This window comes from Oncorhynchus tshawytscha, linkage group LG16, assembly GCF_018296145.1.
Source record: "Oncorhynchus tshawytscha isolate Ot180627B linkage group LG16, Otsh_v2.0, whole genome shotgun sequence".
In the NCBI taxonomy this organism is placed as follows: domain Eukaryota; kingdom Metazoa; phylum Chordata; class Actinopteri; order Salmoniformes; family Salmonidae; genus Oncorhynchus; species Oncorhynchus tshawytscha.
The window spans coordinates 85,744,965-85,814,532 of record NC_056444.1 but is presented as its reverse complement, the minus strand read 5'-3'; the positions used below and the strand labels follow the sequence as shown (position 1 = coordinate 85,814,532).

The following is a 69,568-nucleotide window of genomic DNA, read 5'->3' as shown; positions in this document are numbered from 1 at the left end:
TTCCTGGCAACACACGGCCAGGTCTCTAATCTCCCTATAGGCTGTCTCGTCGTTGTTGATGACTGTTGTGTCCTCGGCAAACTTAATGATGGTGTTGGAGTCGTGCCTGGCCGTGCAGTCATGAGTGAACAGGGAGTACAGGAAGGGACTAAGCACGCACCCCTGAGGGGTACCTGTGTTGAGTATCAGCATGCCAGATGTGTTGTTACCTACCCTCACCACCTGGGGGCGACCTGTCAGGAAGTCCAGGATCCAGTTGCAGAGGGAGGTGTTTAGTTCCAGGGTCCTTAGCTTAGTGAGGAGCTTTGAGGGCACTATGGTGTTGAACGCTGAGCTGTAGTCAATGAATAGCATTCTCACATAGGTGTTCCTTTTTTCCAGGTAGGAAAGGGCAGTGTGGAGTGCAATAGAGATGGCATCATCTGTGGATATGTTAGGGCGTGATACAAATTGGAGTGGGTCTAGGGTTTCTGGGATAAGGGTGTTAAAGTGAACCATGACCAGCCTTTCAAAGCACTTCATGGCTACAGACGTGAGTGCTACGGGTTGGTAGTCATTTAGGCAGGTCACCTTAGTGTTCCTGAGCACAGGGACTATGGTGGTCTGCTTGAAACATGTTGGTATTACAGACTTGGACAGGGAGAGGTTGAAAATGTCAGTGAAGACACTTGGTTGGTTGGTCAGCGCATGCTCACAGTACACGTCCTAGTAATCCATCTGGCCCTGCGGCCTTGTGAATGTTGACCTGTTTAAAGGTTTTGCTCACATCGGCTGCGGAGAACGTAATCACACAGTCTTCCGGAACAGCTGGTGCTCTCATGCATGTTTCAGTGTTATTTACCTCGAAGCAAGCATAGAAGTAGTTTAGCTCATCTGGTAGTCTCGTGTCACTGGGCAGCTCTTGGCTGTGCTTCCCTTTGTAGTCTGTAATAGTTTGCAAGCCCTGCCACATCAGACGAGCGTCAGTGCCGATGTAGTATGAATCGATCTTAGTCCTGTATTGACTTTTTATCTGTTTGATGGTTTGTCGGAGGGCATAGCGGGATTTCTTATAAGCTTCCGGGTTAGAGTCCCGCTCTAGCCTTTTGCTCAGTGCGGATGTTGCCTGTAATCCATGGCTTCTGGTTGGGGTATGTACGTACGGACACTGTGGGGACGACGTCATCGACGCACTTATTGATGAAGCCAATGTACTCCTCAACGCAATCGGAGGAATCCCGGAACATGTTCCAGTCTGTGCTAGCAAAACAGTCCTGTAGTTTAGCATCTGCTTCATCTGACCACTTCCGTATTGAGCGAGTCACTGATACTTCCTGCTTTAATTTTTGCTTGTAAACAGGAATCTGGAGGGTAGAATTATGGTCAGATTTGCCAAATGGAGGGCGAGGGAGTGCTTTGTATAGATGCTCTACCTCAGGCAAGCAAAACATTGAGACTTCCTTAGATATCGTGCACCAGCTATTGTTTACAAATATGCATAGGCCCCCGCCCCTTGTCTTACCAGACGCCGTTGTTTTGTCCTGTCGATACAGCGTATAACCAGCCAGCTGTATGTTGATGATGTCGTCGTTCAGCCACGACTCCGTGAAGGATAAGATATTACTGTTTTGAATGTCCCGTTGGTAGTTTAATCTTCCGCGTAGGTCATCGATTTTATTTTCCAAAGATTGCACGTTTGCTAGCAGAATGGAAGGCAGTGGTGGTTTATTCGATCGCCTACCAGCTCGCCCTCTGGACCCTTTTTCTCTGCCTTCTTTTCACACAAATGATGGGGATCTGGGCCTGTTCCCAGGAGAGCAGTATGTCATTCACGTCAGACTCGTCGGACTCGTTAAAGGAAAAAAAGGATTCTGACAGTTCGTGGTGAATAATCACAGTTCTGATGTTCAGAAGCTCTTTTCGGTCATAAGAGACGGTAGCAGCAACATTATGTGCATAATAACTTACAAACAACGCAAAGAAACAAACAAAAAAACACAATTGGATCGGAACACAATTGGATCGGAAGTGGTACGGAGCTCGATTTGGCCTCCACAAGCCTCTGCGTCACATCCTCCCTCCATACGGAGCAAGCATAAATAGCCTTTTACTGCTGTGTCATCTCAGAGTTCCAGGGGAGACTTACTGCTGTGTCATCTCGGAGTTCCAGGGGAGACTTACTGTTGTGTCATCTCAGAGTTCCAGGGGAGACTTACTGCTGTGTCATCTCAGAGTTCCAACTGTTAATGTATGTGGGCGTCGGCATTGTCTTAGTCTATTACAAAGTCCTAAAAATAACCAACATATCTCTGTTTCATCCTGTCCATCTGTCTCTTCTCTCTCTGTATCTCTCTTTCTCTCTTTGTTTCTCCTCTCTTTCTTTCTGTCTCTCTCTTTCTCCCTCTTAGTCATTGTCCGCTGCCCGTGGCGTGGCGGGGCGTGGTCTGGACGCCACAGGAGGCGGGGTCAGGCGTCTCCGCAGAGACCTCCGTGATTCGCTGCCGTACGAGGCCGGGATGATGTCCTATCCTGGGGAGTCGGCTGACGTCCTGACCCGCCGGGGGGGTAACGAGCTGCTCTATCAACCAGAGGAGTGGAGGGGGCAGGGCTTAGGACAGGCTCTGCAGCAATTGGTGGAGAACGACGAGAGGCATGAACAGGAAACGGCGTACCTGGCCGGGTTGCTCCGCCTCCTCAGTGAAGCTGAAGGAGCTGCCGGAGAGGAGGGAGGTGAGGAGGACCATGGGCCAGGGGACTTCCAAGGGCCCTATACCCGTGACTACGATGAGACAGAGCAGGGGATGAGAATGGGAAAGCCCCAGGCTGCAGCTCCATGGCAGGGCCTACTGGACCCCCAGCTCACCCAGGCCCTGCTCAACAGATACAGGCAGGAGAGGCTGCAGCAGCAGGCCGGGTTACCAGGTCTACCAGCCGTCATCAACAGGTTTACAAATGACAGGCTGGAAACAGGCAGCCAGGACCAAGACCAGGAGGCTCTGAGGTAAGGAGAGGGAGGGAGAGAGAAAGAGAGAGACAGAGGGAAGAGAGCACAGAGAAATGTGAATATACACAGAGTGTACAAAACATTAGGAACACCTTCTCATTCCATGACGTAGACTGACCAGGTGAATCCAGGTGAAAGATATGATCCCTTATTGATGTCACCTGTTAAATCCACTTCAAATCAGTGTAGATGAAAGAGAGGAGACAGGTGGTTAAAGAAGGATTTTTAAGCCTTGAGACAATTGAGACATTGATTGTGCATCTGTGCCATTCCGAGGGTGAATGGGCAAGTCAAAATATTGAAGTACCTTTGAATGGGGTATGGTAGTAGGTGCCCGGCTCGCTGTTTTTCGAGTGTGTCAAGAACTGCAATGCTGCTGGGTTTTTAGCGCTCAACAGTTTCCCGTGTGTATCAAGAATGGTCCACCACCCAAAGGACATCCAGCTAACTTGACGTCAACATGGGCCAGCATCCCTGTGGAATGCTTTCGACACCTTGTAGAGAACCTCCTCTCTTCTGAAGGCAAAAGGGGTTGGGGGAATTTTCTACACTCAGTTATGTAGCCATTGAATGTACACTAGCTAGCAGGGTATAATGTTTTGGTTGTAAAATGTAAACATAATTCATGTTATTATCCCTGTGTCTCTAGATACCTCGTAACCAAGATCCTGTCCAGCATTAGTCCCAACAACCCCCAGGGTTCGTCAGGCCGCCGGGTGAGGAGGGACCTGGTGTCTGTGTCTGGTGGTGGGGGTGGAGGGGTCAGAGCAGCCTCAGAACCAGTCTTCCACAGATCCCGTCGCTCCCTGGTCTCCCCTCCTACTCCCTCCCCCAGCCGGGAGCCCTCTCCGGGGCTTCTGAGGGTCAAGAGGCTGGGGTACATGGAAGAGGGCCCTGGATGGCTTGGGGGAGAGCGGGAGGGCCACAAGACCCCAAACCATGCTGTGGGGTTACAGAGGATGAAGAGGATCGACACCGAACTACAGGCCCAACCTGGTGGGAGGGCCAGCCGCAGGAGAAGAGCCCTGAACTACGACCCCCAAGCCCTAACCCACGACCCCGAGCTGCTGGTCCAACACATCCTACACTACCTGCCACAGTAGAGAGGGAGAGATAGAGAGACAGTGAGAGAGATGGAGAGACAGAGAGAGAGAGATGGAGAGAGAGTGAGAGAGATGGAGAGAGAGTGAGAGAGATGGAGAGAGAGTGAGAGAGAGATGGAGAGAGATAGATAAACAGAGAGACGGAGATAGAGAGATGGAGAGAGAGAAACAGAGAGAGATATAGATATAGATGGAGAGAGAGAGATATAGAGGGAGAGCGATAGAGAAGCAGAGAGAGATAGACAGATGGAGTGAAACAGAGAGAGATACAGATGGACAGAGAGAGATGGAGATATGGAGAGAGATGGATAGAGAGAGATAGAGGGAGAGAGAAGCAGAGAGAGAGATAGAGAGAGATAGATGGATAGAGAGAGATATATAGATATAGATGGACAGAGAGAGATGGAGATATGGAGAGAGAGAGATAGAGGGAGAGAGAAGCAGAGAGAGAGATGGAGATTTGGAGAGACATGGATAGAGACAGATGGAGAGAGATAGAGAGATAGAGAGATGGAGAGAGATAGAGAGAGATGGAGAGAGAGAGATATAGCTTCATGCTTATTAACAGTGTAGTAACACCTAACACTCTATATATTATAATATTCATAAACGTCTTTGAAATAAAGCTTCAATCAAAGTATTCTGATAGATTTATTTGTTTATTTTTTTGAGTTCAGATCTTATTTATTTGATTTGTTTGGGAAGTTAAGAATAGGGAGGGCAAGAGGGAAAAAAGTAATATTAAAAAGATTAGGGAGACACAGGGTAGCCTAGCGGTTAGAGCGTCGGACTAGTAACCGAAAGGTTGCAAGTTCAAACCATCAAGCTGACAAGGTAGAAATCTGTTGTTCTGCCCCTGAACAGGCAGTTAACCCACTGTTCCTAGGCCGTCATTGAAATGAAGAATTTGTTGTTAACTCACTTGCCTGGTTAAATAAAGGTTAAAAAAAAGTTAAATAAAGATAAAAAATAAGGAAGATAGAAACACAAGTAGTCTTCATCATCCCCCCATGTTTTAGTAGTCTTCATCATCCCCCCATGTTTTAGTAGTCTTCATCTTCCCCCATGTTTTAGTAGTCTTCATCTTCCCCTATGTTTTAGTAGTCTTCATCTTCTTCCCATGTTTTAGTAGTCTTCAGAATCCCCCATGTTTTAGTAGTCTTCATCATCCCCCATGTTTTAGTAGTCTGCATCATCCCCCATGTTTTAGTAGTCTTCATCTCCCCCATGTTTTAGTAGTCTTCATCTTCCCCCATGTTTTAGTAGTCTTCATCTTCCCCATGTTTTAGTAGTCTTCATCTTCCCCCATGTTTTAGTAGTCTTCATCTTCCCCCATGTTTTAGTAGTCTTCATCTTCCCATGTTTAGTAGTCTTCATCTTCCCCCCATGTTTTAGTAGTCTTCATCTTCCCCCATGTTTTAGTAGTCTTCATCATCCCCCATGTTTTAGTAGTCTTCATCTTCCCCCATGTTTTAGTAGTCTTCGTCTTCTTCCCATGTTTAGTAGTCTTCATCATCCCCCATGTTTTAGTAGTCTTCATCTTCCCCCATGTTTTAGTAGTCTTCATCTTCCCCATGTTTTAGTCTTCATCTTCCCATGTTTAGTAGTCTTCATCTTCCCCCATGTTTTAGTAGTCTTCATCTTCCCCCATGTTTTAGTAGTCTTCATCATCCCCCATGTTTTAGTAGTCTTCATCTTCCCCCATGTTTTAGTAGTCTTCATGTTTAGTAGTCTTCATCATCCCCCATGTTTTAGTAGTCTTCATCTTCCCCCATGTTTTAGTAGTCTTCATCCCCCATGTTTTAGTAGTCTTCATCTTCCCCCATGTTTTAGTAGTCTTCATCATCCCCCATGTTTTAGTAGTCTTCATCTTCCCCCATGTTTTAGTAGTCTTCATCTTCCCCATGTTTTAGTAGTCTTCATCTTCTTCCCATGTTTTAGTAGTCTTCATCTCCCCCCCATGTTTTAGTAGTCTTCATCATCCCCCCATGTTTTAGTAGTCTTCATCTTCTTCCCATGTTTTCAATGTATTCAAAAGAACATGACTATTCTTCAACTACAACAAGGGTGGCTCAGAGTAAATACCACAATCGGTGTATTAAAAATATTCCTTATTATAGTTCTTACAGCTCAGTAACAGGTCCTGTAATATAGCAGTACAGTTCAGTATCATTAACACTAATATCTCAGTACACTACCAACCATTCGCAGAGGATATCTGGTGTTAAATGCTATAATAACAAGCTACAAATCACTGTTCACAAACACACACACACACTATAAATCAACAGTGTGTTGATCAGTCCAGCAGCACTCAGCTAACAGATTCATTATTGATCTTCTTCCAGACCCATCAGACTCCACTGAGCAGCTAACAGATTCATTATTGATCTCCTTCCAGACCAATCAGACTCCACTGAGCAGCTAACAGATTCATTATTGATCTCCTTCCAGACCCATCAGACTCCACTGAGCAGCTAACAGATTCATTATTGATCTCCTTCCAGACCCATCAGATTCCATTGAACAGACAGATCCCTGTATTATAATATATCTCTATGGTAACATCACAGACAGATCCCTGTATTATAATATATCTCTATGGTAACATCACAGACAGATCCCTGTATTAAAATATATCTCTATGGTAACATCACAGACATCCCTGTATTATAATATATCTCTATGGTAACATCAAAGAAAGGAAGAGGTAAGCACAATGGTCATGCACCTTGAATACCTTCATCACATCATTACCTGTCAATCATTAACACAATGGCACTAGACTGGATTTACGCATACCAAATCAACCCCTAAACCCTAGCCCATTAGTATATGGTCAAATCAACCCCTAGCCCATTACTATATGGTCAAACCAATCCCTAGCCCATTAGTATATGGTCAAATCAATCTCTAGCCCATTAGTATATGGTCAAATCAATCTCTAGCCCATTAGTATATGATCAAATCAATCTCTAGCCCATTAGTATATGATCAAATCAATCTCTAGCCCATTAGTATATGATCAAATCAATCCCCAGCCCATTAGTATATGATCAAATCAATCCCTAGCCCATTAGTATATGATCAAATCAATCTCTAGCCCATTAGTATATGGTCAAATCAACCCCTAGCCCATTAGTATATGGTCAAATCAACCCCTAGCCCCTAACCCATTAGTATATGGTCAAATCAACCCCTAGCCCCTAGCCCATTAGTATATGGTCAAATCAACCCCTAGCCCCATTAGTATATGGTCAAATCAATCCCTAGCCCATTAGTATATGGTCAAACCAATCCCTAGCCCATTAGTATATGGTCAAATCAATCCCTAGCCCATTAGTATATGATCAAATCAATCCCTAGCCCATTAGTATATGATCAAATCAATCTCTAGCCCATTAGTATATGATCAAATCAATCTCTAGCCCATTAGTATATGATCAAATCAATCCCTAGCCCATTAGTATATGATCCAATCAATCTCTAGCCCATTAGTATATGGTCAAATCAATCCCTAGCCCATTAGTATATGGTCAAATCAAACCCCTAGCCCATTAGTATATGGTCAAATCAACCCCTAGCCCCTAGCCCATTAGTATATGGTCAAATCAACCCCTAGCCCCTAGCCCCATTAGTATATGGTCAAATCAATCCCTAGCACATTAGTACATGGTTGCAATGAGATGGCTCTTTTCTGTGATGTCCTCTGCTATCTATATTAAGGGCCGACTCCAGGTTTGAACTGTTCAAGGCTCTAGTGTATTCTAACAACAACCTTGTCATGGATATATTGTTAACGCATCCTGAATCTGCTGCCATGGCAACTTATCCTGGCTTGCTACCATGGCTACAGCATAAACATATCCTGACTTTGTTATCTTGCTTTGGAGAGTCATTCTCTGCATAGGAATATAATAATAATTCTAATTCCGTGGTTCTCTTCCCCTTCTGCTTTTCCAGTGGCTTTACACACACACAGAGAGTACTGTACTGCCCATGAAAACACAAGGTATTCTGGATAACACAGTACTGTACTGCCCATGAAAAACACACTGTATACTAGATAACACAGTACAGTTCTGCCCATGAAAAACATACTGTATTCTGGATAACACAGTACTGTACTGCCCATGAAAACACAAGGTATTCTGGATAACACAGTACTGTACTGCCCATGAAAAACACACTGTATTCTGAATAACACAGTACCGTACTGCCCATGAAAACACAAGGTATTCTGGATAACACAGTACTGTACTGCCCATGAAAAACACTGTATTCTGGATAACACAGTACTGTACTGCCCATGAAAAACACACTGTATTCTGAATAACACAGTACTGTACTGCCCATGACAACACAAGGTATTCTAGATAACACAGTAATGTACTGCCCATGAAAAACATACTGTATTCTGGATAACACAGTACTGTACTGCCCATGAAAACACAAGGTATTCTGGATAACACAGTACTGTACTGCCCATGAAAAACACACTGTATTCTGGATAACACAGTCCTGTACTGCCCATGAAAAACACTGTATTCTGGATAACACAGTACTGTACTGCCCATGAAAAACACACTGTATTCTGGATAACACAGTACTGTACTGCCCATGAAAACACAAGGTATTCTGGATAAGACAGTACTGTACTGCCCATGAAAAACACACTGTATTCTGGATAACACAGTACTGTACTGCCCATGAAAAACACACTGTATTCTGGATAACACAGTACTGTACTGCCCATGAAAAACACACTGTATTCTGGATAACACAGTACTGTACTGCCCATGAAAAACACACTGTATTCTGGATAACACAGTACTGTACTGCCCATGAAAAACACACTGTATTCTGGATAACACAGTACTGTACTGCCCATGAAAAACACACTGTATTCTGGATAACACAGTACTGTACTGCCCATGAAAACATACTGTATACTGGATAACAGTACTGTACTGCCCATGAAAAACACAAGGTATTCTGGATAACACAGTACTGTACTGCCCATGAAAAACACAAGGTATTCTGGATAACACAGTACTGTACTGCCCATGAAAAACACAAGGTATTCTGGATAACACAGTACTGTACTGCCCATGAAAAACACAAGGTATTCTGGATAACACAGTACTGTACTGCCCATGAAAAACACACTGTATTCTGGATAACACAGTACTGTACTGCCCATGTTTTTCTCATAACTTAGTATGTTTGTGGAGACAGACTGTGATTGCCGTTTGTTGTCGTCGCTTAGTCAACAGGTGCAGTTAAAAATCTTGTTCAAAAATACACATCTGGTGCATTATATTTTAATATTTAATTTAATTTAATATATATTAATATTGTGTCGTAGAGTGAGTGTTGCCTTCTAATCCCAGTACAGGCAATACACAATACAAAGAAATACAATATCTCACACATTTACTGGAAATGGCACTACAGTAAAACATGCACACAGCAACAGAATTTGACAAATTACTCAATATCAGGTTTAGTATAAACAAAAAGGTATTTAATAAAAAAAAGAAGTTTATTTACACTGATAAAAAAAAAGAAGAAGGATATACTAATCTATAAAGTTCATGGAATTTTTCTAAGACAAGAAAACTCTACAAGAAAGCTTTTCTCAAGAATCCTCATCACATCTAGCCTCCCTCAGGCGGGGGATATGGAAATAAGGCAAAAATATTCTCTCATATTTAAAGGGGACAAACAACATTAAAAACATCATTCCTACACGCCTACAAAACACTGTCCCTCAAACACTGAACATTGAGAAATATATCTGTATATAATCCGTCATAAATGAACTGTAACAGCACTAATGTCCTATATCACGGTGTGTCACCATCTTCCCTCCTCCGTAGTCCAGCACCAGTAGCCTCTCAAGGGTTTAAAACATCCAGGAGATCATTGTCTTCAGTTTCAGGGAGTAGAACACAGCTCCAGGTCTACTGTTGCCAGGTGACCGTTTCCATGCAGGGACATTATGTAACCAGGATATGCATGTTGATGTAATACCAAGGGGGAGGAGTCAGAGGGTTCTTCCTCCAGGGTGTTTATTGACCCAATGAAGATGGATAGAGGAGGACATCACGGGAAACAAAGGGAAGGTTCTAGAAGAGAACAGGAAAGACAACACAGTGCTGTAAGGACCCAAAGAGTGAGGGACATGAAAATAATGAGAGAGAGAGAGAGGAAAGAGTGAGAGATATGAAAATAATGAGAGAGAGAGAGAGAGAGGAAAGAGTGAGGGACATGAAAATAATGAGAGAGAGAGGAAAGAGTGAGGGACATGAAAATAATGAGAGAGAGAGAGAGATATGAAAATAATGAGAGAGAGAAAAGAGTGAGATATGAAAATAATGGGACATGAAAATAATGAGAGAGAGAGGAAAGAGTGAGAGATGAAAATAATGAGAGAGAGAGAGAGAGAGGAAAGAGTGAGGGACATGAAAATAATGAGAAGAGTGAGAGATATGAAAAAATGAGAGGAGAGGGAGAGGAGTGAAATGAAAAAAATGAGAGATATGAAAATAATGAGAGAGAGAGAGAGAGAGGAAAGAGTGAGGGACATGAAAATAATGATAGAGAGGAAAGAGTGAGATATGAAAATAATGAGGGGATAGATATAAATATGGGGGGAGAGACAGAGTGAGTCAAGTAATTACATTTTCATTCAATTCCCCCAAATTCAATATCCAAACAACTTCAAATGTAGAAAGCCAAATAAAAAGCTGAACAGACTGGAGGTCTATCTTAGTAAGGGACTGAGAAGCCTCACCTATATATATATATATATATATATATAGAACACAGAATGAAGACCAGCCAGTCTAAGCAGACAGCAGAAACCCTGTCACTGTAGAGGGAAGACAAGAAACACAAAGGGTTGTTACAGTCTGAAGGGACAGGTGTTTGTTCATTATCATTAGTGACCAACATTAGATAAGGAGTAGCCTAGGCTACAACGCCAGTGAAGAGTAAAATAATTAATTACTAGGCTACTACGTGAGTGAAGAGTAAAATAATTAATTACTAGGCTACTACGTGAGTCAAGAGCAAAATAATTAATTACTAGGCTACTACGTGAGTGAAGAGTAAAATAATTAATTACTAGGCTACTACGTGAGTCAAGAGCAAAATAATTAATTACTATGCTACTACGTGAGTCAAGAGTAAAATAATGAATTACTAGGCTACTACGTGAGTCAAGAGTAAAATAATTAATTACTAGGCTACTACGTGAGTCAAGAGCAAAATAATTAATTACTAGGCTACTATATATAAGTAATGTGTTGTATTGGATTTGCCCCAAACATAACACTTTGTATTCAGGACAAAAAGTTAATTGCTTTGCCACATTTTTTGCAGTGTTACTTTAGTGCCTTGTTGCAAACAGGATGCATGTTTTGGAATATTTTTATTCTGTACAGGCTTCCTTCTTTTCACTCTGTCATTTAAGTTAGTATTGTGGAGTAACTACAATGTTGTTGATCCATCCTCAGTTTTCTCCTATCACAGCATTTAAACTCTGTAACTGTTTTAAAGTCACCATTGGCTTCATGGTGAAATCCCTGAGCAGTTTCCTTCCTCTCCAGCAACTGAGTTAAGAAGGACGCCTGTATATTTGTAGTGACTGGGTGTATTGATACCATCCTCCAAAGTGTAATGAATAACTTCACCATGCTCAAAGGGATATTCAATGTCTGCTGTTTTTATTTGTACCCATCTATCAATAGCTGCCCTTTGAGAGGCATTGGAAAACCTCCCTGGACTTTGTGGTTGAATCTGTGTTTGAAATTCACTGCTTGACTGAGGGACCTTACAGATAATTGTATGTTTGTGGTCATTCAAAACTCTTGTTAATTAAACACTATTATTGCACGCAGAGTTAATGCAACATATTGTTTAGCAAATGTTTTACTCCTGAACTTATTTAGGCCAATACTTACTGACTCATTTCAGCTCTTCTTTTTTAATTCATTTGTAAAAATGTCTAAAAACACAATTCCACTTTGACATTATGGGGTATTGTGTGTAGGCCAGTGACACAACACGTCAATGTAATCCATTTTAAATTCAAGCTGCAACACAACAACAAAATGTGGAGAAAGTCAAGGGGTGTGAATACTTTCTGAAGGCCCTGTATGTTATTATCACCATCTCTGAAATGTGATGTGTTTGAGGTCACAACGTCCTTGCTATCGAGACACATGAGTAGGATTTTTTTTTAAATACATTTTTTATTTATTTCACCTTTATTTATCCAGGTAAGCTAGTTGTGTCTCATTTACAACTGCGAACTTGGTCAAGATAAAGCAAAGCAGTGCGACACAATCAAACAACAACACAAGTTACACAAGAAAATAAACAAGCATACAGTCAATAACAATAACAGAATATGTTACACAAGGCATTATGGGTGTTGTAATATATTGTGCTTTTCTCACCATCCTTGGTGTCCTCTGGTAGCAGAGCGTCCTGTCGGTTGCCCAGTACAAAGGCCAGAGTGGCAAGAATGGCAGCATCCAGGACCCCCAACAAGGCCAGGACAAAGGCCCAGTGGACAGAGCAGTTTCCGGAGGAGAAACTGGTCACCCCGTCACCACACAGGTCCCGCATGTCCGCACAATCCCACGAGTCAGGGAACAGCACGCAGGCGAGAGCCAGGCAGAACCCTTAGAGGACGAAAACACATTCTAGTCAGGATCCAGGCTATAGCCAGGCAGAACCCCTAGAGGACAAAAACACAGTGTAGTCAGGATCCAGGCTATAGCCAGGTAGAAACATGCACAGAAATATAACTTTATTATCCATTTCCAGAAAGGAAATATGTATTGAAAATGACCATATAATAATTACACACCAGAATACAACACTGGGTGGTCAAAATCAGGATTTGTTCAGCTATTTAAAGGGCCAATCTCAAGGTCAATCTCAAGGTCAATCTCAAGGTCAATCTCAAGGCCAATCTCAAGGCCAATCTCAAGGCCAATCTCAAGGCCAATCTCAAGGTCAATCTCAAAGCCAATCTCAAGGTCAATCTCAAGGTCAATCTCAAGGCCAATCTCAAGGTCAATCTCAAAGCCAATCTCAAGGTGAATCTCAAGGCCAATCTCAAGGCCAATCTCAAGGCCAATCTCAAGGCCAATCTCAAGATCAATCTCAAGGTCAATCTCAAGGTCAAACTCTTTATAGCGATATGATGTGTACCTGCAGTAAGCTGCAGCCAAGCACAGATCTTGTAGACGGTAGCGGCGTTACAGAATCTGAAGAGGGAGAGGCAGCCGACGCTGCTCCAGACCATGGTCAGGGACATGCAAACCAGCACAGCAGGGGACTGGAAGGCTGGGAGGGGGGTCAGAGTGCTCAGTGAGCCACGACACTCTGGGACCGGCCAATCAGACTCCACACACACCTACAAACACAGTGGCATTACATCAGGGTTGGGTGGGTGGGAGGAGGTCAAACTGCTTTAGTGAGCCACGATACTCTGAACCGGCCTCAGTACTCCACACACACCTACAAACACAGTGGCATTACATCAGGGTTGGGTGGGTGGGAGGGGGAATCTGAAGAGGGCGGAGGGGGCCGTTTTCAGTAAAAATCCGTGCTACTGTAACACTTTACTTACAGTAGGCTTTATTACCTGTTAAACCAGACACAGTCTTAAAGGGGACATTTACAGTTAAAAATAGGCTGGAGTCTTAAAGGGGGCGCACATTTACAGTTAAAAATAGCCACGTATGAGTCTTAAAGGGATAGCGCGACATTTACAGTTAAAAATAGACGTATGAGTCTTAAAGGGTATAGTGGCATTTACAGTTAAAAATAGGTTGAGTCTTAAAGGGATAGGGACATTTACAGTTAAAAATAGACGTATGAGTCTTAAAGGGATAGCCGTTTTACAGTTAAAAATAGACGTATGAGTCTTAAAGGGTAGGCTTTTTACAGTTAAAAATAGACGTATGAGTCTTAAAGGGATAGCGCGACATTTACAGTTAAAAATAGACGTATGAGTCTTAAAGGGATAGCGCGACATTTACAGTTAAAAATAGACGTATGAGTCTTAAAGGGATAGCGCGACATTTACAGTTAAAAATAGACGTATGAGTCTTAAAGGGATAGCGCGACATTTACAGTTAAAAATAGACGTATGAGTCTTAAAGGGATAGCGCGACATTTACAGTTAAAAATAGACGTATGAGTCTTAAAGGGATAGCGCGACATTTACAGTTAAAAATAGACGTATGAGTCTTAAAGGGATAGCGCGACATTTACAGTTAAAAATAGACCTATGAGTCTTAAAGGGTATAGCGACATTTACAGTTAAAAATAGACGTATGAGTCTTAAAGGGATAGTGCGACATTTACAGTTAAAAGCAGACGTATGAGTCTTAAAGGGATAGCGCGACATTTACAGTTAAAAATAGACGTATGAGTCTTAAAGGGATAGCGCGACATTTACAGTTAAAAATAGACGTATGAGTCTTAAAGGGATAGCGCGACATTTACAGTTAAAAATAGACGTATGAGTCTTAAAGGGATAGCGCGACATTTACAGTTAAAAGCAGACGTATGAGTCTTAAAGGGATAGTGCAACATTTTGGGAATGAAGCCCCTTTTCTACCTACCCTGAGTCAGATGAACTCATGGATACCATGCCAGCAGTTTGAAGGAAGTTGAAGGAAGTCTCCGCAGCCATTGCTAACTAGCGTTAGCGTAATGACTGGGAGTCTACAGGAACTTTCCCTTTAATGTCTTATTATAAAGGTTCTTAATACTGTATGTCTCTATGTAAGACACTGATGTTGTTTAGTCAGGACCATAGTCAATTTAAACTCACTTCCTCAGTTGAGGACTTAAAACCTTTTAAAATAAGACACACCTATCTCGAACAGTCACCAGGGTGCCTGTCTTTGGTGCGGGGCCCCTTTCCCTGGTAGTATGTGTATTTCACACACACACACACACACACACACACACACACACACACACACACACACACACACACACACACACACACACACACACACACACACACACACACACACACACACACACACACCTACCTCGAACAGTCCCAGGGTACCAGTCTTTGGCACGGGCCCCCCTCCCTGGTAGTGAACCTCTCTGGTGCCCACCCAGGAGGGCTGTATTAGGATGACAACCTCGATGATGGCGAAGCAGAGGGTACACACAGCCCAGAGGACGCCCACCGCCCGGGCGCTACGGATAAACTCTGTCTGGTAGAGACGAGCTACCTCAGCGGTGTGGGGGGTCATCGCCATAAGTACTGAGGGGGAGAACGGGAAAAGGGGGAGTGGTCAGGGAGGAGAAACAATATCAACAACAGTAATAACAACAACAACAATAGCAACAACGGTAACAACAACAACAACAACAATATCAACCACAGTAATAACAACAACAACAATATCAACAACAACAATATCAACAACAGTGATAACAATATCAACAACAACAATATCAACAACAGTAATAACAACAACAACAATATCAACAACAGTAATAACAACAACAACAATATCAACAACAGTAATAACAACAACAACAATATCAACAACAACAATATCAACAACAGTGATAACAACAATAGCAACAACAACAATATCAACAACAGTAATAACAACAATAGCAACAACAACAATATCAACAACAGTGATAACAACAACAACAATAGCAACAACAACAATATCAACAACAGTAATAACAACAACAACAATATCAACAACAGTAATAACAACAACAACAATATCAACAACAGTAATAACAACAACAACAATATCAACAACAGTAATAACAACAACAACAATATCAACAACAACAATATCAACAACAGTAAACAACAACAACAATATCAACAACAGTAATAACAACAACAACAATATCAACAACAGTAATAACAACAACAACAATATCAACAACAGTAATAACAACAACAACAATATCAACAACAACAATATCAACAACAGTGATAACAACAATAGCAACAACAACAATATCAACAACAGTAATAACAACAATAGCAACAACAACAATATCAACAACAGTGATAACAACAACAACAATATCAACAACAGTAATAACAACAACAACAATATAAACAACAGTAATAACAACAACAACAATATCAACAACAGTAATAACAACAACAACAATATCAACAACAACAATATCAACAACAGTGATAACAACAACAACAATATCAACAACAGTAATAACAACAACAACAATATAAACAACAGTAATAACAACAACAACAATATCAACAACAGTAATAACAACAACAACAATATCAACAACAACAATATCAACAACAACAATATCAACAATATGGCAGGGAAATTTAAATGAGTTCATTCCATCGTATCCAGGGCCTTCAGAAAATTCTCACACCCTTTGACTTATTCTACATTTTGTGGTGTTACAGCCGGAATTCAAAATGGATTAAATATATATCGATTTTTATATAAAAATTTATTTTTTTATCCATCTACACACAACACCTCACAATGACAATGTGAAAACATGTCTTTGTAGAACTTTGTAGAAGCACCTTTGGCAGCGATTACAGCTGTGAGTCTTTCTGGGTAAATATCGAAGAGCTTTTCCACACCTGGATTGTGCAACATTATCCCATTAATTCTTTTCAAAATTCTTAAATCTCTGTCAAATTGGTTGTTGATCATCAACCATTTTCAGGTCTTGCTATAGTTTTCAAGCCGATAAAAGTCTAAACATTCACTGTCTTCTTGGTAAGCAACTCCAGTGTAGATTTGGCCTTGTGTTTTAGGTTATTGTCCTGCTGAAAGGTGAATTAATCTCCCTGTGTCTGGTGGAAAGCAGACTGAACCAGGTTTTACTCTAGGATTTTGCCTGTGTTTGGCGTCATTCCATTTCATTATTATCCTGAAAAACTCCCCAGTCCTTAACGATTACAAGAATACCCATAACATGATGCAGCCACCACAATGCTTGAAAATAAATAGAGTGGTACTCAGTAAAGTGTTGTAATTGATTTGCCCCAAACATAACACTTTGTATTCAGGACAAAAAGTGATTTGCTTTTACACATTTTTTGCAGTATAACTTTAGTGCCTTGTTGCAAACAGGATGCATGTTTTGGAATATGTTTATTTTGCACAGGCTTCCTTCTTTTGTCATGTAGGTTAGTATTGTGGATTAACTATCATGTTGTTGATCCATCCTCAGTTTTCTCCTATCACAGCTATTCAACAAAAAACATCTCTGAAGCTGGAGACTTATCTCCCTCACTAGCTTTAAGCACCAGCTGTCAGAGCAGCTCACAGATCAATGCACCTGAACATAGCCCATCTGTAAATAGCCCATCCAATCTACCTCATCCCCATAGTGTATTTATTTATTTATATTGCTCCTTTGCACCACAGTATCTCTACTTGCACACCATCTTCTGCACATCCTACCGTTCCAGTGTTTAATTGCTATATTGTAATTACTTCTCCACCATGGCCTATTTATTGCCTTACCTCTCTTATCCTACATCATTTGCTCATGCTGTACATAGATTTTTCTACTGTATTATTGTATGTTTGTTTGTTTATTCCATGTGTAACTCTGCTATGCTTTATCTTGGCCAGGTCGCAGTTGTAAATGAGAACTTGTTCTCAACTAGCCTACCTGGTTAAATAAAAGGTGAAATAAAAAAACAGCCATTCAACTCCAGTTTTAAAGTCAACATTGGTCTCATGGTGAAATCCCTGAGTGGTTTCCTTCCTCTCTGGCAACTGAGTTAGGAAGGACACCTGTATCTTTATAGTGACTGGTTGTGTTGATATCCCATCCAAAGTGTAATTCATAACTTCACCTTGCTCAACGGGGATATTCAATGTCTGATTTTTGTTTGTACCCATCTACCAATAGGTGCCCTTCTTAGCGAGGCATTGGAAAACCTCCCTGGACTTTGTGGTTGAATTTGTGTTTGAAATTCACTGCTTCGACTGAGGGACCTTACAGATAATTGTATGTGTGGGGTACAGAGATGAGGTAGTCATTTAAAAATCATGTTAAACACTATTATTACACACAGAGTGCATGTGACTTATTATGTGACTTGTTCATCACAATTTTTTACTCCTGAACTTATTTAGACTTATTTCCTTTAGTATGTTCCTACCACCCTTCCCCCAATTAGAGTAAACTAACAGACACTTAGGCTTCTACTTCCTGTTTGTACATTCTGAAAGAATTCAGATCCCCCTGATCTTATCCATATTTTGTTACGGTACATCCTTACTCTAAAACGGATTACAAAAAACGGTTTCTAAATCAATCTACACACATTACCCCATAAATGACAAAGCAATTTTTTAAAATATATTTTTTAATGTCACATTTACAGTACATACTATATACATTTTTACAGACAATGTATTTTCCAATATTTATCTTTTGTTTGTTTTTAATCCCATCCTTCAGCTCCCCTCAACCCCTCCCATCTATCTCTTAACACCATCCAGTCCCATCCTTCAGCTCCATTCAACCCCTCCCATCTATCTCTCAACACCATCCAGTCCCTTCAGCTACCCTCAACCCCTCCCATCTATCTCTTAACACCATCCAGTCCCATCCTTCAGCTCCCTCAACCCCTCCCATCTATCTCTTAACACCATCCAGTCCCATCCTTCAGCTCCATTCAACCCCTCCCATCTATCTCTCAACACCATCCAGTCCCTTCAGCTCCCTCAACCCCTCCCATCTATCTCTTAACACCATCCAGTCCTATCCTTCAGCTCCCCTCAACCCCTCCCATCTATCTCTCAACACCATCCAGTCCCATCCTTCAGCTCCCTCAACCCCTCCCATCTATCTCTCAACACCATCCAGTCCCTTCAGCTACCCTCAACCCCTCCCATCTATCTCTTAACACCATCCAGTCCTATCCTTCAGCTCCCTCAACCCCTCCCATCTATCTCTTAACACCATCCAGTCCCATCCTTCAGCTCCCCTCAACCCCTCCCATCTATCTCTCAACACCATCCAGTCCCTTCAGCTCCCCTCAACCCCTCCCATCTATCTCTCAACACCATCCAGTCCCTTCAGCTACCCTCAACCCCTCCCATCTATCTCTCAACACCATCCAGTCCCATCCTTCAGCTCCCCTCAACCCCTCCCATCTATCTCTCAACACCATCCAGTCCCTTCAGCTCCCTCAACCCCTCCCATCTATCTCTCAACACCATCCAGTCCCTTCAGCTACCCTCAACCCCTCCCATCTATCTCTTAACACCATCCAGTCCCTTCAGCTCCCCTCAACCCCTCCCATCTATCTCTCAACACCATCCAGTCCCTTCAGCTACCCTCAACCCCTCCCATCTATCTCTTAACACCATCCAGTCCCGTTTCAGCTCCCTCAACCCCTCCCATCTATCTCTCAACACCATCCAGTCCCTTCAGCTCCATTCAACCCCTCCCATCTATTTCCTAACACCATCCAGTCCCTTCAGCTACCCTCAACCCCTCCCATCTATCTCTCAACACCATCCAGTCCCTTCAGCTCCCCTCAACCCCTCCCATCTATCTCTCAACACCATCCAGTCCTTCAGCTCCATTCAACCCCTCCCATCTATTTCCTAACACCATCCAGTCCCTTCAGCTACCCTCAACCCCTCCCATCTATCTCTCAACACCATCCAGTCCCACCCTTCAGCTCCATTTAACCCCTCCCATCTGTCTCTCAACACCATCCAGTCCCTTCAGCTACCCTCAACCCCTCCCATCTATCTCTTAACACCATCCAGTCCCACCCTTCAGCCCCATTCAACCCCTCCCATCTATCTCTTAACACCACCAGTCCCACCCTTCAGCCCCATTCAACCCCTCCCATCTATTTCCTAACACCATCCAGTCCCTTCAGCTACCCTCAACCCCTCCCATCTATCTCTTAACACCATCCAGTCCCACCCTTCAGCCCCATTCAACCCCTCCCATCTATCTCTTAACACCATCCAGTCCCACCCTCCAGCCCCATTAGACCGCTCCCATCTGTCTCTTAACATCCATATTGGATTTCTATTTGCCATATATTTTTCAACTGTACTGTGATGTTTCACAAAAGTTCTGAACCTTTCTATTCTCATAGTTTCTACAGATTCAGAGACACACAGACAGACAGACAGTACAGAGACAGACAGACAGACAGACAGACAGACAGACAGACAGACAGACAGACAGACAGACAGACAGACAGTACAGAGACACACAGACAGATAGACAGACAGAGACAGACAGACAGACAGACAGACACACAGAGACACAGAGACAGACAGTACAGACAGACAGACAGACAGTACAGAGACACACAGACACAGACAGACAGTACAGACAGACAGACAGACAGTACAGAGACACAGAGACAGACTCACAGACAGACAGACAGACAGTACAGACAGACAGACAGACAGACAGACTGTACAGAGACACACAGAGACACAGAGACAGACAGTACAGACAGACAGACAGACAGTACAGAGACACAGAGACAGACAGACAGACAGACAGACAGACAGACAGACAGACAGACAGACAGACAGACAGACAGACAGACAGACAGACATACTGTACAGACAGACAGACAGACAGACAGACAGACAGACAGACAGACAGACAGACAGACAGACAGACAGACAGACAGTACAGACAGACAGACAGACAGACAGACAGACAGACACACAGACAGACAGTACAGACAGACAGACAGACAGACAGACAGACAGACTGTACACAGACAGACAGATAGACAGACAGACAGACTGTACAGAGACAGACAGACAGTACAGAGACACACAGACAGTACAGAGTAACAGAGACAGACAGACAGACAGTACAGAGACACACAGACAGACAGACTGTACAGAGACAGACAGACAGACAGACAGACAGACAGACAGACAGACAGACAGACAGACAGACAGACAGACAGACAGACAGACAGACAGTACAGTACAGAGACACACAGACACACAGACAGACAGACAGTAATGAATCATACAGACAGACAGACAGACAGTAATGAATCATACAGACAGACAGACAGACAGACAGACAGAATGAATCATACAGACAGACAGACAGACAGTAATGAATCATACAGACAGACAGACATACAGTACAGAGACACACAGACAGACAGACTGTACAGAGCCACACAGACAGACAGACAGACTGTACACTAACAGACAGACTGTACAGAGACAGACAGACAGTACAGAGACACACAGACAGACAGTACAGAGACACACAGACAGCCAGACAGACAGTACAGAGACAGACAGACAGACAGACAGCACAGTACAGTACAGAGACACACAGACAGACAGACAGACAGACTGTACACTGACAGACAGACTGTACAGAGACAGACAGACAGACAGACAGACAGACAGACAGACAGACAGACAGACAGACAGACAGACAGACAGTACAGAGACACACAGACAGACAGTACAGAGACACACAGACAGACAGACAGACAGACAGTACAGAGACACACAGACAGACAGACAGTACAGTACAGAGACAGACAGACAGACAGACAGACAGACAGACAGACAGACAGACAGACAGACAGACAGACAGACAGTACAGAGACACACAGACAGACAGACAGACAGACACAGATACACACAGACAGACAGACTGTACACAGACAGACAGACAGACAGTACAGAGACAGACAGACAGACAGACAGTACAGAGACAGACAGACAGACAGACAGTATAGTACAGAGACAGACAGACAGACAGACAGACAGACAGACAGACAGACAGTACAGACAGACACACAGACACACAGACAGACAGACAGACAGACAGACAGACAGACAGACAGACAGACAGACAGACAGACAGACAGACAGACAGACAGACAGACAGACAGACACAGACAGACAGACAGACTGTACAGAGACAGACATACAGACAGACAGACAGTACAGACAGAGACACACAGACAGACATACAGTACAGAGACACACAGACAGACAGACAGACAATACAGAGACACACAGACAGACAGACAGACAGTACAGAGACACACAGACAGACAGACAGACAGACAGACAGACTGTACACAGACAGACAGACAGACTGTACAGAGACAGACAGACAGACAGACAGACAGACTGTACACAGACAGACAGACAGTACAGAGACACACAGACAGACAGACAGACAGTACAGATACACACAGACAGACAGACTGTACACAGACAGACAGACAGACTGTACAGAGACAGACAGACAGACAGTACAGAGACACACAGACAGACAGACAGTATAGTACAGAGACAGACAGACAGACAGACAGACAGACAGACAGACAGACAGACAGACAGACAGACAGACAGACAGACAGACAGACAGACAGACAGACAGACAGACAGACAGACAGACAGACAGACAGACAGACAGACAGACAGACAGACAGAGACAGACAGGCAGACAGACAGACAGACTGTACAGAGACAGACATACAGACAGACAGACAGTACAGAGACACACAGACAGACATACAGTACAGTACAGAGACACACAGACAGACAGACAGACAATACAGAGACAGACAGACAGACAGACAGACAGTACAGAGACACAGAGACAGACAGACAGACAGACAGACTGTACACAGACAGACAGACAGACTGTACAGAGACAGACAGACAGACAGACAGACAGACAGACAGACTGTACACAGACAGACAGACAGACAGTACAGAGACACACAGACAGACAGACAGACAGACAGACAGACAGACAGACTGTACAGAGACACCCAGACAGACAGACAGACAGACAGACAGACTGTACAGAGACAGACAGACAGACAGAGACACACAGACAGTACAGATACACACACACAGACAGACAGACAGACAGACAGACAGTACAGTACAGAGACACACAGACACACAGACACACAGACAGACAGACAGACAGTAATGAATCATACAGACAGACAGTAATGAATCATACAGACAGACAGACAGAGAGACAGACAGTACAGAGACACACACACAGACAGACAGACTGTACAGAGCCACACAGACATACAGACAGACAGACAGACTGTACACAGACAGACAGACTGTACATAGACAGACAGACAGACAGTACAGAGACACACAGACAGACAGTACAGAGACAGACACACAGACAGACAGACAGACAGAGACACACAGACAGACAGACAGACAGACAGACAGTACAGAGACACACAGACAGACAGACCGACAGTACAGAGACACACAGACAGACAGACAGACAGAGACACACATACAGACAGACAGACAGACAGACTGTACACAGACAGACAGACAGACTGTACAGAGACAGACAGACAGACAGACAGACAGTACAGAGACACACAGACAGACAGACAGACAGTACAGAGACACACAGACAGACAGACAGTACAATACAGAGACACACAGACAGACAGACAGACTGTACACAGGCAGACAGACAGACAGACAGTACAGAGACACACAGCCAGACAGTACAGAGACACACAGACAGACAGACAGACAGACAGTACAGAGACACACACACAGACAGACAGACAGACAGTACAGTGACACACAGACACACAGACAGACAGACAGACAGTAATGAATCATACAGACAGACAGACAGACAGACAGTAATGAATCATACAGACAGACAGTAATGCATCATACAGACAGACAGACAGAGAGACAGACAGTACAGACACACACACAGACAGACAGACAGTACAGAGCCACACAGACAGACAGACAGACAGACAGACTGTACACAGACAGACAGACTGTACAGAGACAGACAGACAGACAGACAGTACAGAGACACACAGACAGACAGTACAGAGACACACAGACAGACAGACAGACAGTACAGAGACACACAGACAGACAGACAGACAGTACAGTACAGAGACACACAGACAGACAGACCGACAGTACAGAGACACACAGACAGACAGACAGACAGTACAGAGACACACATACAGACAGACAGACAGACAGACAGACAGACTGTACACAGACAGACAGACAGACAGACTGTACAGAGACAGACAGACAGACAGACAGTACAGAGACACACAGACAGACAGACAGTACAGAGACAGACAGACAGACAGTACAATACAGAGACACACAGACAGACAGACAGACTGTACACAGACAGACAGACAGACAGTACAGAGACACACAGCCAGACAGTACAGAGACACACAGACAGACAGACAGACAGTACAGAGACACACACACAGACAGACAGACAGACAGTACAGTGACACACAGACAGACAGACAGACAGACAGACAGTAATGAATCATACAGACAGACAGACAGTAATGACTCATACAGACAGACACAGTAATGACTCATACAGACAGACAGACAGACAGACAGACAGACAGACAGACAGACATGAATCATACAGACAGACAGACAGACAGACATGAATCATACAGACAGACAGACAGACAGACAGACAGACAGACAGACAGACAGACAGACATGAATCATACAGACATACAGACAGACAGACAGACAGACAGACAGACAGACAGACAGACAGACATGAATTATACAGACAGACAGATGGACCACAGCGGTGTATGAAGGGTTTCTACACAAAGATACACTGAGGATAATAAACGCATAATCTCATGTTCCAAAAATTACCTCTATCTAACGGAAAGAAAATATTAAAAACATCTATCAATGGTTTGAAAAAAGCTACGCAACGCAAACAATGCCACAGCATGCAAACATATGTAAGAATCTATAGATGGTTCACCTTTCCCCTGCTAGCAGCAGACTGCTGTGGTTCCGTCCCCTTAATGTAGATCGACCAACCAGAAATCAGACCAGATTTAGATTACGAATGCCGAGAGGATCTGGTCCCGAACGAACGAGGGAGTGATGGAGAAATAGACCATTTGAAAAGCGAGACTCTCTGTTTCTCTCCGTGGAATGATGGCGGCTGGATGAACAACATCATGCACAGGCCCAAATCATCAGCATCAGGGAGAGATTATCTCCGTCACGAACGGAAAGAGGAGAGCAGGGAGGGGAGGGGGGTTAGACACAGACTGGAAAGGAGGGAGAGCTAGAGAGGCTGAGAGGGGGGGGTTAGATACAGACTGGAAAGGAGGGAGAGCTAGAGAGGCTGAGAGAGGCAGGACAGGATGGAAGGTTGGGAAGGGAGGGGGTGGGTAAAAGTGAGTGGGAGGGAGAGGCATTGAGAGTGTGTCATAGTGGTTCTGTTGGGGGATGGGTTTCCTCTATTACAGAATGCTGCAGCAATGAGCACTGAAGCAGAATGACCACAGAGAGACAGAGGAGAGACGGAGAGACAGATAGGCAGACAGAGGAGACAGTCAGAGGAGAGAGGCAGAGGAGAGAGACAGAGGAGAGAGACAGAGGAGAGAGGCAGAGGAGAGAGACAGAGGAGAGAGACAGAGGAGAGAGACAGAGGAGAGAGACAGAGGAGAGAGACAGAGGAGAGAGGCAGAGGAGAGAGACAGAGGAGAGAGGCAGAGGAGAGAGGCAGAGGAGAGAGGCAGAGGGAGCTAGAAGTAGAAAATGTGATTTTTCCCTGTCTTCTTAGATATAGAACCAGGAGAAAGGACGGGAGACATTAGATTTGAAAAAAGATGAGCGATTTATGTGTAAATCACTGTGTTGAGAGTATAAAACACTCCTTAATTTCTTCATTATTCTGTCCATCTTTTGGCTGAAGAGCAAGAGTGGTTAACTGTCCTGTGATGGATCATCGATCACAAACTGTGATGACACACACGCACTGCTGTGACCTTGGATGAGCCGGCCCTGAGGACAGAATTCTGATTAGGATTCAGGTCTGTCCCTGGTTACCACACAGGGAGAAGGAGCACAGACTGTGCTGTCTCCTCTTGATCTTGATATATGTTGTCAAAAATGACAACTTCGTCAACCTTGAATGCACTGTGAGGTATGTAATGTGTGTGTGTGTGTGGGGGGAGAAGGAAGCAGGGATGAGATGGAGGGAGGAGAGATGAGATGGAGGGAGAAATAAGCAGAGATGAGATGGAGGTAGTAGAGATGAGATGGAGGGAGAAGGAAGCAGAGATGAGATGGAGGGAGAAGGAAGCAGAGATGAGATGGAGGGAGGAAGCAGAGATGAGATGGAGGGAGGGAGTAGAGATGAGATGGAGGGAGGGAGAAGGAAGCAGAGATGAGATGGAGGGAGAAGGAAGGAGAGATGAAATGGAGGGAGGGAGGAGTGATGAGATGGAGGGAGGAGGAACGATGAGATGGAGGGAGGGAGGAGAGATGAGATGGAGGGAGGAGAGATGAGATGGAGGGAGGGAGGAGCGATGCAGGATTAGCCTGATTTCTGGAGGGCACAGAGTTACATAACCACATTGAGATCTAAGGAGGGAGATGCATCAATGGTCAGTCACGAGGGAGGAGAGTAATTAGAATGTTCCCAGCTTTCCTCCTCTAATAATACTCTCCACCTCCTCTAATAATACTCTCCACCTCCTCTAATAATACTCTCCGCCTCCTCTAATAATACTCCCCGCCTCCTCTAGTAATACTCGCCACCTCCTCTAATAATACTCTCCGCCTCCTCTAATAATACTCTCCACCTCCTCTAATAATACTCTCCGCCTCCTCTAATAATACTCTCCGCCTCCTCTAATAATACTCCCCGCCTCCTCTAGTAATACTCGCCACCTCCTCTAATAATACTCGCCACCTCCTCTAATAATACTCTGCACCTCCTCTAATACACTCCACCTCCTCTAATACTACTCTACACCTCTAATAATACTCTGCACCTCCTCTAATACACTCCACCTCCTCTAATACTCCCCACCTCCTCTAATAATACTCTCCACCTCCTCTAATAATACTCTTCACCTCTAATAATACTCTCCACCTCCTCTAATAATACTAGAGAAATGATGCAGCCTGGCTGGCTTCACTTTTTAAACTTATTTTAAAGACTTGGGAGCTACAGTACATAATGTAATCCAAGGAAGTCCAAAATGCAAATGTTTTGGCTAGAAGTATTTAAATTTAGTTTATTTTAAATAGTAAAAAAAAAATCTTGCACCCCGTCCAATTTTCGGCCTATTTGCGGGTTAGAGTCTGATGCGGGACTTCTCACATAGTTGGGCGGCTGCGGACAATCAAATTATTCCAACGTGCGCATGAAAATAGTATTATTTATTATTATTTAATACTCTCCATCTCCTCCGATAATACTCTCCACCTCCTCCGATAATACTCTCCACCTCCTCCGATAATACTCTCCACCTCCTCCGATAATACTCTCCACCTCCTCCGATAATACTCTCCACCTCCTCTGATAATACTCTCCACCTCCTCCGATAATACTCTCCACCTCCTCCGATAATACTCTCCACCTCCTCCGATAATACTCTCCACCTCCTCTAATAATACTCTCCACCTCCTCTAATACTCTCCACCTCCTCTAATAATACTCTCCACCTCCTCTAATAATACTCTCCACCTCCTCTAATAATACTCTCCACCTCCTCTAATAATACTCTCCACCTCCTCTAATAATACTCCCCACCTCCTCTAATAATACTCTCCACCTCCTCTAATAATACTCTCCACCTCCTCTAATAATACTCTCCACCTCCTCTAATAATACTCCCCACCTCCTCTAATAATACTCTCCATCTTCTCTATCAAAACTCTCCATCGTTCCTCTAACAATACTGTCCATCTCCTTTAAAGAAGCAATAATACTGGCCTTCTTTAGACTAGTTGAGTATCTGGAGTATCAGCATTTGTGGGTTCAGTTACACGTTCAAAATGGCCAGTACAAAGACCTTTCTTCTGAAACTCGTCAGTCTCTTCTTGTTCTGAGAAATTAAGGCTATTCCATGTGAGAAATTGCCAACTAAATATCTCGTACAACGCTGTGCACTACTCCCTTCACAGAACAGCGCAACCTGGCTCTAACCAGAACAGAAAGAGGCCAAGTACCTTAGAGTGTCTAGTTTGAGAAACAGATGCCTCACAAGTCCTCAACTGGCAGATTCATTAAATAGTATCCACAAAACTCCAGTCTCAATGTCAACAGCGAAGAAGCGACTACGGGATGCTGGCCTTCTAGGCAAAGTTCCTCTGTCCAGTCTCAACATCAACAGTGGAGAAGTGACCCCGGGATGCTGCCCTTCTAGGCAAAGTTCCTCTGTCCAGTGTCTGTGTTCTTTTGCCCATCTTAATATTTTCTTTTTATTGGCCAGTCTGAGATATGCCCTTTTCTTTGCAACTCTGCCTAGAAGGCCAGCATCCTGCAGTCACCTCTTCACCCTTGATGTTGAGACTGGTGTTTTGCGGGTACTATTTAATGAAGCTGCCAGTTGAGGACTTGTGAGGCGTCTGTTTCTTAAACTAGACACTCTAATGTACTTGTCCTCTTGCTCAGTGGTGCACCGAGGCCTCCCACTCCTCTTAATTCTGGTTAGGGCCAGTTTGCGCTGTTCTGTGAATCCGGCCGGTCAAACCCTCCCCTAACCTGGACGACGCTGGGCCAAACCCTCCCCTAACCCGGACGACACTGGGCCAAACCCTCCCCTAACCTGGAGGACGCGGGGCCAAACCCTCCCCTAACCCGGACGACGCTGGGCCAAACCCTTCCCTAACCTGGACGACGCTGGGCCAAACCCTCCCTAACCTGGGTGATGCTGGGCCAAACCTCCGCTAACCTGGACGACGCTGGGCCAAACCTCCCTAACCTGGACGACGCTGGGCCAAACCCTCCCCTAACCCGGAAGACGCTGGGACATTTGTGCGCCGCCTCATGGGTCTTCTGGTCGCGGCCGGCTGTGACACAGCCTTGGATTGAACCCGAGTAGTGACACCTCACTGCGCCACACCATGACCATTATTCCTCCTCCACCAAACTTTACAGTTAGCACTATGCATTCGGGCAGGTAGCGTTCTCCTGGCATCCGCCAAACCCAGATTAGTCTGTCGGACTGCCAGATAGTGAAGCGTGATTCATCACTCCAGAGAATACATTTCCACTGCTCCAGAGTCCAATGGCGGTGAGCTTTACACCACTCCAGCCGACGTTTGACATTGCGCAAGGCTTGTGTGCGGCTGCTCGACCACGGAAACCCATTCATGAAGTGTCCAACGAACAGTTCTTGTGCTGACGTTGCTTTTTGGAACTCGGTAGTGAGTGTTACAACCGAAGACAGATGATTTTTACGTGCTTCAACACTCGGCGGTCCCGTTCTGTGAGCTTGTGTGGCCTGAGCCGTTGTTGCTCTTAGACGTTTCCACTTCACAATAACAGCACTTACAGTTGACCGGGGAAGCTCTAGCAGGGCAGAAATTTTACGAATTGACTTGTTGGAAAGGTGGCATCCTACGATGGTGCCACGTTGAAAGTCACTGAACTCTTCAGTAAGGCCATTCTACTGCCAATGTTTGTCTATGGAGATTGCATGGCTGTGTGCTCATTTTTTTTGTACACCTGTCAGCAACGGGTGTGACTGAAATAAACAAATCCACTAATTTGATGGGGCGTGTAGTGTATATTTACTGCAGTGTCCAAATCAGTGGAGGCTCCTCAGAGGAGGACCATTCTTCTCAGTGAATTTCAGAAAAAGAAATATAGTGAAACATTAAAATAAAAAGTTATCCTGTTTAGATAAAACTATAGTAGATATATTCATGTCACCAAATAATTGATTAAAACACACTGTTTTTCAATGAAGGTCTACAGTAGCCTCAACAGCACTCTGTAGGGTAGCACCATGGTGTAGCAGGAGGACAGCTAGCTTCTGTCCTCCTCTGGGTACATTGACTTCAATACAAAACCTAGGAGGCTCTTGGTTCTCACCCCCTTCCATAGACTTACACAGTAATTATGACAACTTCCGGAGGACGTCCTCTGACCTATCAGAGCTCTTGCAGCATGAACTGGCATGTCGTCCACCCAATCAAAGAATCAGAGGATTAATTTAGTACTGTAAGGATAAGCAACAGCTAGCTAGTAGTGCATAACATGTGGTGAGTTGTTGACTCAAAGAGAAAGGCAATAGTTGAACAGTTTTGAACAGCTTAATGTTTACAAAAATGAATGAGAACCAAGAGAGAGAGAGAGAGATATGTTGTTAAAAAATGTTCACTTAGCTAGCAAACACCCAGGTCAAACAGAGTGGGATGCTATGTTAGCTAGCTGGCTATGGCTATACAAAACTGGAACTCTTCCAAGTCAAGGTAACCTTTAATTTGGATTAATTTATTGCAATCGGGGCCCACCGGTGTAACTGCTAAACTGCTGACTGTACATTGTACTGCATGATTGTAGCAGGTTTACTAACTCGTTAGTTCTAGTAGCTATAACATTAATATGGTGACAACGATACGGGCAATGTGTAGCGGTTAACAGTTATGATATGAAGGTTTGCCTTTTTCGTTGGGTCACAGACAGCTGATGTTTAGTGCACTGAATTCCACAAATGAAGGGAAAAGGTGAGAGGAGGAGAGCATGTAGATGCGAGAAGGAATTGTACTAGGATCAAAAGGGATCACATGTTTTATATGTGGCTGCTATGAAAGCGACCTGTGTTTTTATAAATGTATTATATAATTTGTGTGAGATTGAGGGCATCTAGTTTTTACATTATCAGGGCTGTATTCATTCTGCCAATTCTGTTGAAAAATGTTTCTTAAATGGAAGCAAACGGAACGAAACGGGAATAGACATACCTGAATATGTCCAATAGAAACTCTCATTTGCAACTGTTGGACTAATGATTACACCCTACATCAACTAGATGCAGGCAAGAGTGTGCAAGGCGCTATTGAATGTGTCAATGTCTGTTACCTTGATTACTGTCACGCCTTCTCCTGCTCCCTCCCTTCGGCGCTCGATGTCACCGTCTACTAACCACCACACCTGGCAACCATCATTGCATACACCTGGCAACCATCATTACATACACCTGGCAACCATCATTACATACACCTGTCAACCATCATTGCGCACACCTGGCAACCATCATTACATACACCTGGCAACCATCATTACATACACCTGGCAACCATCATTGCGCACACCTGGCAACCATCATTGCATACACCTGGCAACCATCATTGCGCACACCTGGCAACCATCATTGCGCACACCTGGCAACCATCATAGCGCACACCTAGCAACCATCATTGCGCACTCCTGGCAACCATCATTGCATACACCTGGCAACCATCATTGCATACACCTGGCAACCATCATTGCGCACACCTGGCAACCATCATTACATACACCTGGCGACCATCATTACATACACCTGGCAACCATCATTACACACACCTGGCAACCATCATTGCACATACCTGGAAACCATCATTACAGACACCTGGCAACCATCATTACATACACCTGGCAACCATCATTGCGCATACCTGGCAACCATCATTGCGCACACCTGGCAACCATCATTGCATACACCTGGCAACCATCATTGCATACACCTGGCAACCATCATTGCGCACACCTGGCAACCATCATTGCATACACCTGGCAACCATCATTGCATACACCTGGCAACCATCATTGCAGACACCTGGCAACCATCATTACATACACCTGCTCCCCATCGTTAAGCACACCACCCTGATAACTCTCCTTTCATATAGCTCTCACCAACCTCAGGCAGTTTTGGTTCTGTTTTCATGTCCAGACGCTTCTCTTGTTTTTTGTAACTCTCTTACTCCCGGCTTCTTTGCTGCCCTTCTTGACACCAGGCCATCCTCCAAAAGTCTTCGCCTCACTGTGCGTGCAGATGCACTCACGCCTGCCTGCTGCCATTCCTGAGCAAGCTCTGTACTGGTGGTGCCCCGATCTTGCAGCTGAATCAACTTCTGGAGACGGTCCTGGCGCTTGCTGGACTTTCTTGGGCGCCCTGGTTGATTTAGGTGCAATCTTACTGGCAGCAATATCCTTGCCTGTGAAGCCCTTTTTGTGCAAAGCAATGATGACGGCACGTGTTTCCTTGCAGGTAACCATGGTTAACAGAGGAAGAACAATGATTCCAAGCACCACCCTCCTTTTGTAGCTTCCAGTCTATTATTCAAACTCAATCAGCATGACAGAGTGATCTCCAGCCTTGTCCTCGTCAACACTCACACCTGTGTTAACGAAAGAATCACTGACATGATGTCAGCTGGTCGTTTAGAGGCAAAGCTGAAATGCAGTGGAAATGTTTTTTTGGGGGGGATTCAGTTCATTTGCATGGCAAAAAGAAGGACTTTGCAATTAATTGCAATTCATCTGATCACTCTTCATAACATTCTGGAGTATATGCAAATTGCCATCATACAAACTGAGGCAGCAGACTTTGTGAAAATTAATATTTGTGTCATTCTCAAAACTTTTGGCCACGACTGTACACTACCACAGGTGTTGTAAAAGGGTGCCGTGAAACATTGCTCAAAACCACAGCGATACTTGTTTACTAAATATTCTGGAGAATTTGGCTACAATAGCAGTACAAAAGTATTAATTTAATTGCGGTAGATTTTGAGTACCTGCCGCGCACGGTGCGGGCCACAGTCCTGCCAAGGTGGCTCAGAAGAAGAAGTGAAATTAGAAAACCATGACAACCGTGCCCATGACAACATCCTCTTTATTGACAGTTTTCCCCCACATGGATTCCATAGAAGAAGACAACAGATTTCATGGTCATTTTGGTCAACCTGTTGTTTAGCCATAAGTAACCATTGTTGTCAACATCATCATCAATGCTAAATATATATATCATACACAGTAAATACAGCACAACCCAGGCATTGAGACAAGACACATCAAACACCACCAACAACAGAGTATCTGAATAGCATATTTATAAAAGAGAAACTTAACATAGTATGTGGTGCAGTGTGAGAGAGAGAGAGAGAGAGAGAGAGAGAGAGAGAGAGAGAGAGAGAGGAGAGAGAGAGAGAGAGAGAGAGAGAGAGAGAGAGAGAGAGAGAGAAGGTGGGAGAGGGGAGAGAGAGAGAGAGAGAGAGAGAGAGAGAGAGAGAGAGAGAGAGAGAGAGAGAGAGAGAGAGAGAGAGAGAAAGAGAGAGAGAGAAAGAGAGAGAGAGAGAGAGAGGGAGAGAGAGAGAGAGAGAGAAAGAGAGAGAAAGAGAGAGAGAAAGAGAGAGAAGAGAGGGAGAGAGAGAGAGAAAGAGAGAGAGAAAGAGAGAGGGAGAGAGAGGGAGAGAGAGAGAGAGAAAGGTGGGAGAGGGAGAGAGAGAGGGAGAGAGAGAGAGAGAGAAACAGAGGAAGGTGGGAGAGGGGGAGAGAGAGGTGTGTGTTTTGGAATGTTTCGTTTCTATATCAAGAGTAAAACTTTGCACAAACTGAAACTAAACTTCAGAGTCAGTAAATGGACTAGCATGGTGTCATGTTGCAGTTTCAGCGAGCTGGAGTCTTCAGGACATCTAAACAAGCAATCTGATATGTAAAGGGTCATCACACCTGCCTCTCTCTAGTTGGAAGGATAAATACTACAGTAGATCATTACTGGGTTATAACAGAGTCAATACAGGAAGTCGATACAAAGAAGCGGGTTTGAAATACAAGATTTGAAATGTCTATTGGCTTGGGAATGTTTCCTTGTTTCAATATATGCGTCAAACACATTTTAAATTCAAAGTAAAGTCACAGACGATAAACCCTTTTCAATTGTTCAAGACCCCAAAAACGTTTTACCGTAAACTCTATTCTAAATGGTTTCTACTGTAAATGTGTGAGAGAGAGAGAGAGATAAAGAGAGAGAGAGAGAGAGAGACAGATAAAGAGAGAGAGAGAGAGAGAGAGAGAGAGAGATAAAGAGAGAGAGAGAGAGAGAGAGAGAGAGACAGATAAAGAGGGCATTGTACTAGATGGAATATTCAACGGTACCATGCTCCTCTAGCAGTTCATAATTTACTGTATTCCCATTGTGATGCATGGACTTTACTGTATTCCTACTGTAATGCATGGACTTTACTGTATTCCTACTGTAATGCATGGACTTTACTGTATTCCTACTGTAATGCATGGACTTTACTGTATTCCTACTGTAATGCATGGACTTTACTGTATTCCTACTGTAATGCATGGACTTTACTGTATTCCTACTGTAATGCATGGACTTTACTGTATTCCTACTGTAATGCATGGACTTTACTGTATTCCTACTGTAATGCATGGACTTTACTGTATTCCTACTGTAATGCATGGACTTTACTGTATCCCTACTGTAATGCATGGACTTTACTGTATTCCTACTGTAATGCATGGACTTTACTGTATTCCTACTGTAATGCATGGACTTTACTGTATTCCTACTGTAATGCATGGACTTTACTGTATTCCTACTGTAATGCATGGACTTTACTGTATCCCTACTGTAATGCATGGACTTTACTGTATTCCTACTGTAATGCATGGACTTTACTGTATTCCTACTGTAATGCATGGACTTTACTGTATTCCTACTGTAATGCATGGACTTTAGGAATGCATGGTTCAGGAAGCTTAGACTGAGGGAAGAAAAATATCAATAAACCAATGATTCCTTAATGACTCTTTTGGTCGTGTTTGATTTGTTTCATGGCCAGTGTGTATATAATGACACTGGTTTTAGTCCATCAACCTCTTCTCTATTCCTCTGTAATAGAAACAACAAAACAAGCAGATTAATCAAATAAAACATTTGATCAAATTACAAAGAAGAATTTGTACCAAAATAAAAACATTTAAAAGTGCAAACGGTTGCGAGGAGGAGCAATCATTGTTTGGCAGAATTATTGTTATGATTATTTATTTACTAAACTCAAAAACAAACATTTGAATAGTTCCATACATAGCATTACCAAATATTTGTCTATATATTTGTTCATAGTGACATCTATAAAGCACAGACAAATACATTCTCTCAGATTTTAATATTAATATTGTAATCAATTTTTATTTCATTTTTTAAATATTTTTCCACATTTTGTGTTCAAGTTTTTCTTCATGTAGTGCCTTTTCCCCCCGTTACAATAACTAACATCTAGTCCCTCCCCCCTCCCTGTTCCCTTCCGTTTTTGTGTTTAGGTAACTCTCTACCCCCCTCCCTCCCTCATTTACTCAGCACACAGACATATGCACAAACAAACACATAGGAAGTAGTGTGGCATTGTGGGTACTGTAGTTTTCAGGCACCACACTCTCGAGTCTCTCCCGCTGACTCTCTGTGGAGAGAAAGAGAAGAAAGGAAACATTAACGAGTGGAAGGTAGCTAAACCGAAACCGCCACCGAAACCGCCACCGCCACCGAAACTGCCACCGAAACCGCCACCGCCACCGAAACCACCACCGCCACCGAACCCGCCACCACCACCGAACCCGCCACCGCCACCCACCACCGCCACCGAAACCACCACCGAAACCACCACCGCCACCGAAACCGCCACCGAAACTGCCACCGCCACCGAAACCGAATCCAATTCTGTTACTTCTATTTTCATCCAGTTGCTGAGTAGAAAGTGTAGGTCATGAACAGAAAAAAACCGGAGAATCCTAATTGGGTTCATCATGTATAATTATCATGTGATATCAAAATCAAAATCAAATCGAATTGTATTTGTCACATGCTTTTTGAGGATCTGGGAACCCATGGCTAATCTTTTCAGTCTCCAGAGGGGGAAAAGGTGTTGTCGTGCCCTCTTCACGACTGTATTGGACCATGATAGTTTGTTGGTGATGTGGACACCAAGGAACTTAACTCTCGACCCGCTCCACTTCAGCTCCGTCGATGTGAATGAGGCCTGTTCAGCCCACCTTCTCCTGTAGTCCACGATCAGCTCCTTTGTCTTGATCAAGTTGAGGTAGAGGTTGTTGTCCTGGCACCACACGGCCAGGTCTCTGACCTCCTCCCTATAGGCTGTCTCATCGTTATCGGTGATCAGGCCTACTGTTGGGTCGTCAGCAAACTTAATGATGGTGTTGGAGTCATGCTTGGCCACGCAGTCATGGGTGAACTGGGAGTACAGGAGGGGACTCAGCACGCACCCCTGAGGGGCCCCAGTGTTGAGGATCAGTGTTGAGGATCAGTGTGGCAGATGTGTTGTTACCTGCCCTCACCACCTGGGGGTCGGCCCGTCAGGAAGTCCAGGATCCAGTTGCAGAGGGAGGTGTTTAGTCCCAGGATCCTTAGCTTAGTGATGAGCTTGGAAGGCGCTATGGTGTTGAACGCTGAGCTGTAGTCAATGTGGGTCTTTTTATATTGTTTAATTGATAAAGCTTGAATTAAAACACAGAGTTTAAAGATTTTTTTTGTAGGAATTTAAATAATATTATATAAAATCATTAAAATATTATTCATAACATCTCAAAATCAATACCTCATAATAACACTTCATAAGATCCATAATGCATCGTCACTGTCTAATAACCAAAGTAATATAATAATGTGACTCACCCGTCGCCAGCTGCCTCCACACTTCCTCTTTCCTCCTCCCCCTCACATCTGATTGGCGAAGGAGGTGGGGGCCTGTCCGTACTCTCCGCCCTCCTGGTTGTACCCCTGCTGCTGTTGGTTGTATTCTGGCTGGTAGCCCCCCTGGGAACCGGCGTACGGGTCCTGCTCGTACCCCGCTTGCTGACCGTACGAGTCTGGGGCGGGCTGCTTCTCCTGGGGAGGAGGGGCGCGCATGAAGGGGGCGATGATGCCGGTCTCCTTAAAGACAAACCACAGGTTTCCTCCCCACAGCACCAGGTTCATGAAGCCAAAACACTGGGAAGAAGAGAGAGAGAAATGCTGAGATTACTATGAAGTACTGTAGATACTGGGAGGGAAGAGAGGGGGGAGTGAGACAGAGAGGAGAGGGGAGAGAGAGAGAGAGAGAGAGAGATAGAGAGGGGTAAGGGGAGAGAGAGAGAGGGGGGAGGGGGAGAGAGAGAGAGTCAGAGAGGAGAGGGGGAGAGAGAGAGAGATAGCGAGGGGTAAGGGGAGAGAGAGAGGGGGAGAGAGAAAGAGGGGAGGGGAGAGAGAGAGAGATAGAGAGGGGGAGGGGAGAGAGACAGCGAGAGACAGCGAGAGAGAGAGAGAGAGGGGAGGGGAGAGAGAGAGGGGGGAGAGGGGGAAGGGGAGAGAGAGAGAGGGGGAGGGAGAGAGAGAGTGATAGAGAGGGGGAAGAGGAGAGAGACAGCGAGAGAGAGAGAGAGAGAGAGAGAGGGAGGGGAGAGAGAGAGAGGGGAGGGGGAAGGGAGAGAGAGAGAGGGGGGGGAGAGAGAGAGTGATAGAGAGGGGGAAGAGGAGAGAGACAGAGAGAGAGAGAGAGAGAGAGAGAGAGCGTGGGAGGGGAGAGAGAGGGGGGGAGAGGGGGAAGGGGAAAGAGAGAGAGAGATATCTAAAAGATACACTATACTGTACAGTGCATTCTGAAAGTATTCAGACCTCTTGACTTTATCCACATTTTGCCTTATTCTAAAATTAAAAACAAAAATCCTCATTAATCTACACAAAATACATCATAATGACAAAGTGAAAACAGGTTTTAAGAAATGTTTCCAAATTAAAACATAAATAAAAAACAGAAATATATTATTACCATAAGTATTCAGACCCTTCGCTATGAGACTCGAAATTGAGCTCTCTTTATTGGAGTACACTGCTGTAAATTCAATTGATTGATATGATTTGAAAAGGCACACACCTGTCTATATAGGATCCCACAGTTCACAGTGCATGTCAGAGCAAAAACCAAGCCATGAGGTCGAAGGAATTGTCCATAGGGCTCCGAGAAAGGATTGTGTCGAGGCACAGATCTGGGGAAGGGTATCAAAACATTTCTGCTCCATTGAAGGTCCCCAAGAACACAGAGGCCTCATCATTCTCTAATGGAAGAAGTTTGGAACCACCAAGACTCTTCCTAGAGCTGGCCACTCGGCCAAACTGAGCAATCTGGCAGAAGGGCCTTGGTCAGGGAGGTGATCATGAACCAGATAGTCACTCTGACAGAGCTACAGACTTCCTCTGTGGAGATGGCAGAACCTTCTAGAAGGACAACCATCTCTGCAGCACTCCACCAATTAGGCCTTTATAGTAGAGTGGCCAGACGGGAGACATTCCTCAGTAAAAGACACATGACAGTCAGCTTGGAGTTTGCCAAAAGGCACCTAAAGGACTCTCAGACCATGAGAAAAAAAATATTTCTGGTCTGATAAAACCAATATTAAACTCTTTGGCCTGAAAGACAAGCGTCACGTCTGGAGGAAACGTGGCAACATCCCTACGGTGAAGCATGGTGGTTGCAGCATCATACTGTGGGGATGTTTTTCAGTGGCAGGGACTGGGAGACTCGTCAGGATTGAGGGAAAGATGAACGGAGCAAAGTACAGAAATGCTTGATGAAAACCTGTTCCAGAGCGCTCAGGACCTCAGACTGGGGTGAAGGTTCACCTTCCAACAGGACAACCACCCTAACCACAAAGTCAAGACAACGCAGGAGTGGCTTCAGGACAAGTCTCTGAATGACCTTGAGTGTCCCAGCCAGAGCCCAGACCTGAACTCGATAAAACATCTCTGGAGACCTGACAATAGCTGTGCACCGACGCTCCCCATCTAACCCGACAGAGCTTGAGAGGATCTGCAGAGAAGAATGGGAGAAACTCCCCAAATTCAGGTGTGCCAAGCTTGTAGAGTCATACCCAAGAAGAGATGAGGCTGTAATCGCTGCCAATGGTGCGTCAACAAAGTACAGACGAAAGGGTTTGAATACTAAATATACTATAAATGTAATATTCCCAGGGGGTTTATACATTTTTTTTTGCTTCGTCATTATGGGGTATTGTGATGTCATTATGGGGTATTGTGATGTCATTATGATGTATTGTGATGCATTATGGGGTATTGTGATGTCATTATGATGTATTGTGATGCATTATGGGGTATTGTGTGAGGAGCGGAAAAAACACACAATTTGATCCATTGTAGAATAAGTCTGTAATGTAACAAAATGTGGAAAAAGCCTTCCGAATGTATGTTGAAGTGGGTGGGGCTCAAGCTTCATCCCTGTCTCACCCCACAACCCTGTGGAAAGAAATGTGTGTGCGTTTGCCAATTTTAACCGTACACTTGTTGTTTGTGTTGTTGTTTGTGTACATGGATTTTATAACGTTGTATGTTTTTCTCCCAACACCACTTTCCATCAATTTGTCTAGCAGACTCTCATGCCAAAATGATTCAAAATATTTGTTTAAATCAACAGAGAAAACAGAGCTTTTTTTTGGTTTCGTTTGTCAATAAGGGTCTGCAGGGTGTACACATGGTCTGTTGTACGGTATTTTGGTGAGAAGAAAATGTGACATTTGTTCAGGACATTTTGTTGATGCTGTTGATGATACTGCAGAGGATTTTTCAGATATTCCTGCTGACAGATATTCCACTGTAATTGTTGTGGTCAAATTTGTCTCCACTTTTGTGGATTGGGGGGTCAAGCCTTGGTTTCAAATATTAGGGAAGATGCAGGAGCTGATCCATTGTAGAATAAGGCTGTAACGTATCAAACTGTGGAAAAAGTCAATGGGTCTGAATACTTTCCGAATGAACTGTATATACACAAGTATGTGTACAGCCCCAGAACATTATTCCTCCTCCACCACATTATTCCTCCTCCACCAAACTTTACAGTGGGCACTATGCATTCAAATCTTAACGCTGCAGCATACAATTACATTCTAGATGATTCTGTGCTTCCAACTTTGTGGCAACAGTTTGGGAAAGGCCCTTTCCTGTTTCAGCATGATAATGCCCCCATGCACAAAGCGAGGTCCATTCAGAAATGGTTTGTCGAGATCGGTGTGGAAGATCTTGACTGGCCTGCACTGAGCCCTGACCTCAACTCCAACGAATGCCAAATTGGAACGCTGACTGTGAGCCAGACCTAATCGCCCAACATCAGTGCCCGACCTCACTAATGCTCCTGTGGCTGAATGGAAGCAAGTCCCCACAGCAATGTTTCAGCGTCTAGTGTAAAGCCTTCATAGAAGAGTGGAGGCTGTTATAGCAACAAAGGGGGGACCAACTCCATATTAATGCCTTCCCAGAAGAGTGGAGGCTGTTATAGCAACTCCATATTAATGCCCATGATATTGGAATAAGATGTTTGATGAGCAGGTGTCCACATACTTTTGGTTTATGTAGTGTAATCACACTGCAAAAAATTACTTGTTACTTTTATTTCTTATCCTTATTCGCATTATTTTTTGACAACGTTGTCGGTTAGGGGCTCGTAAGTAAGCATTTCACTGTAAGGTCTACTACACCTGTTGTATTCAGCATTTCACTGTAAGGTCTACTACACCTGTTGTATTCAGCATTTCACTGTGAGGTCTACCTACACCTGTTGTATTCAGCATTTCACTGTGAGGTCTACTACACCTGTTGTATTCAGCATTTCACTGTGAGGTCTACCTACACCTGTTGTATTCAGCATTTCACTGTAAGTGTCACGCCCTGGTCTAAGTATTTTGTGTTTTTCTTCATGTATTGGGTCAGGCCAGGGTGTGGCATGGGGTTTTTGTATTGTGGTGTGTTTTGTCTTGGGGTTTTGGTGTGTATGTATTGGGATTGTAGCTAGTGGGGTTATCTAGCAAAGTCTATGGCTGTCTGGAGTGGTTCTCAATCAGAGTCAGGTGTTTATCGTTGTCTCTGATTGGGAACCATATTTAGGCAGCCATATTCTTTGAGTTTGTCGTGGGTGATTGTCCTTAGTGTCCTTGTTCCTGTCTATGTGTTAGGTTACACAAGTATAGGCTGTTTCGGTTTTCGTTACGTTTATTGTTTTTTGTAGTGTTTGTATTTAGATTCGTGTTACGTTCGTTCATTAAACATGGATCGCAATCTACACGCTGCATTTTGGTCCGACTCTCCTTCACACCTAGAAAACCGTTACAGAATCACCCACCACCAACGGACCAAGCAGCGTGTCAACAGGCAGGAGCAGCCCAAAGAGGAGATGCGCAATAAGGATTTCTGGAGATGGGAGGAAATCCTAAACGGAGAAGGACCCTGGGCTCAGCCTGGAGAATATCGCCGCCCCAAAGAAGAACTGGAGGCGGCGAAAGCGGAGAGGCGCCGGTATGAGGAGGCAGCACGGCGACTCGGAAGGAAGCCTGAGTGTCAGCCCCAAAATTTATTGGGGGCTCAGGGAGAGTGTGGCAGAGTCAGGAGTCAGACCTGAGCCAACTCTCCCTGTTTATCGTGAGGAGCCAAGGAGGAGACCAGAACCAGAGCCGGTGTTGGAGGTGAGCGAAACAGAGACTGTGAAGGAGTTAATGGGGAAATTGGAGGAGAGAGAAATGAGGGAGTTGCTGTGTTGGTGCTTTTTGCATGGAATTCGCCCGACGGAACGTGCCGGGGATTTGATGGCACCTGGGTTAGCGCTCCATACTCGTCCTGAGGTGCGTGTTAGTCGGCTGGTGAAGTTGGTGCCAGCCTCACGCACCAGGCCTCCTGTGCACATCCCTAGCCTTGCACGTCCTGTGCCAGCACTGCTCTCAAGATCTCCAGTACGCCTTCATGGTCTAGCCCATCCGGTGCCACCTCCACACTCCAGCCCTCCGGTAGCAGCTCCCCGCACCAGGCTTCCTGTGCGTGTTCTCGGTTCAGTACCACCAGTACCAGCACCACGCATCAGGCCTACAGTGCGCCTCGCCTCTCCAGCGCTGCCGGAGCCTTTCTCCTCTCCTGCGCTGCCGGAGTCTCCCGTCTGTTCAGCGCTGCCGGAGCCTTTCTCCTCTACAGCGCTGCTGGAGTCTCCCGCCTGTTCAGCGCAGCCAGAGCCTCTCTCCTCTCCTGCGCTGCCGGAGTCTCCGCCTGTTCAGCGCAGCCAGAGCTGCCAGCCTGCATAGAGAAGCCAGAGCTGCCAGCCTGCATGGAGCAGCCAGAGCTGTCGGTCTGCATGGAGCAGCCAGAGCTGTCAGTCTGCATGGAGGGGCCAGAGCTGCCAGACTGCATAGAGCAGCCAGAGCTGTCAGTCTGTAAGAAGCTGCCAGTCTGCAAGGAGCCGCCAGAGCTGCCAGTCTGTAAGAAGCCGCCAGAGCTGTCAGCCTACATGGAGCAGCCAGAGCCGCCAGTCAGCGTGGAGCAGCCAGAGCCGCCAGTCAGCGTGGAGCAGCCAGATCTTTCAGTCTGCCAGGATCCGCCAGTCGGCCAGACTCTTCCAGATCCGCCAGTCGGCCAGACTCTTCCAGATCCGCCAGTCGGCCAGACTCTTCCAGATCCGCCAGTCGGCCAGACTCTTCCAGATCCGCCAGTCGGCCAGACTCTTCCAGATCCGCCAGTCGGCCAGACTCTTCCAGATCTGCCAGTCAGCCAGACTCTTCCAGATCTGCCAGTCAGCCAGACTCTTCCAGATCTGCCAGTCAGCCAGACTCTTCCAGATCTGCCAGTCAGCCAGACTCTTCCAGATCTGCCAGTCAGCCAGACTCTTCCAGATCTGCCAGTCAGCCAGACTCTTCCAGATCTGCCAGTCAACCAGACTCTTCCAGATCTGCCAGTCAGCCGGGATCTGCCAGTCGGCCAGGATCTGCCAGTTGGCCAGGATCCGCCAGTCGGCCAGGATCTGCCAGTCAGCCAGGATCTGCCAGTCAGCCAGGATCTGCCAGTCAGCCGGGATCTGCCAGTCAGCCAGGATCTGCTGAAACCACCAGCCAGCCAGGATCTGGTAGATCTACCTACCTGCCTGAGCTTCCTCTCACTCCCGAGCTTTCTCTCACTCCCGAGCTTTCTCTCACTCCCGAGCTTCCCCTCAGTCCCGAGCTTCCCCTCAGTCCCGAGCTGTCCTTCAGTCCCGATCTGCTCCTCAGTCCAGTGGGTTTCTGGGTGAGGACTACTAGGCCATGGTCGGCGGCGATGGTGGACTATCCAGGGACGCGAGGAGAGGGGACTAAGACATTGACTGAGTGGGTTCCACGTCGGAGCCGCCACCTTGGACAGACGCCCACCCGGACCCTCCCTATTGTTTTGAGTTGCGTTCGGGAGTCTGCACCTTAGGGGGGGTTCTGTCACGCCCTGGTCTAAGTATTTTGTGTTTTTCTTCATGTATTGGGTCAGGCCAGGGTGTGGCATGGGGTTTTTGTATTGTGGTGTGTTTTGTCTTGGGGTTTTGGTGTGTATGTATTGGGATTCACTGTGAGGTCTACTACACCTGTTGTATTCAGCATTTCACTGTAAGGTCTACTACACCTGTTGTATTCAGCATTACTCTGTGAGGTCTACTACACCTGTTGTATTCAGCATTTCACTGTAAGGTCTACTACACCTGTTGTATTCAGCATTTCACTGTAAGGTCTACTACACCTGTTGTATTCAGCATTTCACTGTAAGGTCTACTACACCTGTTGTATTCAGCATTACTCTGTGAGGTCTACTACACCTGTTGTATTCAGCATTTCACTGTAAGGTCTACTACACCTGTTGTATTCAGCATTACACTGTGAGGTCTACTACACCTGTTGTATTCAGCATTTCACTGTAAGGTCTACTACACCTGTTGTATTCAGCATTTCACTGTAAGGTCTACTACACCTGTTGTATTCAGCACTTCACTGTAAGGTCTACTACACCTGTCGTATTCAGCATTTCACTGTACGGTCTACTACACCTGTTGTATTCATCATTTCACTGTAAGGTCTACTACACCTGTTGTATTCAGCGCATGTGGCTAATACAATTTGATTTGTATACAGACCTAGGGGGCCTATATACGCTACATTATAGTTATGTCATAGCTACAGTATGCAATGGTTTTAAAATTGAGAACAAGCTGACTCATGACATTAACAAGGCTCCAGGGAGATCTCTCATTCCATTAACAAGGCTCCAGGGAGATCTCTCAGGACATTACCACGGATCCAGGGAGATCTCCCAGGACATTAACAAGGATCCAGGGAGATCTCTCAGGACATTACCACGGATCCAGGGAGATCTCTCAGGACATTAACAAGGATCCAGGGAGATCTCTCAGGACATTACCACGGATCCAGGGAGATCTCTCAGGACATTAACAAGGATCCAGGGAGATCTCTCAGGACATTAACAAGGATCCAGGGAGATCTCTCAGGACATTAACAAGGATCCAGGGAGATCTCTCAATCCATTAACAAGGATCCAGGGAGATCTCTCAATCCATTAACAAGGATCCAGGGAGATCTCTCAGGACATTAACAAGGATCCACAGAGATCAAAAAGATGTGGGAGATGTCAACAATCCCACATGAGAGGGTTATTATTAAAAACATGGATTCTGCTGATTAATCATTCATATCGAATTTCTCTTTTCAATGTTAATTTACAAAGATTTGAAAGGTATTGTTTCTCATTTCAATGAATATAATGTAACATCTCTGTTACAATGAATGTAATGTAACATCTCTGTTACAATGAATGTAATGTAACATCTCTGTTACAATGAATGTAATGTAACATCTCTGTTACAATGAATGTAATGTAACATCTCTGTTACAATGAATGTAATGTAACATCTCTGTTACAATGAATGTAATGTAACATCTCTGTTACAATGAATGTAATGTAACATCTCTGTTACAATGAATGTAATGTAAGACAATATTATTGTACTGCAACCGAACACAGCAGAGACACCCGCAAGGTAAGATCACTGCTACAATAAACTGTTATAGCATTGAAGCAGAACCTAGCTGTTAAAACCAGACACTCACGACGGAGGTGTTGAGTCCAGACATGACGGGGTCGTGAACTTCACGACAGCGGTTCCCTTCCTCGTCGCAGGCTGAGATCAGATCCACCACTTTCTCAGGGTCCGTGGACGCCTTGACATCCGACAGGCCCTTAGCCCACGCAGCTGAGCTGACCAACCACATGAAGGTGAACACACACGTCACGCCAAAATCCTGCGGCGGAAGGTGGAAACACGAAACACACACAGGAAACGAGGTCAAAACTCATACAATGACATATAGAACACCTGATCCACCTGATGGCCGCCACGATCAGCACATTCTAAAGATATACAGGTCTGTGACATCAGACGCTAGCGACGTATAGGATCTCTACGGTAAATACACACAGGAAGACGGGATGAAGTCGAATGTTCAAAATCGACGGCTACAAACGGTGAACATGAATGTGAGAAAATAAAAAAGAGATTTAAGTGCAAATATATTTTTATTTACCCTTTAACTGTAAATGCAACAACACACACACATCCAACCCTCCCCCCCAACCCCACTTACGATGAGTGGTCCCTTGTTGTTCTCTCGGTACTTCTCCAGGGCGAAGACGTAGACGCTGAGGGCAGCCATGGAGTAGAGGAAGGCAAACACACCGATGGTGACAAAGAACTCTGCCGAGGAAGAGTAGTTACCAACCAGGAAGAGACGCTCGGGGGGACCCCCTTTACAGGTTGGGGCGTCAAAGTATACTTGGTGAAGCCTGAAGATGGAGACAGAAGAGCAGGAGATTCTCAATCAATCAATGAAAACACATATACACTACTTGACCAAAAGTATGTGGACACCTCTTCAAATTAGTGGATTTGGCTACTCCAGCCACAACCGTTGCTGACAGATGTATAAAATCGAGCACACAGCCATGCAATCTCCATAGACAAACATTGGCAGTAGAACAGGTCCATACTGAAGAGCTCAGTGACTTTCAACATGGCACCCGTCATAGGATGCCCCCTTTCCTACCAGTCAGTTGGTAGCGTGTAGCGTGTAAAAACCGTCTGTCCTCCACTCACTACCGAGTTCCAAACTGCCCCTGGAAGCAACGTCAGCGCAAGAATTGTTCATCGGGAGCTTCACGAAATGGTTTTCCGTGGCCGAGCAGCAGCACACGAAGATCACCAAAGCCCATTTTCACATCAGCAGCTGTCACAAAGTGCTTTCATTCTGACATTCTGTATCATGACATTCTGACATTCTGTATCATGACATTCTGTATCATGACATTCTGACATTTTGTATCATGACATTTTGTATCATGACATTCTTACATTTCGTATCATGACATTTTGTATCATGACATTCTGACATTTTGATTCATGACAGTCTGACATTCTGTATCATGACATTCTGTATCATGATATTCTGACATCCTGTATCATGACATTCTGACATTTTGTTTCACAACATTCTGACATTCTGTATCATGACATTCTGTATCATGACATTCTGACATTCTGTATCATGACAGTCTGACATTCTGTATCATGACATTCTGTATCATGATATTCTGACATCCTGTATCATGACATTCTGACATTTTGTTTCACAACATTCTGACATTCTGTATCATGACATTCTGTATCATGACATTCTGACATTCTGTATCATGACATAATGGTGAACAGGTCCCTATGGTGAACAAGTCCCTATGGTGAACAGGTCCCTATGGTGAACAGGTCCCTATGGTGAACAAGTCCCTAGGGTGAACAGGTCCCTATGGTGAACAAGTCCCTAGGGTGAACAGGTCCCTATGGTGAACAGGTCCCTATGGTGAACAGGTCCCTATGGTGAACAGGTCCCTATGGTGAACAAGTCCCTAGGGTGAACAGGTCCCTATGGTGAACAAGTCCCTAGGGTGAACAGGTCCCTATGGTGAACGAGTCCCTATGGTGAACAGGTCCCTATGGTGAACGAGTCCCTATGGTGAACAGGTCCCTATGGTGAACAGGTCCCTATGGTGAACAGGTCCCTATGGTGAACAGATCCCTATGGTGAACAAGTCCCTATGGTGAACAGGTCCCTATGGTGAACAGGTCCCTATGGTGAACAAGTCCCTATGGTGAACAGGTCCCTATGGTGAACAGGTCCCTATGGTGAACAGGTCCCTATGGTGAACAGGTCCCTATGGTGAACAAGTCCCTATGGTGAACAGGTCCCTATGGTGAACAGGTCCCTATGGTGAACATGGCCCCTATGGTGAACAGGTCCCTATGGTGAACAGGTCCCTATGGTGAACAGGTCCCTATGGTGAACGAGTCCCTATGGTGAACAGGTCCCTATGGTGAACAGGTCCCTATGGTGAACAAGTCCCTATGGTGAACAGGTCCCTATGGTGAACAGATCCCTATGGTGAACAAGTCCCTATGGTGAACAGGTCCCTATGGTGAACAGGTCCCTATGGTGAACAAGTCCCTATGGTGAACAGGTCCCTATGGTGAACAGGTCCCTATGGTGAACAGGTCCCTATGGTGAACAAGTCCCTATGGTGAACAGGTCCCTATGGTGAACAGGTCCCTATGGTGAACATGGCCCCTATGGTGAACAGGTCCCTATGGTGAACAGGTCCCTATGGTGAACAGGTCCCTATGGTGAACGAGTCCCTATGGTGAACAGGTCCCTATGGTGAACAGGTCCCTATGGTGAACAAGTCCCTATGGTGAACAGGTCCCTATGGTGAACAGATCCCTATGGTGAACAAGTCCCTATGGTGAACAGGTCCCTATGGTGAACAAGTCCCTATGGTGAACAGGTCCCTATGGTGAACAGGTCCCTATGGTGAACAAGTCCCTATGGTGAACAGGTCCCTATGGTGAACAGGTCCCTATGGTGAACATGGCCCCTATGGTGAACAGGTCCCTATGGTGAACAGGTCCCTATGGTGAACAGGTCCCTATGGAGAACAAGTCCCTATGGTGAACAAGTCCCTATGGTGAACAAGTCCCTATGGTAAACAAGTCCCTATGGTGAACAAGTCCCTATGGTGAACAAGTCCCTATGGTGAACAGGTCCCTATGGTGAACAGGTCCCTATGGTGAACAGGTCCCTATGGTGAACAAGTCCCTATGGTGAACAAGTCCCTATGCTGAACAGGTCCCTATGGTGAACATGGCCCCTATGGTGAACAGGTCCCTATGGTGAACAGGTCCCTATGCTGAACAGGTCCCTATGGTGAACAAGTCCCTATGGGGAATAGGTCCCTATGGTGAACAAGTCCCTATGGTGAACAGGTCCCTATGGTGAACAAGTCCCTATGGTGAACAGGTCCCTATGGTGAACAGGTCCCTATGGGGAATAGGGTGACATTTTGGACGTAAAACACAGACACATTTAATGCTAGTCAACCTAAAACCCAGAGAACTTGACTGACCTGAAAGGATACTCGAATTCCACTTCTATACTCAGGTCGCTCTCGGTCCTGTTTTTACACTCCACACTCATCTTGAACATCCCGGAGTAACTCCCACATGTTGAGAATGCAAAGATGGCAAAGATCTGCAGGAAAGGAGAGAATAGAAGGATAAAAACAGAGTTAAAATAATGGCCCTATAATTGTCTCACTTTACACTAGCCTGTGAATTTCAGTTACGTGATTAAGGGTCATATAACATAAAGTAAAACACAGTTTATGGTAATAAGAGAAACACATATATCATAAAAACAATACATGTAGTAAAATACACATCCTTTTCCCTACATAGTGCACTACTTTGAACCAAGGCCCTGGTAGAAAGTAGTGCACTATAAAAGGGAAAAGTGTCCCATTTGAGGCCTACACCCGAGGCCTGTGGCCAAGCAACCACTATCACCCCCCAGTAGATGTATTAAATCCAGCAGATCCCCCCCCCCACTAAGAGATGAGGTTAGTGTAGCATGTGATGTCATAGGGCAGGCCAGATCAGATTGGATGGAGGAGAATCTAGCTGCTTTTACTGCCATTCTCACTGCCATCTGTCTCATCCTCCTATTGGTGTGTGTGTGTGTGTGTGTGCGTGTGTGTGTGTGCGTGGGAGGGCGTACGCGGCGCCCACTCATTCACGACTCCAAGTGACAATGTTCAGATAATCTCACCCGCTATCCTCCCTCCTCCTGAAGGACATAGGCTCTGGTAAAAAAAAAATAGTGTAACTAACAAGAGAACATTGGAGCCGTTTCAGAAGCAGACACTGTGATGTCATTGCGACTGGTCCAGGGTGTCGTGACTGCCGACGGCCACCGGGCGGCGCTATTACTCTCGTCAATGTGTGGTTGTCACGGTTACTGAGTATAGGCCTGATACTATCTGAAGCCACTGCCTTCGTATTTCCAGGATGTGTTCAGCTTCTTGACTCCTATATTCAGAAGATACATCTCAGATAATTTTTATTTAACCTTTATTTAACTGGGCAAGTCAGTAATGAACCAATTCTCATTTACGCCGGCCAAACCCAAACCCGGACGACGTTGGGCCAATTGTGCGCCGCACTATGGGCCTCCCAATCACGGTCGATTGAGATACAGCCTGGAATCAAACCAGGGTCTGTAGTAACGCCTCTAGCACCGAGATGCAGTGCCTTAGACCGCTGCGCCAATCGGGAGACAGATATGAATCTCATAAGATGTACTGATGTCGCCTTATAGGAGGAGAGGTCCCATAGCACAAACAGAAGTCGAATGGTGCTGCTTTTCAATAGCTGTTCCATTATTGATTTTCAAAAAGTCTCAGATTATGGACCTAGTGGTGTTCCTGGTCAGAGACTAACTCTGGACCTAGTGGTGTTCCTGGTCAGAGACTAACTCTGGGCCTAGTGGTGTTCCTGGTCAGAGACTAACTCTGGGCCTAGTGGTGTTCCTGGTCAGAGACTAACTCTGGACCTAGTGGTGTTCCGGGTCAGAGACTAACTCTGGACCTAGTGGTGTTCCGGGTCAGAGACTAACTCTGGACCTAGTGGTGTTCCTGGGTCAGAGACTAACTCTGGACCTAGTGGTGTTCCTGGTCAGAGACTAACTCTGGACCTAGTGGTGTTCCTGGTCAGAGACTAACTCTGGACCTAGTGGTGTTCCTGGTCAGAGACTAACTCTGGGCCTAGTGGTGTTCCTGGTCAGAGACTAACTCTGGACCTAGTGGTGTTCCTGGTCAGAGACTAACTCTGGGCCTAGTGTTTGGTATTTGGTATTTTATTAGGATCCCCATTAGCTGTTACAAAAGCATCCACAAAAAAACATGAAACATAATACAGAACATCAATAGACAAGAACAGCTCAAGGACAGAACTACATACATTCTTTAAAAAGGCACACGTAGCCTAAATACCAATTTATACACACAAACTATCTGATCAAATAGGGGAGAGGCGTTGTGCCATGAGGTGTTGTTTTATCTGTTTTTTGAAACCAGGTTTGCTGGTTATTTGAACAATGTGAGATGGAAGGAAGTTCCATGCAATAAGGGGACTGTGAAAAGACGCCTGGTGGCGTGTCTGATGGGGTAAGTGTGTATGTCAGAGCTGTGTGTAAATTGACTATGCAAACAATTTGGAATTTCCAACACATTGTTTCTTATAAAAAGAAGAAGTGATGCAGTCAGTCTCTACTCAACTCTTAGCCAAGAGAGACTGGCTGCATAGTATTTACATCAGCCCTCTGATTACAATGAAGAGCAAAACGTGGCTCCCTGTTCTGGGCCAGCTGCATCTTAACTAGGTCTCTCCTTGCAGCACTGGACCACACGACTGGACAATAATCCAGATTAGATAAAACTAGGGCCTGCAGAACTTGCTTTTCGGAGTGTGGCGTCAAAAAAGCAGAGCATCTCTTTATTACGGACAGACCTCTCCCCATCTCTACAACCATTGAATCTATAGGTTTTGACCATGACAGTTTACAATCTAAGGTAATGCCAAGTAATTTAGTCTCCTCAACTTGTACAACAGCCACACCATTCATTACCAGATTCAGCTGAGGTCTAGAACTTAAGGAATGATTTGTACCAAATACAATGCTCTTAGTTTTAGAGATGTTCAGGACCAGTTTATTACTGGCCACCCATTCCAAAACAGACTGCAACTCTTTGTTAAAGGTTTCAGTGACTTCATTAGCTGTGGTTGCAGATGCGTATATGGTTGAATAATCAGCATACATGGACACACATGCTTTGATTAATGCCAGAGGCAGGTCATTGGTAAAAATAGAAAAGAGTAGAGGGCCTAGAGAGCTGCCCTGCGGTACACCACACTTTACATGTTTGACATTAGAGAAGCTACTACTAAAGAAAACCCTCTGAGTTCTATAAGATAGATAGCTCTGAATCCACGATATGCCAGAGGTTGAAAAGCCATAACATACATTTTTTCAACAACAGGTTATGGTCAACAATATCAAAGGATGCACTGAAATCTAGCAGTACAGCTCCCACAATCTTCTTATTATCAATTTCTTTCAACCAATCATCTGTAATTTGTGTCAGTGCAGTACATGCTGAGTGCCCTTCTCTACAAGCATGCTGAAAGTCTGTTGTTAATTTGTTTACAGAGAAGTAGCATTGTATTTGGTCAAACACAATTTTTTCCAACATTTTGATAAGAGCTGGCTGCAAGCTTAGAGGTCTGCTGTTAGAACCAGTAAAGGCTGCTTTACCACTCTTGAGTAGCGGAATTACTTTGTCTTCCCTCCAGGCCTGAGGACAAACACTTTCCTCTAGGCTCAGATTAAAGATATGACAGATAGGAGTGTCTATATAGTCAGCTACCATCCTCAGTAGGAGTGGCTATAGAGTCAGCTACCATCCTCAGTAGGAGTGACTATAGAGTCAGTAGGAGTGGCTATAGAGTCAGTAGGAGTGGCTATAGAGTCAGCTACCATCCTCAGTAGGAGTGACTATAGAGTCAGTAGGAGTGGCTATAGAGTCAGTAGGAGTGGTTATAGAGTCAGCTACCCTCCTCAGTAGGAGTGGCTATAGAGTCAGCTACCATCCTCAGTAGGAGTGACTATAGAGTCAGTAGGAGTGGCTATCGAGTCAGTAGGAGTGGTTATAGAGTCAGCTACCATCCTCAGTAGGAGTGGCTATAGAGTCAGCTACCATCCTCAGTAGGAGTGGCTATAGAGTCAGTAGGAGTGGCTATAGAGTCAGCTACCATCCTCAGTAGGAGTGGCTATAGAGTCAGCTACCATCCTCAGTAGGAGTGGCTATAGAGTCAGCTACCATCCTCAGTAGGAGTGGCTATAGAGTCAGCTACCATCCTCAGTAGGAGTGGCTATAGAGTCAGCCACCATCCTCAGTAGGAGTGGCTATAGAGTCAGCTACCATCCTCAGTAGGAGTGGCTATAGAGTCAGCTACCATCCTCAGTAGGAGTGGCTATAGAGTCAGCTACCATCCTCAGTAGGAGTGGCTATAGAGTCAGCTACCATCCTCAGTAGGATTGACTATAGAGTCAGCTACCATCCTCAGTAGGAGTGGCTATAGAGTCAGTAGGAGTGGCTATAGAGTCAGTAGGAGTGGCTATAGAGTCAGACACCATTCTTAGTAGGACTGGCTATAGAGTCAGCTACCATCCTCAGTAGGCGTGACTATAGAGTCAGCTACCATCCTCAGTAGGAGTGGCTATAGAGTCAATAGGAGTGGCTATAGAGTCAGCCACCATCCCCAGTAGGAGTGACTATAGAGTCAGCTACCATCCTCAGTAGGAGTGGCTATAGAGTCAGTAGGAGTGGCTATAGAGTCAGCCACCATTCTCAGTAGGAGTGGCTATAGAGTCAGCCACCATCCTCAGTAGGAGTGGCTATAGAGTCAGTAGGAGTGGCTATAGAGTCAGCCACCATCCTCAGTAGGAGTGGCTATAGAGTCAGCCACCATCCTCAGTAGGAGTGGCTATAGAGTCAACTACCATCCTCAGTAGGAGTGGCTATAGAGTCAGTTACCATCCTCAGTAGGAGTGGCTAGAGAGTCAGTAGGAGTGGCTATAGAGTCAGCTACCATCCTCAGTAGGAGTGGCTATAGAGTCAGCTACCATCCTCAGTAGGAGTGGCTATAGAGTCAGTAGGAGTGGCTATAGAGTCAGCTACCATCCTCAGTAGGAGTGGCTATAGAGTCAGCGACCATCCTCAGTAGGAGTGGCTAGAGAGTCAGTAGGAGTGGCTATAGAGTCAGCTACCATCTTCAGTAGGAGTGGCTATAGAGTCAGCTACCATCCTCAGTAGGAGTGGCTATAGAGTCAGCTACCATCCTAAGTAGGAGTGGCTATAGATTCAGCTACCATCCTCAGTAGGAGTGGCTATAGAGTCACCTACCATCCTCAGTAGGAGTGGCTATAGAGTCAGCTACCATCCTCAGTAGGAGTGGCTATAGAGTCAGCTACCATCCTCAGTAGGAGTGGCTATAGAGTTAGCTACCATCCTCAGTAGGAGTGGCTAGAGAGTCAGTAGGAGTGGCTATAGAGTCAGCTACCATCCTCAGTAGGAGTGGCTATAGAGTTAGCTACCATCCTCAGTAGGAGTGGCTATAGAGTCAGCTACCATCCTCAGTAGGAGTGGCTATAGATTCAGCTACCATCCTCAGTAGGAGTGGCTATAGAGTCAGCTACCATCCTCTGTAGGAGTGGCTATAGATTCAGCTACCATCCTCAGTAGGAGTGGCTATAGAGTCACCTACCATCCTCAGTAGGAGTGTCTATAGAGTCAGCTACCATCCTCAGTAGGAGTGGCTATAGAGTCAGCTACCATCCTCAGTAGGAGTGGCTATAGAGTCAGCTACCATCCTCAGTAGGAGTGGCTATAGAGTCAGCTACCATCCTCAGTAGGAGTGGCTATAGATTCAGCTACCATCCTCAGTAGGAGTGGCTATAGAGTCAGTAGGAGTGGCTATAGAGTCAGCTACCATCCTCAGTAGGAGTGGCTATAGATTCAGCTACCATCCTCAGTAGGAGAGGCTATAGAGTCAGCTACCATCCTCAGTAGGAGTGGCTAGAGAGTCAGTAGGAGTGGCTATAGAGTCAGCTACCATCTTCAGTAGGAGTGGCTATAGAGTCAGCTACCATCCTCAGTAGGAGTGGCTATAGAGTCAGTAGGAGTGGCTATAGAGTCAGCCACCATCCTCAGTAGGAGTGGCTATAGAGTCAGCTACCATCCTCAGTAGGAGTGGCTATAGAGTCAGCTACCATCCTCAGTAGGAGTGGCTATAGAGTCAGTAGGAGTGGCTATAGAGTCAGTAGGAGTGGCTATAGAGTCAGCTACCATCCTCAGTAGGAGTGGCTATAGAGTCAGCTACCATCCTCAGTAGGAGTGGCTATAGAGTCAGTAGGAGTGGCTATAGAGTCAACTACCATCCTCAGTAGCTTTCTATCTATGTTGTCAATGCCAGGAGGTTTGCCATTATTGATCGATAACAATAAATCTTCCACCTCTCCCACACTAACTTTACAACATTCTCACTTTTCTTTCATTATTTGTTTTTTTATGCATTAATACAATTGCTCACTGTTTGTTCATTGTTGGCATTTCCTGCCTAAGTTCTCCCACTTTGCCAATGAAGTAATCATTACAATAATTGGCAAAATGAAATGGCTTTGTGATGAATAATCCATCTGATTGGATGAAAGATGGAGTTGAATATCTTTCTGCCCATAATTTAATTTAATGTACTCAAAAGCTTTTGCTACATCATTTTTTATATCATTGATCTTAGCTTCATAATACAGTTTCTTCTTCTTTTTGTTGAGTTTAGTCACATCATTTCTCAATTTGCAGTCAGTCAGCCAGCCACTCCTTTTGCCCCATCTCTTTCAACCATACAGTTTTCCTCATTAATCCATGGAGCCTTAACAGTTCTAACAGTCCGTTTCTTAACGGGTGTTTGTTTATCAATAATTGGAAGAAGCAATTTTATAAATTCATCAAGTGCAGCGTCCGGATGCTCCTCTTTAATCACATCAGACCAACAAACATTTTTAACATCATCCACATAAGAGTCACAGAAAAATCTTTTGTATGATCTCTTATACACTATTTTAGACCCAGCTATTGTAAACGTGTCTTTCCTGTATATAGCCACTATATTGTGATCAATGCATCCAATGGGTACGGATACAGCTTTAGAACAAAGTCTTACAGTATTAGTAAACATGTGATCAATACATGTGGATGATCTTGTTCCTGTAGTGTTTGTAAACACCCTGGTAGGTTGATTAATAACCTGAACCAGATTACAGACACTGATTAGTGAAGCTTCCTGTTGAGTGGGTTGATTAATAACCTGAACCAGATTACAGACACTGGTTACAGTGAGAAGCTTCCTGTTGAGTGGGTTGATTAATAACCTGAACCAGATTACAGACACTGGTTACAGTGAGAAGCTTCCTGTTGAGTGGGTTGATTAATAACCTGAACCAGATTACAGACACTGGTTACAGTGAGAAGCTTCCTGTTGAACAGGCAGCTTGATGAAAACCAGTCAATATTACAGGTCCCTGGAAAGTAGACCTCCTGTTTACATCACATGATTAATTTCACACATAGTACAGACACTGGTTACACTGACTTCCTGTTGAGTGGGTTCATAGATTAACTAACTCTGAACCAGATTACAGACACTGGTTACAGTGAAAGACCTCCTGTTGTTCCTGGGTTGATTACTAACTCTGAACCAGATTACAGACACTGGTTACAGTGACTAAGCTTGGACCTGTTGATTGGGTTGATTAATAACCTGAACTAGATTACAGACACTGGTTACAGTGAGACTTCTCTGTTAGTGTTGTTGATTAACTAACTCTGAACCAGATTACAGACACTGGTTACAGACTGAACTCTGGACCTGGGTTGATTAATCCTGAACCAACTTGGACCTGTGTTATTCCTAGTTAGAGACTTCCTGTTGACCTGGTGTTGTTCCTAACCTAGAGACCAGACTTGGACCACTGTTGTTCCTGGTCAGAGACTAACTCTGTTAGTTTTGTTGGTTAGACTAACTCTGGACCAGTTACAGATTCACTAGTTACAGTGACTAACTTGGACCTGTTGAGTGGGTTGATTAATAACCTGAACCAGATTACAGACACTGGTTACAGTGAGAGACTAGCTTGGACCTGTGTTGTTCCTGGTCAGTGACTAACTGATTAATAACCTGTTCCAGATTACAGACAACTCTGGACCTAGTGAGAAGTTCCTGGTCAGTGATTAACTCTGGACCTAGTGTTATTCACTGGTTACAGACTAACTTGGACCTAGTGTTGTTCCTGAGTTAGAGACTAACTCTGACCTAGTGTTGTTCCTGGTCACAGTGACTAACTTGGACCTGTGTTGGGTTGATTAAGACTAACTCTGGACCTAGATTACAGACCTGGTCAGAGACTTCCTCTGGACCTAGTGTGATTCCTAGTTAGAGACTAACTCTGGACCTAGACACTGGATTCCTAGTTAGAGACTAACCTGGACCTGAGTGGGTGATTCCTAGTTAGAGACTAACTCTGACCTGTGTTGTTCCTGGTCAGAGACTAACTCTGTTAGTGTTGTTCCTATTAGAGACTAACTCTGGACCTAGTGTTGTTCCTGGTCAGAGAGAAGCTCTGGACCTGAGTGGGTTGATTAATAACCTGAACCAGATTACAGACACTGGTCAAGTGTTGTTCCTAGTTAGAGACTAACTCTGGACCTAGTGTTGTTCCTGGTGAAACCAACTCTGGATTCAGGTTATTCCTAGTTAGAAAGTAACTCTGGTTTACATCTACACTGTCAAGATTTCCTAGTTAGAGACTAACTTGGTGGACCTATGTGATTCATCATAGTTAGAGACTAACTCTGGACCTAGTGTTGTTCCTAGTTAGAGACTAACTCTAGACCTAGTGTTGTTCCTGGTCAGAGACTAACTCTGGACCAAGTGTTGTTCCTGGTCAGAGACTAACTCTGGGCCTTAGTTTTGTTCCTGGTCAGAGACTAACTCTGGACCTAGTGTGATTCCTAGTTAGAGACTAACTCTGGACCTAGTGTTGTTCCTGGTCAGAGACTAACTCTGGACCTAGTGTTGTTCCTGGTCAGAGACTAACTCTGGACCTAGTGTTGTTCCTGGTCAGAGACTAACTCTGGACCTAGTGTTGTTCCTAGTTAGAGACTAACTCTGGACCTAGTGTTGTTCCTGGTCAGAGACTAACTCTGGACCTAGTGTTATTCCTAGTTAGAGACTAACTCTGGACCTAGTGTTGTTGAGAGAGAGAGAGAGAGAGACAGGCAACCAGTGAAGAACAAACACCATTGTAAATACAACCTATATTTATGTTGATTTATTTTCCCTTTTGTAAACTAACTATTTGCACATCGTCACAACACTGTATGTAGACATAATATGACATAATATGACATTATATGACTTAATATGACATTATATGACTTAATATGACATAATATGACATTATATGACATTATATGACTTAATATGACATTATATGACATAATATGACATAATATGACATAATATGACATTATATGACTTAATATGACATAATATGACTTAATATGACAATATGATATTATTTTGGAGTGTAATGTTTACTCTGAATTTTTTATTGTTTATTTCACTTTTGTTTATTATCTATTGCACTTGCTTTGGCAATGTAAACATATGTTTCCCATGTTAATAAAGTCCCTTAAATTGAAATGGAAACGTAATTGACGGGCCAGAGAGAAGGAGAGTGGGAGGACAAGAGAGAGGGGGAGATTGGAGTTAGAGGGGGTCAGAGAGAGGAGGAGAGAGACAGAGCGAGAGGGGGAGATTAGAGTTAGAGGGGGTCAGAGAGAGAAGGAGAGAGACAGAGAGAGAGGGGGTGAGAGAGAGGGGGAGAGAGACAGCGAGAGAGAGACAGAGAGAGAGGGGGGAGAGAGACAGAGAGAGAGGAGAGCGACAGAGAGAGAGGAGGAAAGAGACAGAGAGAGGGGGCGAGAGAGGGGGAGAGTCAGAGAGACAGAGCGAGAGGGGGAGATTGGAGTTAGAGGGGGTCAGAGAGAGGAGGAGAGAGACAGAGAAAGAGGGGGAGACAGAGAGAGAGAGAGGAGGAGAGAGACAGAGAGAGAGAGAGAGAGAGAGAGGGAGATGACCTACCCATTCTAGAGCTTTGACAAAAGCCCAGGGGAACATTGATTTACCCATTCTAGAGCTTTGATGAAGCCCAGGGGAACTTTGACTTACCCATTCTAGAGCTTTGAAGAAGCCCAGGGGAACATTGACTTACCCATTCTAGAGCTTTGATGAAGCCCAGGGGAACTTTGAGGACTCTGAACTGTCCGCCTGCAACCAACTGGAGAAGAAAGAAAAATAACAACGATGATTCCAAATCATAACAAAACAGCCATTCATCATTGATCCGTGTAATATAATAACGCACTACACAGACAGCAGAAGTAGAGAACAACTGTACTAATGTAGGCCTACTGAAATGATACAGATATAAGTGGGTCTAATCAAACGTCTATTAACATTGCAACCTGTTAATCAGGAAATGCCACTATATTCATCATCATCAGCACCACCCCAACATCAACATACAGTTGAAGTCGGAAGTTTACATACACCTTAGCCAAATACATTTAAACTCAGTTTTTCACAATTCCTGACATTTAATCAGAGTAAAAATTCCCTGTCTTAGGTCAGTTAGGATCACCACTTTATTTTAAGAATGTGAAATGTCAGAATAATAGTAGAGACAATGATTTATTTCAGATTTTATTTCTTTTATCACATTCCCAGTGGGTCAGAAGTGTACATACACTCAATTAGTATTTGGTAGCATTGCCTTGAAATTGTTTAACTTGGGTCAAATGTTTCAGTTAGCCTTCCACAAGCTTCCCACAATAAGTTGGGTGAATTTTGGCCCATTCCTCCTGACAGAGCTGGTGTAACTGAGTCAGGTTTGTAGGCCTCCTTGCTCTCACACACTTTTTCCGTTGAACCCACACATTTTCTATGGGATTGAGGTCAGGGCTTTGTGATGGCCACTTCAATACCTTAACTTTGTTGTCCTTAAGCCATTTTGCCACAACTTAGGAAATATGCTTGGGGTCATTGTCCATTTGGAAGACCCATTTGCGACCAAGCTTTAACTTCCTGACTGATATCTTGAGATGTTGCTTCAAAATATCCACATAATTTTCCCGCCTCATGATGCCATCTATTTTGTGAAGTGCACCAGTCCCTCCTGCAGCAAAGCACCCCCACAACATGATGCTGCCACCCCCGTGCTTCACGGTTGGGATGGTGTTCTTCGGCTTGCAAGCCTCCCCTTTATCCTCCAAACATAACGATGGTCATTCAGGCCAAACAGTTCAGAACAGAACAGAGGACATTTCTCCAAAAAGTACGATCTTTGTCTGCATGTACAGTTGCAAACCGTAGTCTGGCATTTTTATGGCGGTTTTGGGGCAGTGGCTTCTCCCTTGCTGAGTGGCCTTTCAGGTTATGTCAATATAGGACTCGTTTTACTGTGGATATAGATACTTTTGTACCCGTTTCCTCCAGCATCTTCACAAGGTCCTTTGCTGTTGTTCTGGGATTGATTTGCACTTTTCGCACCAAAGTACGAGACAGAGCGCGTCTCCTTCCTGAGCAGTATGACGGCTGCGTGGTCCCATGGTGTTTATACTTGTGTACTATTGTTTGTACAGATGAACGTGGTACCTTCAGGTGTTTGCATATTGCTCCCAAGGATGAACCAGACTTGTAGAGGTCTACACAATTTTTTTCTGAGGTCTTGGCAGATTTCTTTTGATTTTCCCATGATGTCAAGGAAAGAGGCAGTGAGTTTGAAGGTAGGCCTTGAAATACTTCCACAGGTACACCTCCAATTGACTCAAATGATGTCAATTAGCCTATCAGAAGCTTCTAAAGCCATGACATAATTTTCTTGAATTTCCCAAGCTGTTTAAAGGCACAGTCAACTTAGTGTACGTACACTTCTGACCCACAGGAATTGTCATACAGTGAATTATAAGTGAAATAATCTGTCTGTAAACAATTGTTGTAAAAATGACTTGTGTCATGCACAACCGACTTGCCAAAACTATAATTTGTTAACAAGAAATTTGTGGAGGGGTTGAAAAACGAGTTTTAACGACTCCAACCTAAGTAAACTTCCGACTTCCACTGTATGTGAAAATGGCGAGTTTATATGTTTTGTAGTAAAATAAATAGGAAGATACATGTTTCGAATGACATTATCAACCAATTAGAGGACAATTAGTAGGCAGTTACTAGGCAATGCATATTCACAATTGGTTAAAATCACACGATGCGCACTGATGACGTCATTGGAAAAACTTATCTTCCTCGTTTTTCTCACATATGTGGATGTTGGGGGTGGTGCTGGAGATGATTATTACGAAGCTGATTTTTTAAATGTCCCTTGAAGAAGCGATCACAGAAGACACACAGTAAACGCATCATTTTATCACCATCATCTCTATAGGCCTACAGCAGTAATATATGATTCTCAACAGAGAGTCTGTATACCGATAGAGAGAACACAATGACTGATTATTAAACCCATATGATGTTTCTCATGGTAGCCTACATACAACAGACACACAGACAATCATTATTTTCCTATGATGAAAGAATGATTCACCCACCCACATCATCATCCAGAGTAAAGATGTGGGACTAATGAAGTGTCTATTATCATTACAACATAGGCCTATTAGCAACAGGTCAGAGTGGGGATGAAGGCAATACACTGAGTTTACAAAACATTATGAACACCTGCTGTTTCCATGACATAGACTGACCAGGTGAATCCAGGTGAAAGCTATGAATCCCTTATTGATGTCACTTGTTAAATCCACTTAAAATCAGTGTAGATGAAGGGGAGGAGACAGGTTAAAGACAGATTTTTAAGGCTTGAGATAATTGAGACATGGATTGTGTATGTGTGCCATTCAGAGGGTGATTGGGCAAAACAAAAGATTTAAGTGCCCTTGAACTGGGTATGGTTGTAGTTGCCAGGCACACAGGATGGAGTAAAGAACTGCAACCCTCTCGGATTTTCCCCCGTTCAACAGTTTCCCCCGTTTCCCCCGTCCATGTGTATCAAGAATGGTCCACCACCCAAAGGACATCCAGCCAACTTGACATCAACTGTGGGTAAGACATGGAGTCAACATGGGCCAGCTTCCCTGTGGAAACGCTTTCAACTCAATATCAGGAAGGTGTTCTTAGTGTTTAGTGTATATTGCATTTTCATGCATGATTTATTTTCACCATCATCCGCATATGTCTACAGCCTTTACACTAGTTGTATGTTATTCTCAATAGTAGGACTATTCCGTCTCATCATGTGTTTACAATAAGATATATCGTATGTTCGGTGAGGAGGCTGTGGTATGTATGACATTGCACCTTTAATGAAATAGACAACATGATGATTGAATATTTGTTTTGCGTCTGTGGGTTTTAATATTTTATAAAATGTCCACATATCGGCTATAAAACATGGTATGTAGCCTAAATATTTGAGCACAGATGGGCCAACTATCGAAATATTTGAGTACAGAGAGTGAGGTGTGAATACGCGAAGTCATGGCCTGCCGTTAACGTCGACCCGGGGAGACTGGGCCTGGTAAAAGGTGCGGTTTGGATTGGACATGACACCATTACGCTTTAAGCTCCTGTGGTGTAGCTAGTGATGCTCAGTCAGAAACCACGAGCATTATCATGCGTACAATTACCAATAATAACTACCGATTGTTACCCACTCAAACGTATCATTTAATTGCAGCGTTCGTTTTAAATGATGATAGGATCCAACTAGAAGCAATACGGTGTTAATATGACGAAAATGCAGACACCCATTTCATGTTTTAACACTTGAGGGCATTGGACAGTCATTTTACTAAAACGATTTATTCAGTTCTTATATTCACCCAACGAATATCGAGAGAAATATCCCTGCTTATAGGCCCACATGATGTATCAGATAGCATTCCAGGCATCCTAAAAGAAGAATCACTAGTCTATACAGCCATGTAGGGAATAAAGGTGAACTGCCATTTTACAACGCAATCTGAAATGACAGCTGCACATAGCCTTTACCAGGCCCGCTTTATAAGCGGATAATATAATGCCAGGATTGCAGAATAAAAAAAAATATTTGACTCATATGAACAAATACATATTTGGACGACAGATAGACAAAGATATTTCGGTCCATAATTTATCTGTGCGTACATGTATATGATGGGGATACCGTTATATCACCATCCATATTCCACCAATGACTGTATCTGACATAATAGTAAACAATAACATGACATACTTATCATTTTACCCGGCATAGCCACAAGATAGTGTGTTTAATTTGACACAAACGCATAAACACCCATTCCCTCAGTAATTATAAGGATGTGCTGTATTTCAGTCAACAAACAGCGTCTGCATCATAAGGGGGGCTTTCCGCGGATTTACCTGATAATTCTAATATCCCAGATAACTACATAGCAACGCTCATAACCGGTTCGTACAGTTGATATTTAAACAGCAGTAAATGTCCGTTATGTTTCTAGATGTTCAGAGCCCCTACCTGATTCACAATATCCATCCTGGCCGCCTTGCTCGTTGATAAGAGAAATTGCGGAGCAGGGGGAGGGAGCCGTAACAACCGGAAAAGCCCTCGGTAGGGGGAAGGAGACTGGAACAGCGCTATGCGTCACTGTGTAAGGTGGAGTAGATGGCGTGTGATACGGAAAAAACAGGAGCGCATAACACAAACTGCCAACGACGGTCAAATAGGATCAGACACACACTGGTAGAGAAATACTTAGATATAGGATCAAATAAATGCATTTTTAAAAATGTTTATATTAGATGTAAAGGAGAGCCAGACCATCCAATGAAATAGACCTATTTAGTTTGTTTGGAAGCCTTTATGACGCTGGTATTGCCGCTATTTATTTTCCCAAAATGTAGAATTGTACCATTCACTTTCCATGCAGTAAACCAACGCGCTGCTTTGCCCGCGGTGCTTAACTAATTGTCTATGTGTGTGCCAATAGTGAGACGAGATGTTACTATTATTTACCCTTGGCTGTCTCACATCCCTGGGATGTAACCAACTGGGCCTGAACCCACGTCTCTTTTCTTCCGCGGTGTGTCACACGACTATAGGCATTCACTCGAAAAGCTCACACACATCTTCAGGTTTCAGGCAATGTTATTTATCAAACCAGCAAGTGAGCTATCTACAACATAAAATGGTTATTTGGCTGTGTCCATTAGGAGAACCCTTTTAAATAACAATTTCTGGTTCCAGATAAAAAACATTTTGGTTTACATGTATGACCCTTCCAACAGAGGGTTCTACATGGAACCCAAAAGGGTTATACTTGAAACCAAAAAGGATTCTCCTGGGAACCAAAAATGGTTGTCTTATAGGGACATCAAATGTGTGTACATTAGGTCTTTTACGATAACTTGATTGTCTATTTACATGCAGCGCTAGAGGCGTCACTACAGACACCCTGGTGAATCCAGGCTGAATCACATCCGGTTGTGATTGGGAGTCCCATTTAGTGCGTTTGGAAAGTATTCCCTTGACTTTTTCCACAGTTTGATATGTTACAGCCTTGTTGTAAAATGTATTTTCCTCATCAATCTACACACAATACAGCACAATAACAAAGCAAAAACATTAAAAAAATAATAATAATGTATTCCAACTTCAAAAAAGAAATACCTTATTTACATATAGTACCAGTGAAAAGTTGGACACACCAGAGATTTTATTTATTTGTTACTATTTTCTTTTATTTAACTAGGCAAGTCAGTTAAGAACAAATTATTATTTACAATGACGGCCTACATTGATGGTGGCTACTTTGAAGAATCTAAAATATATTTAGATTTGTTTAACCCTTTTTTTGGTTACTACATGATTCCATGTGTGTTATTTCATAGTTTTGATGTCTTCACTATTATTCTACAATGTAGAAAATAGTAAAAAATAAAGAAAAACCCTTTAATGTGTTGGTGTGTCCAAAGTTATGACTGGTAGTGTAAGTATTCAGACCCTTTGCTATGAGACTCGAAATTGAGCTCCGGCGCATCTTGTTTCCCTTGATCATCCTTGAGATGTTTTAGCAGGCACTAGTTTGCATCAAGCCTGTCTTGAGCATGTGGCCATAGATTATCGTCGAAATTGCTGCAAATATCCTCGTTGTTCATGCAACTAGGAAAAAAACCTCATGGCATAGCGAATCCAAGCCTGACATAGGTCTGAATTGAAATTGTTGCCATTGGACTCTGAATCACGTTTCACCATCTGACAGTCTGACAGACGACTCTGGGTTTGGCGAATTGCATGCATCATGCATGGTCATAGCCCACCTATAATTTAGCCCAAACAACTACCTCTTTCCCTACTGTATTTAATTCATTTATTTATTTTGCTCCTTTGCACCCCATTATTTTTATTTCTACTTTGCACATTCTTCCATTGCAAAACTACCATTCCAGTGTTTTATTTGCTATATTGTATTTACTTTGCCACCATGGCCTTTTTTGCCTTTACCTCCCTTATCTCACCTCATTTGCTCACATCGTATATAGACTTGTTTATACTGTATGTTTGTTTTACTCCATGTGTAAATCTGTGTTGTTGTATGTGTCAAACTGCTTTGCTTTATCTTGGCCAGGTCGCAATTGTAAATGAGAACTTGTTCTCAACTTGCCTACCTGGTTAAAAAAAGGTGTTCTCAACTGGCCTACCTGGTTAAATAAAGGTGTTCTCAAATGGCCTACCTGGTTAAATAAAGGTGTTCTCAACTGGCCTACCTGGTTAAATAAAGGTGTTCTCAACTGGCCTACCTGGTTAAATAAAGGTGTTCTCAACTGGCCTACCTGGTTAAATAAAGGTGTTCTCAACTGGCCTACCTGGTTAAATAAAGGTGTTCTCAAGTGGCCTACCTGGTTAAATAAAGGTGTTCTCAAGTGGCCTACCTGGTTAAATAAAGGTGTTCTCAACTGGCCTACCTGGTTAAATAAAGGTGTTCTCAACTGGCCTACCTGATTAAATAAAGGTGTTCTCAACTAGCCTACCGGTTAAATAAAGGTGTTCTCAACTAGCCTACCTGGTTAAATAAAGGTGTTCTCAACTAGCCTACCTGGTTAAATAAAGGTGTTCTCAACTGGTCTACCTGATTAAATAAAGGTGTTCTCAACTAGCCTACCTGGTTAAATAAAGGTGTTCTCAAGTGGCCTACCTGGTTAAATAAAGGTGTTCTCAACTGGCCTACCTGGTTAAATAAAGGTGTTCTCAACTAGCCTACCTGGTTAAATAAAGGTGTTCTCAACTGGCCTACCTGGTTAAATAAAGGTGTTCTCAACTGGCCTACCTGATTAAATAAAGGTGTTCTCAACTAGCCTACCTGGTTAAATAAAGGTGTTCTCAACTAGCCTACCTGGTTAAATAAAGGTGTTCTCAACTAGCCTACCTGATTAAATAAAGGTGTTCTCAACTAGCCTACCTGGTTAAATAAAGGTGTTCTCAACTAGCCTACCTGATTAAATAAAGGTGTTCTCAACTGCCTACCTGGTTAAATAAAGGTGTTCTCAACTAGCCTACCTGATTAAATAAAGGTGTTCTCAACTAGCCTACCTGATTAAATAAAGGTGTTCTCAACTAGCCTACCTGATTAAATAAAGGTGTTCTCAACTACCTGGTTAAATAAAGGTGTTCTCAACTAGCCTACCTGATTAAATAAAGGTGTTCTCAACTAGCCTACCTGGTTAAATAAAGGTGTTCTCAACTAGCCTACCTGATTAAATAAAGGTGTTCTCAACTAGCCTACCTGGTTAAATAAAGGTGTTCTCAACTAGCCTACCTGATTAAATAAAGGTGTTCTCAACTAGCCTACCTGGTTAAATAAAGGTGTTCTCAACTGGCCTACCTGGTTAAATAAAGGTGTTCTCAACTAGCCTACCTGATTAAATAAAGGTGTTCTCAACTGGCCTACCTGATTAAATAAAGGTGTTCTCAACTAGCCTACCTGATTAAATAAAGGTGTTCTCAACTAGCCTACCTGATTAAATAAAGGTGTTCTCAACTAGCCTACCTGATTAAATAAAGGTGTTCTCAACTAGCCTACCTGGTTAAATAAAGGTGTTCTCAACTAGCCTACCTGATTAAATAAAGGTGTTCTCAACTGGCCTACCTGGTTAAATAAAGGTGTTCTCAACTGGCCTACCTGGTTAAATAAAGGTGTTCTCAACTGGCCTACCTGGTTAAATAAAGGTGTTCTCAACTACCCTACATGGTTAAATAAAGGTGAAAAGAAAAAAAAGAAAAAAACAAACATCTTCCACCTGTATTGTAGTGGTCCTGTCGTTGTCTCCGTTCATAAGAGAATGGCACTGGCAACGCCAGAGTTGTGGGTTCGATTCCCGCTGGGGTTTCAAACCAAAATGTGTGGATTGTTGTCACTTTGGGATTTTTCTTATTTAACCGGGCATGTCAGTTAAGAACAATTTCTTAATTACAATGTCAGCCTACCCCGGCCAAACCCGGGCCAATTGTGTGCCGCCCTATGGGACTCCCAATCACAGCCGGATGTGATTCAACCTGGATTCGAACCAGGGACTGTAGTATCACCTCTTGCACTGAAATGCAGTGCCTTAGACCGTTGAGTGCTGAAGCGCGTAGCACGTTAAAATCATCTGTCCTCGGTTGCAACACTCACTACCGAGTTCCAAACTGCCTCTGGATGCAATGTCAGCACAAGAACTGTTCGTCAGGAGCTTCATGAAATGGGTTTCCATGGCCGAGCAGCTGCACACAAGCCTAAGATCACCATGAGCAATGCCAAGCGTCGGCTGGACTGGTGTAAAAATTGGACTCTGAATCACGTTTCACCATCTGGCAGTCCGACAGACGAATCTGGGTTTGGCGAATATATAGCGGCAACTGTAAAGTTTGGTGGAGGAGGAATAATGGTCTGGGGCTGTTTTTCATGGTTCGGGCTAGGCCCCTTAGTTCCAGTGAAAGAACATCTTACTACAGCATGCAATGACATTGTAGACGATTCTGTGCTTCCAACTTTGTGGCAACAGTTTGGGGAAGGCCCTTTCCTGTTTCAGGATGACAATGCCACTGTGCACAAAGTGAGGTCCATAAAGAAATGGTTTGTCGAGATCGGTGTAGAAGAACTTGACTGGCCTGCACAGAGCCCTGACCTCCACCCCATCGAACAGCTTTGTAATGAATTGGAACTCCGACTGCGAGCCAGGCCTAACCGCCCAACAAGACTAGGCCTAATCGTCCAACATCAGTGCCCAACCTCACTAATGCTCTTGTGGCTGAATGGAAGCAAGTCCCTGCAGCAATGTTCCAACATCGAGGCTGTACCACAACCGGCCGTGATTGGTATTTTTATTTATTTTATTGTACATTTATTCAACTAGGCAAGTCACTTAAGAACAAATTCTTATTTACAATGACGGCCTAGGAAACGGAAAAGGGCCTCCTGCGGGGACGAGGGCTGGGATTTAAAAAAAGAAGAACATCATGGTAGCAGCACAACATGGTAGCAGCACAACGTGGTAGCAGCACAACATGGTAGCAACACAACATGGTAGCAGCACAACATGGTAGCAGCACAACATGGTAGCAGCACAACATGGTAGCAACACAACATGACAGCAGCACAACATGGTAGCAACACAACATGGTAACAGCACAACATGACAGCAGCACAACATGGTAGCAACACAACATGGTAGCAGAACAACATGGTAGCAGCACAACATGGTAGCAACACAACATGACAGCAGCACAACATGGTAGCAGCACAAAACATGGTACAAACATTGGGCACAGACAACAGCACAAAGGGCAAGAAGGTAAAGACAACAATACATCACACAAAGCAGTGTTTTGATTCATTCATAATGTCGTCAAAAGGTATTTCTCCTCCACTAGAACCTGAACGGTCCGACTACAGAAAATAAAATCTTGGCACATTAAGTGATGCTGTGTTTTCTGTTATTTTCTAGGTAATTGAGTTTGATACATATTTGAATATTTTTGGTCCCTCAAGGCCTATATTCAAGGTCCTATATTCATGGTTCGCCACTGAAACAACATATACATGGCAATATTGTCTCGTTAATAGTATATCTGACAATTGGCCTCCAAATAGTTTGTTTTTAATCAGCCCAGCTGTCATTTTCCATTATGCATTTTATATATAGATGGGTCAATTTAAATAGAAAAATTTTCTGTTATTTTCTAGTTTAATTTTTTTTTTTTACAAAGTATTGAAAGATGTTTGGTCCCACTGAAAGCCTAGGTTCTATAGTCATGGTTCTCCACTGATACAAAGTGTTATGTTTGGGGCAAATCCAACACATTACTGAGTACCACTAGCTGCATCATGTTATGAGTATGCTTGTAATTGTTAAGGGCTGGGGATTTTTTCAGGATAATTTTTTTAAAAATGGAATTGGAACTAAGCACAGGCAAAATCCTAGAGGAAAACCTGGTTCAGTCAGCTTTTCACCAGACACTGGTAGATGAATTCACCTTTCAGAAGGACAATAACCTAAAACAGAAGTCCAAATCTACACTGGAGTTGCTTGCCAAGAAGACGGTGAATGTTCCTGAGTGGCCGAGTTACAACTTTTACTTAAATCTGCTTGAAAATCTACGGCAAGACATGAAATGGTTGTCTAGCGATGGTCAACAACCAATTTGACAGATCTTGAAGAATTTTCAAAATAATCATGTGCAAATATTGTACAATCCAGGTGTGGAAAAATATTAGAGACTTATCCAGAAAGGCTCACAGCTTTAATGACTCTTAGAGACTTACCCAGAAAGACTCCCAGCTGTAATCACTCTTAGAGACTCACCCAGAAAGACTCACAGCTGTAATCACTCTTAGAGACTCACCCAGAAAGACTCACAGCTGTAATCACTCTTAGAGACGTACCCAGAAAGACTCACAGCTCTTAGAGACTTACCCAGAAAGGCTCACAGCTTTAATGACTCTTAGAGACTTACCCAGAAAGACTCCCAGCTGTAATCACTCTTAGAGACTCACCCAGAAAGACTCACAGCTGTAATCACTCTTAGAGACTCACCCAGAAAGACTCACAGCTGTAATCACTCTTAGATACGTACCCAGAAAGACTCACAGCTCTTAGAGACTTACCCAGAAAGACTCCCAGCTGTAATCACTCTTAGAGACTTACCCAGAAAGACTCACAGCTGTAATCACTCTTAGAGACTTACCCAGAAAGACTCACAGCTCTTAGAGACTTACCCAGAAAGACTCCCAGCTGTAATCACTCTTAGAGACTTACCCAGAAAGACTCCCAGCTGTAATCACTCTTAGAGACGTACCCAGAAAGACTCCCAGCTGTAATCACTCTTAGAGACTTACCCAGAAAGACTCCCAGCTGTAATCACTGGTGATTCTAACATGTATTGACTCAGGGGTGTGAAAACGTATGTAAATAAACGTGTAAACCTGTTTTCACTTTGTCATCGTGAAGTATTGCGTGTAGATGGTTGAGAAAAAACAGTCAAGGGGCTATGAACACGTTCTGAAGGCTCTGTATAATAACAATCACTCACTGCAGGTTTTATGACGACATAAAAGGGACGGACTGGGACCAAAACCGGTCCGGGAATT

General features: G+C 44.0%; 3 protein-coding genes across 5 annotated transcripts in view; 1 reads left to right on the top strand and 2 right to left on the bottom strand.

The window, feature by feature from the left end:
• Positions 1–4,180, top strand: part of pcsk1nl (proprotein convertase subtilisin/kexin type 1 inhibitor, like) — an 11,951-nt gene extending 7,771 nt beyond the window's left edge. Inside the window, exons 2-3 of the mRNA XM_024406094.2 lie at positions 2,388–2,980; positions 3,633–4,180. Coding sequence (XP_024261862.2) covers positions 2,388–2,980; positions 3,633–4,086 — 1,047 coding nt within the window. The 3' untranslated portion in view covers positions 4,087–4,180. The remainder of the gene's footprint in view (positions 1–2,387; positions 2,981–3,632) is intronic.
• Positions 4,181–9,586: 5,406 nt separating this feature from the next.
• On the bottom strand, positions 9,587–25,276 carry lhfpl4b (LHFPL tetraspan subfamily member 4b). Of its 2 annotated transcripts, XM_042299820.1 has the most exons (6): positions 24,952–25,276; positions 15,177–15,400; positions 13,318–13,522; positions 12,555–12,782; positions 10,886–10,963; positions 9,587–10,217 (listed from the first exon to the last, which is right to left on the bottom strand). In XM_042299820.1, exons 2-5 carry the CDS (start codon positions 15,393–15,395, stop codon positions 10,938–10,940), a joined length of 678 nt encoding a protein of 225 aa, XP_042155754.1. In that variant the 5' UTR covers positions 15,396–15,400; positions 24,952–25,276; the 3' UTR covers positions 9,587–10,217; positions 10,886–10,937. The 2 variants fall into 2 exon arrangements, with proteins under 2 accessions (XP_042155754.1, XP_042155755.1); XM_042299821.1 differs by lacking the exon at positions 10,886–10,963.
• An 8,958-nt stretch (positions 25,277–34,234) lies between these two features.
• Positions 34,235–62,603, bottom strand: LOC112237502 (synaptophysin). 2 transcript variants are annotated; one of them, XM_042299818.1, is made up of 7 exons: positions 62,461–62,603; positions 58,123–58,188; positions 48,299–48,423; positions 45,436–45,634; positions 44,902–45,093; positions 36,635–36,949; positions 34,235–35,405 (listed from the first exon to the last, which is right to left on the bottom strand). In XM_042299818.1, the coding sequence occupies exons 1-6, from the start codon at positions 62,476–62,478 to the stop codon at positions 36,677–36,679; spliced, it is 873 nt and encodes a 290-aa protein (XP_042155752.1). In that variant the 5' UTR covers positions 62,479–62,603; the 3' UTR covers positions 34,235–35,405; positions 36,635–36,676. The 2 variants fall into 2 exon arrangements, with proteins under 2 accessions (XP_042155752.1, XP_042155753.1); XM_042299819.1 differs by lacking the exon at positions 34,235–35,405 and adding an exon at positions 36,339–36,456.
• Between the last annotated feature and the right edge of the window lie 6,965 nt (positions 62,604–69,568).

Excerpts from the sequence above, each read along its gene's own strand:
- lhfpl4b (XM_042299820.1), bottom strand. The coding sequence starts at position 15,395 with ATGGCGATGACCCCCCACACCGCTGAGGTAGCTCGTCTCTACCAGACA. Across the intron at positions 12,783-13,317 it reads TTGGCTGCAGCTTACTGCAG|GGTTCTGCCTGGCTCTCGCC; the intron begins GTACACATCATA and ends TCGTCCTCTAAG. Across the intron at positions 10,964-12,554 it reads ACCAGAGGACACCAAGGATG|TGACAGGGTTTCTGCTGTCT; the intron begins GTGAGAAAAGCA and ends TTCCCTCTACAG.
- LOC112237502 (XM_042299818.1), bottom strand. Across the intron at positions 48,424-58,122 it reads TCATCAAAGCTCTAGAATGG|ATCTTTGCCATCTTTGCATT; the intron begins GTAAGTCAATGT and ends CCTTTCCTGCAG. Across the intron at positions 36,950-44,901 it reads CTGGACTCAACACCTCCGTC|TGTTTTGGCTTCATGAACCT; the intron begins GTGAGTGTCTGG and ends TCTTCTTCCCAG.